The 60,948-nt window shown below is 35.8% G+C and overlaps 4 protein-coding genes across 8 annotated transcripts; 2 read left to right on the plus strand and 2 right to left on the minus strand.

The window, feature by feature from the left end:
* Positions 1–1,969: 1,969 nt before the first annotated feature.
* LOC144974539 (sodium-dependent glucose transporter 1A-like) lies at positions 1,970–9,381 on the minus strand. Of its 3 annotated transcripts, none has more exons than XM_078917496.1 (5): positions 9,214–9,381; positions 6,949–7,144; positions 6,199–6,345; positions 4,878–5,016; positions 1,970–3,414 (listed from the first exon to the last, which is right to left on the minus strand). In XM_078917496.1, the coding sequence occupies exons 2-5, from the start codon at positions 7,141–7,143 to the stop codon at positions 2,237–2,239; spliced, it is 1,659 nt and encodes a 552-aa protein (XP_078773622.1). In that variant the 5' UTR covers position 7,144; positions 9,214–9,381; the 3' UTR covers positions 1,970–2,236. The 3 variants fall into 3 exon arrangements, with proteins under 3 accessions (XP_078773622.1, XP_078773624.1, XP_078773623.1); XM_078917498.1 differs by having other exon boundaries at positions 8,647–9,380; XM_078917497.1 differs by having other exon boundaries at positions 2,096–3,414; positions 9,255–9,330.
* A 3,954-nt stretch (positions 9,382–13,335) lies between these two features.
* LOC144974540 (cytoplasmic tRNA 2-thiolation protein 2-like) lies at positions 13,336–17,354 on the plus strand. The gene has a single exon (XM_078917499.1). The coding sequence runs from the start codon at positions 13,725–13,727 to the stop codon at positions 15,006–15,008; it is 1,284 nt and encodes a 427-aa protein (XP_078773625.1). The 5' UTR covers positions 13,336–13,724; the 3' UTR covers positions 15,009–17,354.
* Positions 17,355–33,811: 16,457 nt separating this feature from the next.
* On the minus strand, positions 33,812–49,439 carry LOC144974541 (uncharacterized). 2 transcript variants are annotated; one of them, XM_078917500.1, is made up of 6 exons: positions 49,103–49,439; positions 45,782–45,897; positions 44,653–44,947; positions 39,577–39,664; positions 35,559–35,655; positions 33,812–34,906 (listed from the first exon to the last, which is right to left on the minus strand). In XM_078917500.1, exons 1-6 carry the CDS (start codon positions 49,165–49,167, stop codon positions 34,779–34,781), a joined length of 789 nt encoding a protein of 262 aa, XP_078773626.1. In that variant the 5' UTR covers positions 49,168–49,439; the 3' UTR covers positions 33,812–34,778. The 2 variants fall into 2 exon arrangements, with proteins under 2 accessions (XP_078773626.1, XP_078773627.1); XM_078917501.1 differs by lacking the exon at positions 49,103–49,439 and adding an exon at positions 46,138–46,705 and having other exon boundaries at positions 34,067–34,906.
* A 203-nt stretch (positions 49,440–49,642) lies between these two features.
* Positions 49,643–60,030, plus strand: LOC144974542 (uncharacterized). 2 transcript variants are annotated; one of them, XM_078917503.1, is made up of 3 exons: positions 49,643–49,967; positions 58,601–58,786; positions 59,388–60,030. In XM_078917503.1, the coding sequence occupies exons 1-3, from the start codon at positions 49,779–49,781 to the stop codon at positions 59,610–59,612; spliced, it is 600 nt and encodes a 199-aa protein (XP_078773629.1). In that variant the 5' UTR covers positions 49,643–49,778; the 3' UTR covers positions 59,613–60,030. The 2 variants fall into 2 exon arrangements, with proteins under 2 accessions (XP_078773629.1, XP_078773630.1); XM_078917504.1 differs by lacking the exon at positions 49,643–49,967 and adding an exon at positions 57,206–57,631.
* Positions 60,031–60,948: the final 918 nt, after the last annotated feature.

Here is a 60,948-nt window from a genome sequence, read left to right on the forward strand (position 1 = left end):
AGACAAAAATATGGATCAATTAATAAACAGAACACAGATATGGCACATCAATTGACTAGTCAAATCATGTCACTTTCCCCAATACATTTATAATACAATGAGCAGGTCCTACTTTTATGGTACCACAAAAAAATCACAATAATTTGAGATTACACCATTTCTGGTCCCAGGTCTTAGTTGTAAAATTAAAGAAAGAGAAAAATTCCAACCTTTTTGAAGGATGTTCTAGACAACTTGTGCTTGACGCGAGAAGTTGGTTTATCTTTGCCCCTGTTTGTGTTAAATTTTTAAGCTGATTCTTATTATTCAGTTTAATTCTTACAAAAGAAAAAGCCTGTAATCTATTTCCAACAAATTCAAAAAGTCTGAAATTATTTTGAGGGTGATCTAGAGGTGGAGAAGGGATTAAATCCATTTCAAAAAGCTTGAATTCCAGTTTAAGCCGAAAATCCTGCATTCATGCACAAGTCAGTCATCAAAAAGTCTACAATACTTTTCACTGGGTTCTTCGCACATCTTGAGAGTATCGGAGGTCACGAGATGAAAGATGAAATATTTGAAACCTCCATCATAAAAATGGCAGAGGAATATAAAATATTTAATTCGATCATATTCAATAAATGTTTTTAAAAAGCCCATGGTCTATACAACATTGATCATTAAGACTTCTAAAATCCTTATTCATTAACTTCTTGCCCTTAAGTGATACTATTTATTACAAGATTGTCAGTCAATCTGGCAATTCTTTACCCCCTGCTTACCAACTATAGGAAAATCATCACATTCGTTACGATACAACCAACATTTTTCTTATTCAAATTTCTTTTGTACATCATAAAATTTAAAGAAAATGAACAGTGTGTTGTAGACCATGTTTTGCTAAAGAAATTATGTATCACAAGAATTTTACTGCTATTATATCTGAGTGATAAAAAAATCTATTTTTGTGTTAGCTGAGTGTAATGTTTTGGGGGAAATTCTGAAAATGGTTGGTAAGGAGAGGGTTAAACATTAAATATGATATGTTACCTGAAAAACTATCTGAAGCTCACCTTTGTGTTATTATTAAAATAGTACAAAATACTGTTCAACAACAAATTAATATCCATTCTAAATGGTCTGGTTTCTCTTTGTGATCCCATCACCTTTCCACACCCAACCCCAGATCCTTTATTTTCTAAAAAAATTTTTGAAGAAAACAATGAAGTGGAAATAGTTGAAAGGTTCCAATATCAAATTTATAATGAAACAAACGACATGATTGACATTAAAAACTTTTTTCATAGTAAAATTGCAGAAACAATTCTATTATCTAAAGAGCGAAAAACATCTAATATAATTATAAAACATATTTTACTCCTTGTAGCGACATTAGCCAACTCACTAAAGTATGGAATTTGTGAGGTTTTTTGTTTTTTTTAATGAAATGCTGGTACAGGACCATTTTGTTATTAAACCAAGTTGAAAAATAAAACTTCATTGCTTTTTTTTTCTATTTGGGTGCTTATCCAGGTGATATATAATGACATTTACACTACAGACAGCCCAAGTCCAAAATATAAAAAATAATTAACAATGACTATGTTTAAGAAAAACAAACCAAAAAAAAAACCATATCATCGTTCACTCAAACTGTGTAATAGTAATATACAGGTCATGACAAAAATCAGTTTAAATATTTTGACAACTGGCCCAATAAACTCACAAAGCCAAATTGTGACCCACTGCTGGGTTCACGTCGGGGTGACTTGGACAACAACAAAAAATAAATAAAAGGAAAATTATTATAAGACTTGGAGGATAAAAAAATAAAAATGCTTTCCTGAGCATAAAATAACATTTTGTATTATTATTACTATTATTATTATTATCATTATTATTATTATTATTATTATTATTATTATTATTATTATTATTATTGAACGTATTGATGTTATTACGATTGTTGTATTTTTGTGTGGTGTATCAGTTTATTTTTTGGTTCCATTTACCTTTTTTTTTTTTTTTTTTTTCCACTTCATGTATGTTGGCATCAAATTGTTGATTTATTGGCGAAAGCCTAAGATTGAATAAACTTTGAAACTTTGTATTCTATATTTCTTCTAATTTTAAACTGACTTTTCTAAATCTACCTCTTCTTACATAGTATGAGATCGAAGATTGTGATCACATGGGAAAACACCCTCAATCAATTGAGCTCAAATTCAAGCAATTAATATATTATTTGACATACACTTTAGTGTAAAAAACTTTCATGAGCATCAGCGCCGACACCACCATTCTTTATCACTGAACTGTCATCTTGCTCTGGAGAATCTATCACAATATCAGTTTCCAAGGATGAAGCTAATGTGCCATATTTCTTATCAATATAGCACCTTGAATATACTAAAAGCACAAAAAACAAAATGCACAAAATAAAAGTGTCTATGACAAGGAGGTAACAAAACCACATGTTGCTGACCTCTTCCATCAAATAACCTATAATTAGAGGATTAACTATGGATCCCAAGGAACTGGCGACCAGAATGAAAGATGAAATTAAGCCTGTCACCTGAAACATCTCTGTTTCCATCCACGAAAATCCTGAAGCAAAAACACCAGAGCAAGATAAAGCTGAAATTGATGAGAAAATTACAAGTGCATCCACAACTCCCAAACTAGCAAAAATTGTAAAACAGGAAAATGCAACTGCCATGGAGGTTGTCATCAGGAATAGAAGCTGGATCGTACTCAATATTTTGCTCATGAAAATCATTAGAAATCTTGCCAAAGCAAATGAAGCCCATGCTACGGCAGTTGTTAAAGCACCCTTTGACTTTGAAATGCTGTCATATCCTTTTACCAAAAATGTCATTAGAAATGAGAAAAATGTATCCTCAACACAGCAATAAGCAAAATAGAAAAAGCATATTCCACATAACATAATTATCAACAATGGAAATGGAACATTTTTCCTGGAAAATTGACGTTTTTCCTCAACCTGATGCGTAGATTCTTTTTTACCATGTTTTTTTAGAAATAAAATGAGAAATGGAATAGAAGAAATAATGGAATAAATACCAACAATAATAAATAAGTATTCTACACGAGTTTCTGTTGGTCTCAAGTCATGACCATCAGTGGCATTGAAATGTAGTCCTGTAGCATTGGAGGTGTATCCTGAGGTACTGAATGGAAGTTCTGTGGTATTGAGTTGATGTTCCGTGACATTACGGTGATGATATGTGGCATTGGAGTAAACATTTTCATTACTCATGGAATTATTAACTTGACCCAAGTCTGCTTTCTCAGCTAAAAATGGTTCTGCAATTAAAGGGGACAACAATCCTCCAACAGAAAAGCAAAAATGCTGAAATTGTAGAAGTCCATTGGCATCAGATCCCCATATTCTCATGTGCTCTGAATTAATGGCTGGAATTACAAATATAAATAAAAAGAATTGAAGAAAACAACATTTATTAATTTCAACGATTAATGTTTTTTTGAAGAGGATGATGTTAATTGCTTTTTATTAAAACCTTAACTGAAAACTTAAAGCTGCATATTCAAATTGTTTTCAACAACAAAAAAATATTTAAATGAATGAAAATTGAGTCACAAAATAAAAAAAATTACAGAATTCAGCAAGTATCAACAAAATGAACGAGTTGTGTGATTTTTGATTTTTTATTCGTTTGAATCCTATGGTCTGATGTCAAGATAAATAATCAGTATTATATTGAATTTTGTTTCTCCTCCTTTTTTTTTTTTTGCCATGGACCTAGGGTATAATTGGGGTCGAGCACTATAGAAATAATATCATTACTTTCATATGTTTTCTAAAAATCATGTCTAAACTATAAAAAAAAGCCAGAGAAATCTTTTAAGCATTTTAATTTGATTATTAAAATTGAACACTTTAAATATTAAATTATGCAAGTAATATAAAAAGCTATTAATACTTTGAAAAGAATTCTATATTCATAAATATAATTGCTGAAATATTGTGCATACCTGCCTACTTCAAAATTTCAAAATCAGTAACCTACATGAAATTCATCAGTAATAAATAGTAGAATTGCAGTAATCCTAAACTAATCCATTAAAAAATATGAGGTACAAACTTTTATATGTAAAATAAACTTTTGTTGTTGACGACCACCATTACGAGTTAGGAATTCGACTTAGCTATCATGGAACTGGGCAGTAGCGTTTATAACTTTAAGGAAATTTGAAGATAACATTTTTTTTCTCCTTAAAATTGCAGAAACATAAGAGAAAAAAAATTCTCCACGACGAAATTGCTGTGCATAGCGGCAAACTTTCCAAAGAGCTAAAACGGGACACCCTACCGCACAATGCCTTCATGACCCATAACAGAAATATGCTTGACTATTAAATATAATCTATAATCTAGATCTTTTTCTGTTCTTTGTTGTGATTTCCTAGTCAAAAAAAAACATGATCCTGGGACGTGCAAAGGCATTTCTATACTTATAAACAGTCCGATTTTTTTTTTCTTCTTATTCTTTCTCAGACAGCCAAATCGGGACAGTCCTGATTTTATCAAGACAGTTGGCAGCTATGGCTGTGAAATCAAAATCCATGATATTTCTTCCATTTCTGTAAGTAAATCCATAGTTGTCATCAAATTTCCGTAACAATAGCAGATGATCCAATTGGTAAGAGAAGGCAAGTATACATTGTTATGCTTTTAACGACTATATCATAAAATATCATTTAAAAATTCTTAATACTCAGTGATTAAATAATAAATAATTTATAATGGGAATACAAATTATAAATACCAGGTTTTCTGGAAAGTTTTTAAAGCAATGTTAGCAGTATGGCAAGGTTTCACTGTTATAAAAAATGTTAATATGAAGTTATTGTACCTGTATCAATTCCTCCACCAAACGATGCGGTGACAAATCGGATTAAAATCATGAGTTCATACTGCGCACAGTAAGGCACAATAATGTTTGTCAATCCCAGTCCTAAAGTCACTATAAATATCAGCAAAGCTTTATTTATCTGAAAGTGAAATAGTGAATGATCAAATGAGTTAACAGAAAGTCAACAAAGTGCAATATGATAACAATAATAATAATAATAACAATGGTGATGATGATGATGATAATAGTAATAATAATAATAATAATAATAATAATAATAATAATAATAATGCAATCTTCTATCACTGAAACTCCATAAAATTAGACTCTTGCATGCTGAAATTACAAATTACATTGGCTAAGATAAAAAAAATTAATACATGCACAAAATATCTCACTTCTCATACAATCTAATAAAATCGAAACAGATAGCTTTGTAGAAAATGTGTAAAAATAGACAAAGACTCTTTTTCATAAATGCTCTGTGATAAGGCAATCCAAACAGAGACAGCTCAAAATGTGAAAAGGATCTCATTCCAACCTTTAAATAAAATAAATAAAATTCCCTTTATTCATCCCATAGGGGAAATTTGTCTCTAGGGTCTATTCCATGGGAAGACTGGTTCAACCCAGACGTCAACCGCAGTGCAGCACCACAAATTGAGCTAGGGCGAGGTAACTTGCTCAAGGCCATACACAGCACAGCAGTGGGTGATCGAACTCTGTACCTGTTGGGTACGAAGCAAAGACCATACCGCTAAGCCACGCTGCCCCTTTTGAGCGTATGAGAGAGACAGGTAGTTTGTGAAATCACTGTTAGAACGTAAGAGTTGGAGTTTTGAATATCTTTCAATTAGTTCTGAAAAGTAGGGAGGGACAGAACCTCACAGCCAGTATAAGTCATGAGGTAGAGGTCTGACAGTAATGTTCTGGACAGCCTGCAGTTGTTTCAGACAATGCTGCTTGGTCATATATTCAGATATGAACCGTCTAATGGAAGCAATCTTTTTCAGTTGGAAAAAAGAAGAGATTTAACCAAATTATTAATTTGTAGCTCCACTGACAGTCTAAGAATGTGCCCAGTCTTTTTACATTTAAACAATTTGAAAGGAAGCGTCCCCCAGCTTCAAGTATTGTGGACTTAAATTGTTAAAAGAAAAAGAAAAAGGAATAACTGTATTAAATACAGCGCATGTGGAAGTTGCTTGCTTTCATTTCTGAAGGATGCTGAAGTAAATTATTTTTTTAAATTTTGTTCACACATTGTTACATTTGAACGTACACTGATTTCAATATGCACTGAATTGCCAAACTCTTCTACCTTATTGTAAATAAGCCCTGTTATAATAGATCCAGTCAGATAGCCTGTGTTGCCACCAGTGAAAAAGGCAGATGAAGCCTCTAAGTCGGTGTTGGTGATTATTTGTATATCCAGCAAGGTTGGACCGTGCTGTCCCACATACAGGCCCTGAAACAGACAAGTAGTATAAGTATGAAATTATTTGGATACTGCTGCTTGAAGTTGTGGCCAGTTAGAAGTATCGATCAAATGAACATTACAGCTTGTAAAAAAAAAAAAGAACAAAATACTTAATATGGAAAATGTTGGGCTTGGAACCATTCTTCATCAAACAACAGAAAGTATTGAAGAATGGCTTGAGTCTGATTACGGATTCTTATAATTACTCTTTGGCGCGTAAGTTTATGATTTCAATTGATCAGATCACAAAATATAAACAAATGATCTCATTGTGAAAATGGTTTGGCATATTTTTATAATCACAAAAACAACAAGAGAGATCAAAATTTGGAATATACAGAGAAAAATGTTTTCTGCAGAGGGAGTGAAAACTCACACGAAGGTGTTTGGTAACTACCATGGCGTAACTATACCCATGATAATTTTGGATATCTCTCATTTTCCTCCCTTTCATACACTCACAAACATATACACACACACACACATGCACACACACACATGTGCACACTTAATGACACACACACACACACAAACACATAATAAGAATATATACTAACATTTATAAATTTTTTGTAAAATAAGTCCACTTACTAATGAGACAAAAACTGCTGCCAGGAAAAACGAATAAATGATGTTTTCCTTATATACTGGATCTTTTAATTTTTCTCTGAATGAAGGAGTCTTTTCAACTGATTCCTCATTTTCATTTAGCTTGGATATTACATCTCCATCCATCATTTTACCATTGCTGATACTATCACGTTTGTCGAGGTGAGTGGTCTCCATTCTGTGGTAATATTTTTAAAAAAGCAAACTTTGTAAATTTTAAAACATATATCATAAGATAAGATAAATTTGAACTAAAAAAAAGTAGAAGTAAAAGAAAAATTTAAACAAGAATAAGTTTAATGCTATTTTATATTTCAAGGTATATATATATATATACATACACAGTCCACTCCGGATAATCGCAACACCCTGGGATCAGCGAAAACGTTGTGATTAACCGGAGTTGAGTTTGCTGTCCACTATTACAACATTTTCTCTCTGAGTTTATACATGGCTGCAGTATCTTTGGTCGATTACAGATAAAATGATGGGGCACTGTTTTCACCACCAATTGTTGCAAGATTTTATAGCAATCGTCATTCGACCAAAACTCAACCAATTGTTGTAAACATTGTTCGTAGTCCACCTTAGGCTGAGCAATTGGGAACAAAAACCATATGACAGCCCTCTATGGATTTTGACAAGCAAAAGCAGCTTTGATTGACTTTCACTCTTTTCTTCTCAACATTTGTAAGAGTCAAAGAGATTATCCATGATAAGAAACAATAAGCTATCACCAAATCCATTGGTCACAATGTACAGTTGCCAATCCCAAAACAAAGGATATTGCTCAGGTTCTCCATTGTCCACAAGTTGTCTAGACTATGCACAGCCTCCCCGTCTCCATTCTAATGAACGAAGATGACCACACAAACCCACAATATAAGGTTCCGCTGTCTTTTAAGTCTATTAGAGTGGTGACACACTACAGTAGCATTAACCCCGCCCACTCTTGATTATCATACTTGTCATGATTGCACCCATGATGAAATGTAATCATGAGATTTTGTTTTATTGATTTATTGAATTTGCCACTTCTTGGGGTCAAAAATTTGTTGCGATTAACCGAAGTTTGTTGCAATTAACCAGTGACTTTTATATAGAATTAATTCCATTTCTTGGGAAATGCTGCAATTAACCGAAAGTTGCGATTATCCGGAGTGTACTGTATATATATATATATATATATACAGATATATATGGAGAGAGAATTGAATTGTGTTGGATACAAATATATATATATATATATATATATATATATAATATATATAAAATTATTATAATATATATATATATATTTCACTGGGCAAGATTGTGGTTCCTGCTTCACTTTTGGATGAAAGCATTAGACTGCAAGTCTCAACAAATTGGTTTACTGAGGACTACATTTAAAATGCCTGACATATGTCAGGAAGAGAGTAAATAGTTTTTAAAACTTTTAAACCCCAATTTAAGATATAAGCATGAAGACTGAACGCAAGCTAATCTTCATAAACCATATTCATAAGATTAATATACATGCATGTGTGTATGTACGATTGCTGCACTTAAAACTTAACCTATAAGTATAGTATAAGAAACAAATCAACTGAAAGAATATGAGACTGATTTGGAATATATCTAGTATAAATTTTGCCTCTTACTGTAACTTAATTATACATGTAGTTATGACATTCTTACGTTTAAAATCTATGACTGATTTGGACTCCCTAATTGACTGTCAAATAGACAACCGATAAAACAATCAGTCCATGATAACGAATCGTCTGGTCGAGGGCCAAAATTAAATGTTTAAAAATGATGAAATATGACATAATTAAAGGACACGTGCAACATAATCAAAAATCAGTCTCAGTAGCTCTAGTGTACATCTTATGTAAGTTTGTAACATCTCCTGTTACAAATATCCCATTGTGAAATTTATTGTAATTGTTCGTTTGAATTTGGATCGGATAAAGATGGAAATGGAATCACAGATCACAAGGCATTTTTGGAATTTTATCTTTTTAATCTCAAATAGAATCAAAGCTAGAATCACCATTTAAATGACCACAAAACCCACAAATCGATTTGGATCAGATCAAAAAAAAATATACCGACCCTCATCTGCTTTAGATTTTTTTTTTTCACTGTGGTATTTTAAATTTAAAGTAAAGAGATGACGGTAGCTTTGTAACAGTAACAGTAAAAACACTAACACTGAGAATGAGAAAGCCGACAGTCAAGTATCTATAAATATTTGAATACCGTATTTTTATGGTGATATTGCAAGAAAACGAAAACTCAGCCTGGACGTATTCTAAACGTCTCGGAACGTCACCGGTAGATATGAACACAGTCACCCGAAAGAAAAATAAAAAGGCTACAAAAATAGTTGCATCCGACTGCTGTCACTGCTGTCCTCCAGGGTTGCCAGATTATTTTTCAACAAAATGCCAGGGGAAGACTCAAAAAATGCCAAAACACTCCAAAAAATGCCAAAGTCTGTTGACTCCCACCCCCACTAAGAAAACTACTCACTTTTGATAGACAATTTACTATCATATCCTGGTGGCTTGCGTGTTTTTTTTTTCGTTTTTTTTTTTCGTTTTTTTTTTTTAATTATACTAAATTTCCTGTTGGGGTAATGTTTTACCTACTGACTACTAAGTGGAGTGCTAAACCACTACACCACGGTTGGATTTTAAGAATGAAAAAGAAATACATTAACATGAAAGGTTTTTAGGCGTTTAGAAATAATTAAGAAAAGGTGTCATTTGAAGTATAATATACAAGAAAAGAAAATGCCAAATGAAAATGCCAAATGCCAAATGATTTTTCTAATGCCAAACGGTTTTTAAAAATGCCAGATTTTTGGAATCTGGCATTTAAAATGCCAAACTGGCAACCCTGAGACGGAAGATACTGTAAAGTTCACACACAGTTCACAGGTCACAGGTTTATAGTAGGATTGCCAGTTATTCTGATTAAAAATGCCAAACAAACAAAAAAAAAATTAAAAAATAAAACACACACACACACACACACACACACACACACACACACACACACACACACACAGAGAGAAAAATGCCAATTTACGGTCATTGATGATGATGATGATGATGATGATGATGATGATGATGATGATGATGATGATGATGATGGATGAGCATGATGATGATCATCATCATCATATTCATCATCATCATCATCATCATCATCATCATCATCATCATTCATCATCATCATCATCATCATCATCATCATCATCATCATCATTCATCATCATTATTTTGTTACTACTGTATTATGACGATTGATGATGATGATGATGATTAATTATTATTATTATTATTATTATTATTATTATTATTATTATTATTATTATTATTATTATTATTATTATTATTATTATTATTATTATTATTATATTATTATTATCATATATTATTATCATAAGCATTATTATTAATTATTATTATTATTATTATTATTTATTATTATTATTATTATTTATTATTATTATTATTATTATTATTATTATTATTATATTATTATTATTATTATTATTATTATTATTATATTATTATCATTATTATCATTATATTATTATTATTATTATTATTATTATTATTATTATTATTATTATTATTATTATTATTATTATTAATCGGCTTACTGCGTTAAAAAAATCCCCTTTGAATGATAATTACGGGGTGGAGGGGGGGGAATAAAAATAAGGTATGTAAAATTAATATATATATTAAATTCAATCTGTGAGGCCGACGTGCAACTTATTTGCAAGTCTGATAACCCTAATAGAAAAATATTCTCAAACCAACCCAAAATATTATCCATTACAGCAATGTTAAAACCAGTCCATAACTGCCTCCAGTTATCAGACCTGCAAATATGTGCACGTCGTGTGAGGCTCCTGGTCCAATATTTTACCAGCAATATTAGAATTCGTCGAAATGTGATAGTACCGAAATTTGCGTATTTGACTTTTGAAGATAAAGAGTTCTGCGATCGTAATTTAGTGCTGGGTCGAGTTTGAAACGATCAAATCGAGCGGGTTTTCGATCGAGTCCTCTAAAATCGAGTCGGTTTCGGGCGGGTTTCGAGTCAGTGACATCATCGAGCAGTGATTCGTTTGAAAAAAAAAAAAAAAACACGAGCATCTCGGTTGCCACAGGAAACTTCACAGTCCCCTCCCTCTCTTATGTCTGTGGCTGGCTTGACTGCAGCTGGTTATGATGGGGGCTGCCAGATGGCCAAGTTCAAAATTGGTTACTAAGAAATGTTTTTCTATTATTATTCATTTTTTTTAAAAAATCTTTTATTTAAAAAAAAAATGAAAAGATAAGTTTTATCCAACTGTAGTCGATTGTTTTATTAATTAAAATCAATGAGTTTTTCAAGGGAGTCAGGATGATTGTGGTGTTTGATAATGTGAGGTTCTATTTGACTATTTGGCCAAGAAAAAATCTGGCTGTTTGGAAGCCTTGATTTTATTTATTTTAATTAATTTTTTTATGATCGTTCGTCGCATCACACGCACCCACCCACACACGCACGCACACACAGGCACACACACGCACACACACACACACACACACACACACACACACACACACGCCATCAAAACTGCATCAGTTGTTGATTTGGTGAAGGGGTGGCACGTCAACCCCCCCCCCCCCTCCCCCCCTAATCAGAGAAGGAATACAGCGATATTCACCTTGACATATTTCATATTTATGTCGCGCCAAAAGTTGTCGGGTGTAACCTACATGACCGCCCCCACCTCACATTTGTCACTGGTCGTCATCGAGGCGCGCGCTTTCTTGCTTTGTCGGTTACCTTTCATCACACATGTTCAAATCTTTATCTTATAGCCTATTTACTACTGCTATTAATTTTATTTAAACAGGTGATATTACGGTTGTTGCCTTTCCTGCTCTCGGCTTAGTTAGGTTGCTTTAAAATTTGGGCAGGAATATGAATATTTAACATTGTTACTTCCTGTTTAGTTTTTCTTTGTGTATGTATGTGTGTGTGTGTGTGTGTGTGTGTGTGTGTGTGTGTGTGTGTGTTGTTGTTGTTGTTGTTGTTGTGGCTGTTGTTGTTTTGTTGAGTTTTGGGGGTTTTTTTTTTGTTTGTTTTTTTTTTTTTTTTTTGGGGGGGGGGGGTGCTTTTCTGACATCCAAACACCAAACCCGAGACTATTTATTTATTTACATTTAGTTACTTTGTTTGGTTTCTTTTTTTTCTCTTCATTTTGTTGTGTGTTTTGTTTTTTTTGTTTTGTTTTTTTTGTTTTTTTTTTTTTGTTTTTTTTTTGTTTTTGTTTCCTTTTTTTGGGAATGGGAATAAATATCAACACATTAACATGTGTTGATATTTATTTTATTTATTATAATTAAGGTGATGATGATGCTGGGCTGCTGCTCCTGCTGATAATGATGGTGAAGATAAATAAATTATAAAAATAATAATAAATAAAATTCCCGTTATTCATCCCATAGGGGAGGTTTTTCTCTACGGTCTATTCTAAGGGAAGACTGGAATAACCCAGGCGTCAGCCACAGTGCACGCCGCAAATTGAGCTAGGACGAGGTGACTTGCTCAAGGCCACACAGTGCAGCGGCGGGTGATCGAACTCGGTACCTTTGGGGTGCGAACCAAAGACCGAACCGCTGAGCCACGCTGCCCCTAATGATGATGATGATGATGATGATGATGATGATGATGATGATGGGAACTAACAAATTACACAGGCATCTAACATTGAAACATTCCATATTCAAAGCTAACGTTTTACTTTACTGTAGGGTAGGGTAGTGTTCATTGATAGATGGATGCGTGTGTGTCATAGAAATAGCCATAGTGTCTGTCTGTCTGTGTGTGTGTGTGTGTGTGTGTGTGTGTGTGTGTGTGTGATATTCAACCTTTAGTAGGTTTAATGAAGTCTTGTCACACACGCGTGATACACCTACACGAATTTCCCTGCCACCCAGACATACTAACATCTGACAAGGAATGAGGGCTGTGGAAGAACCACAGACTACCGTGTGCAAACGTTGGCGATTGGTATCGGATGGCAAACTGTGATCGTTTGAAATGATTCGAAACACTCGTTACTCGTTACCCCTCAACTCGCTCGGATCGTGATCGTCTCAAGTCTCAAGATCGTCTCAAGCTCGTCTCAAGTCTCAAGATCGTCTCAAGCTCGTCTCTACTCGTCAACTCGAATGATCGTTTTATCAACTCGCTCTTCCGGAATTGAGATCGGACGGTGAATCGTGGCTTCGCGCTCGAATGTCGATCGAGTAAAAGCGATCGAATAACCCAACACTAGTAATTCTGTCTACTTCTACTTTTGCTTTCTTTGGTCGGAACTCAATACACGCATACTGCATGAACTCTATATACTTATATTTCATAATTCTTAGTTATTAATGTCGGTCAATGATTGTATTCTGACTCTGTTCACGTAAGTTTTGTTTTGTTATAGCTGCAATAACTACAGATCTGGATTGTAAATGTAGTAAATCAACGTTCTACCACCATCCGATCATCCAGTGACGCAACCCTGTGAAACTGTGAACTCGCGCAAAAGACTTGTGGTGTTACAATTGCAAGGAACCTCTTTTTGGAAGCATCTGTCTCTAGTGCAGTCGAAAAAAAAAAAGCATCTGTAACATATAAAGCTAATACGCGTAGTTCTTTGCGGAGTGTAATTTTTTAAAACCAAAGCATTAAGTCAATGAGAGAAAATGTGTAACGTGGAAGAAGACAATTCAGTATCTGTTGCTCGAGGTAAAACATTTCTGAAGGGAAGTAAATGTGTAAAATGTGACCAACCGGGTATTGTTGTAACCCGTATTCATGATTCTTTTTGCAAAGAATGTTTTCGTGTTTATGTTGTACACAAATTTCGATCCGCTATTGGGAAATCGAAGCTCATTCGTGATGGAGAAAAAGTTCTGGTTGCATTCTCTGGGGGTGCGAGCTCAGCTGCCCTTCTTCATTTGATTACTGATGGTCTAAGTCTCAGAGCTCACAAAAAATTAAGATTTATTCCAACTCTGCTTCATGTCGATGAATATTCTGTTCTGGAAGGATGTGACTACGATAGATTTGATGTTCAAAAAAGAGTATCTGAACTAATGATTCAAACAGGGTTTGAAGCCTTTATCACATCATTAGAACAGGGACTAGATCTTGAGAACAGCCAGTCTGAACATGCCGAATGTTCTAGAAATTTCAAGCCTCTTTATTGGGAAGCTTCCACAAATGTTGCAAAGTTGCAAGAACCATCTACAGATGATACAACAAAACTTAAAAATCTAATGTCAAATTTATCATCTTTGACTTGTAAAGAGGATTTCCTCCGAAACTATCGAAATCAGTTGATTGTTGCTATGGCTCGTAAATTAAATTTTGACAAGATCTTAACAGCTGAATGCTCCTCTAGATTATCTGTGAGAATTCTATCAGACATCGCACAAGGCCGTGGTTCACAGGTGTCTTTCGATACAGGGTTTTCTGATTCTCGAAATGATGTCATGTTTATCAGACCAATTCGAGATTTGACATCAAAGGAGGTAATAATGTACAATAACATGTTTGATGTGTCCAGTATTTTCGTCCCAACTTTTACCACTAAAGCTGTGACAGGAGCAAGCATTGAGCGACTAACAGAATCTTTTGTCACCGGGTTACAAGCAGATTTCCCATCCACAACAAGTAATATTGTGAGAACTTCTGAAAAGCTTTCTCAGTCAACTCAAGTTGATCATGTAAAGTGTACTTTCTGTAAAAGTTTGCTGGACACCAATGTAGGAGCTGCCTCTGCCTTGAATGCTATTTTGTTTTCAAAGAAATTATCCAGAAGTGGTAGACTCTGTGAACAGAATAATGTGTCAGCTGAAACCGGCGAAGACCTTGAATCCAGCACAGCTAGTGACAATCTAATGGAAAGTACCATATCTCAGTTGTGTTTTGGGTGCAGAAATATGATTCAGGACTTTGGAGGTGATCCAAATACTTTACCATGAATTCACAAAGATGAGCAACAATTTCATAAGGATCGTATGAACATTCTCAAAAATCAAATAGCTGATTGCCTTCTTGATGATCAATCTTGACCTGTACCAGTTCTTATAGCTTATACTTTATACCATTGTTATGTGGACTCAATATCAAAGAAGTAAACCAAATCTCATTGCTTCTTACAAATTTAGTATATGAATTATAGTATACAGTGGACTCCGGATAAGATGATGCCCAGGGGAACCGAGAAAAAAATCGACTTATCCGAAAATCAACTTAACCGGAGTGTAACCAAATGAGCAAAAACGCATGTGAACAAGGCAAACCAATCAAGAATAAGTATGTCCCTTCATATCGCGCGGTCTCTGTAGTGGTCATCAGAGGCTCCTACCCCCAATAGACCCATAGAGGAATCAGAATACATAAAAATCGGAATTTGAGATAAAAAAGCGGAATCAACTTACTGTTATTGACTATGACATGCTTTGCAACAGAAAATGTAATAGACAATCCAAAAGTACTCAAATGATTAAAAATATAAAATGTGTAAAAATGTACAGATTGTGTAAAGACTAAGAATGGGGTCAAATAATAATAAGAGAACACACAGGTCCTGGCCGTCTGAGAGCAAAGCATTGAACGTATGGATTTAACCTTGTCAGATCCCTCCCCCCCCCCCCCTACACACCTAAACAAACAAACGCGCGTGCCGGTACACACACACACACTTACACAGGGCTAAAATTAAATAGGGAAAGAAGCTGACCGTACTCAATAATATTATTACGGAATGAAGCCAACATATAATATTACAAAGGTCATTGACCTCACAAATTGGAGTCACCATAATAATAATAATACTTCGGTCAACCCCCCTCCCAGACAGCACACACTTGTGTGTTGATTGACCATAGGAGATGCTGACGAAATAAGCCATAGCTCACTTTTTTTTTCACTACAGACTTTTATTTTATTAAATGTTCCTCGATTGGAAAGGTGAAAAGCGGAATTTTTGCCTTGAATTGGGAATGTATACCAATTAAGTGAAATTATTCCGCGAAAAGCGGAAAGGTAGGAGCCTCTAGGTCAAGGTCATGCTTCTTGTAAATCGTCGAGACAGAAATAGCCGGTATGCCAATTTTCTATGCGATGATTTTCTGTCGCATGCCAGACTTTCCAAATGCATCGAATCTTCCTTTTCCGCGATAGGTTTGCCATTGTAGTTGTAGACTTGATTTGACTTCTTGATAAAATTGATACTAATTAAGTGGGCCATTACATAGGATGGCCTGGGATTAGAACCCAAAAAAAATCTTGAACTTGAAGTTGAGAAATTAAAGTTATTCAATACTGCTTATGTACATTGAACACGGACGTCAGGAAAAGCACCTACATCACATCGATGTGCGCCAATCGTTTGCGGATGTTCTTAACCACTGAAAATTCTTACTGGTAGCTTTTTTAACCAATGGAAATACTTGTTTATTTGTGATTTTATTGTAGTCATGAGTGATAAGAACATCGACTTAAGCGACATAGACTTATGTGGAGTTTGTTTGTTTTTTACTAATGTTATATAGGAAGAAGGGGGAGGGACCAAGAAAAAAAATCGACTTGGGTAAAAATCGACTTAGGCAACGTCGACGTATCCAGAGTGCACTGTACGTTGGTTTTTCTTTGCATTCCAAACTTGTGTCAATAGAGTAGAGTTTTCATGATCCCAGATAGGTAAAATTTTGGAAAACATTTAATACCTTCCTCTATACAGTGCAGTCGGTCGTCTCCATATAATAACTTTCTCAAAGGCAGAGATACAGACTATTAGGTCACTTTTATGAACACTTCTATTTTTTTTAATTGGTCTAGAAATATTGATATCATTCTATACATAATTCAGGAGCTGTGGCTGTACTGCTGATTTGTAGAATTGTTTTGTTATTTTATTGTCTTTGGTCTTCAGATATGACAGTTTGTGTTGTAGATTAAAAATTTAGGGCTTAATTTCTTTCCAATATATTTTTAGTCAAAAAAAACAAAAAGAAAAGAAATTGCCAAGCTCACAAATTTAAATTTCTAGAGTGAGTACTGGAGGACGATCAAGGCCATATAGATCTATGTTGTGTTTTGTTAATTATGGTTTCTGTCACTGTCAAAGATATATTCTGTATACGTTTTTAATTTGAGTGTATTCCTCTTAGATGAGATCCTGTGCTGTTGTCTGGATGAGATTTTCAGGTGATCTCAACTGAGAGTGTGTTCTTGGAATCAACATCTGTTCCCTATTTGAACCATTCCCCTTTGTATTATTATTATTTCCCCATGTGCATTAAATGGTATTTCTAGTTCTAGAATTTTTTACTATCCCATTTTCTTCCTCTTTACTGCCGCTGAAATAACCTAAATATGTTATTGTTATTATTTTTAATTTATTTTTTTTAAAACGATTATTATTATTATTATTATTATTATTATTATTATTATTATTATTATTATTATTATTATTATTATTATTATTATTATTATTAGGGAGCGTTCACATATTATGTCAACAAAAAATTGGCATTTTTAGACCCCCCCCCCCCCCCCCCCCCCCCCCATGTCATCAATTGTCATCATTGACTTGCCCCCCCCCCCCCCCTCCCCCCAATATGATGACATCATCAAAATGGACTATTTTTCGTGAAAGTCATGTGATGGTGGCTATTGAACAGGGGAAAAGAGGTAAAAACAACTGAGTGCCAAAAGGTGTGAAATTTGATATATACCTCTTTGTCTCTGTTCAATTCTGGTAGCCAGCATTACACGATGTTAACAAAAAAAAAGTCCATTTTGAAGATGTAGACATGGTTAGGGTAGTTCAGTTGTTAGAGCGTGGCTGAAGACCTGACAACTCAAGTTGATTCCCATCGCAGCCACATTTTTTTTTTTTCGGGGGTGAATAGGTGTAGGTGGATCACCTGATCTGGTAAAAAGTAATTTGTGAAGACTGATGTCCTATCCGAATAATAACATATATGTTACTAATCCGCTTCACGTCACGGAAACCCTATTGTAGACATGTTTGTATGCTACTGAAAAAACTAGCACAATGAAACGGGTGTTGAGTTAAAACATTCTAATTTATTATGAGCTTTACTGATTTTCTAAGGTGTAGTGACAATGACATCATTTGTACTACTGGGCTGTCATCTGGGACATTTCAATTTCCAAACATAAAGTTTATAGACTAAAAAATGTTCCTTCCTTCAACCTCCGACATTGACACTGATTCAGTTTCCAATGGTTCTTCCTCCTCATCATCATATTCTTCCGCTGATGTCTCTTCACTCAGTGTCCCACATTTTCTGGAATGCTCTTTCAATGCAACAATAGTGGAATGATAAAGGGTGCATTTTGGACATTTTCGCTTTTTCAGAATGCTGATTCCTTTCCAGTCGGTTCTTTTCAGAGATGGGCAATGCTCATCATAGCAGTTGGTGTTGTTGATTTTGGACAGGAACAAACTTTGGAATAAACTGCCAAACTTTCCTTGGTTGCTTATTTTCAGACCAGCATCACATGGAGCAATTGGCACTGGTGGTGGCAAAAAAATCGATCCGGAAAAAAGGTAGTGTAGTTTGTTCTCCAGGGCCATTCCATGAGATGTCAACCACTACACTAAAAAATGAAATTGAAGAAAGAGACAAGAAATATTTTTTTTTTCAGTGACTAGATGTTTATTGACATAATTTTCAAATTGTAACATCAGAAAGTGGTACATATACATATTATATTACCAGTTGTACTCCTGTTAAATTTCACGGACCGAAATCCTCTTTGGTTTGTACATTTCATTTAACATGGACTATATGACAGAAAAATGTAATAACATCCATCACATTTACTTTTTCAAACTTGTAAAGCTTATGCTCGATGAAATGATGACTAAACATGTTGCTGGATTGTTCACGGCTTTTACAGTTTACATGAAAAATGTTCTAAGTATCGTTACATGTAACACACGTCACACTGGAGTCTATTTAGTTTTATTACTACAATTTTTGAACCAAATTTTACAAACTTACATATTGTTCACTTTTGAAAATGGACTCATGATAAAACTTAAAAACAAAGCTTTGAATTAAAGAATGTAAGAATTACTGACAACTAAAATATGTAACACACGTCACGTGACGTGTGTTACAGACCATGTGACGTGTGTTACAATGTTGTAACAGAAGTAAAATTCTCACAAATATAAATCACAATATAATAACATCTAGAATCTATCATTAAAGTTGAATTGACCACGAGAGCCCACAGGGACTGGAGGATTGATTTTTTTAACAATGCTTTGCTTGTTATAAAATATTTCATCTTTGCTGTCCGGCCATCTCCAATTCTGACCTGGGAATGCCTTTCTCATGACTGATACTTGCACACTTTCTAATCCAAAACCTGTCACCTCTCCAGGATAAACTTTACCATCATATTTCACAAGAATCCATTCTCCAAGCTGACAATCAATATTTTCTTTCTCATCATACTTCACCTCATTCACTTCAGACGACAAATTGTCACCATAAAGCAAAACATAACCTTTTGTATTGCACGTCATGTAATGCATCTTACTAATGCCCTGCATATCCCAAACTTCACACCATGGTTCTTTCTCTTTATTTTTTCACTAATTTCATCCTGTGATATATGTTTCACTGTGACTTTTGGCATTAACTCGGTTGCCTCTTTTGCAAAGTCTTTTGAGCTCTGCACGATCACACCGTCACCCCTGGCCAAGGACATTCTTGCGCACCAAACTTTTTGCTGAACCACCAATGCCATCAACAACACCTTTGCCATGAGATGTGGCAAAGTATTTCCATTCAAGTTTGGAATTATTGAAGACATGACTAAGATCAGCCAACAATTTCACCATAAACTTATTTTTTAACTCTGCTGACGGACCATCAGTACAAATAACAACTTTGTTTTTTAGATTCACGTGTTCTGTAGACAAGAGCTCCCAAATAAAAGCCGACACTGAATCTTTTCCTTTGTCTTGAGAGTCTGTGACAATAAAGTATGATTTACAGGGGTCACTGCCATGATAAAAAGCAGCAGTGAACAGATTCACACTTTCACGAGTCCACAAAGCACTTTGGGCCTCTTTTTGATATTCGCAGTTGTACGCCATAGCAAAGTCACACTGCAGTACAGAGGTTTGTGGGTCCAATTTATCATCGTTGAAAGCATTTTCTTGAATATGTTTTATCCTCACATGTTCTTGAAAGCTTGGAAGACTGTCTACAGTTTCATCCAATGCCTCTCCCTCAGAACCATGTCTAGTTTCCACTCTCAGTCTACCGGCATCATTCTTCACCCACTCTTTCCAGTACACATTGCTGTCCTTCACTCTAAAGTTCTCAACCAATTTCTTTCCCTCCTTACACATTTCACAATCCCCTTTCCAACATGCACTACACAAGTCTTTACTGTCACAAAGAACGTTTTCCCAAAACGAATCATTATACACAATTGTCAAACTGCTCAACATATATACAAAGTTTTCATGTTTTTGACACTTGCATTGGTCGCAGGGAGTATCCTTCAGCAGCAACACATTTTTTGGCCTTAGTTCACAGAACTTAGAAAAACCAATTTTCACGGTAGGGTGCGACTCTTTGAATACATGGAAAGCTTCCTTTAAAAACATTGTCAGTAAGTATTTCCTAAGTTTCTTCTTTTCTCCTCCCTCCCACACCGTCATCTCTTTCATGTCTGGATCAGTCCACACAACATCTGTCCTAAAATAAAAGTTAACCACAAGGTCCTTTATTTCCTTAGAAAGAGACAGTGAAGATGGTTCACTGATTGCTGCTCTGAACTTCTCCTCCAAGTTTATGCCAATTTTTTGCGCAACACCACTGAACGCCACAAGTTGTTTAGATGGAGATGTGGGCAAATTGTCGATGACTCGATTTACTGCCTTGGAAAGGGCTTGTCTTGACTTAAAACCTTTCCCCGTTGAGGATGGCATGGTCAAGCACTCCACATTAACTTTTAAAAGTTTTTGTTGCTCTTCTTTTTTTGCAGCTCGACATTTAGCAACACGCTCTGCTGTCTTCTTTCTGTAATCTTTCAGTTCAGCTGCGGACATTTCAGCCACTCTTTTTTTTCTAATAGCCTCCACTCGTCTACTTTCAGCTGCCTGGTACTCTGCATCAAGTGCTCTTTTAGCACGGACTTCTTTTTCCTCTCTGCAGGTGTTAAGACTGGGGAGAGAAAAGATATATAATTAGATAAATCACCATAGGCATATATTTTATTTTTGTACTTCAGAAAAGAAATTCAATTTTTTTGCAAGTATGGGTGGGTGTTCCATTACTTGCACACACAACATAAATAAATAAGATTTTTAAAAAGTAAACAAAAAAAAACGAAACATGGATTTTATTGTAGCTGGTTACATGATTAACTGGCTGATTAACAACACAACTAATGGGGTAAATTATAAACCATTGATTGAACATATCAAACTTCAAACAATGTAGGACAGGTACAGGTTTTAAAAGCTGATCTAAACTAAAGTTTACATGCCATTCTCTATGACTATGGGCTCACATTCTCGACCCTAATCACTAGATCGAATGTGGTGTTTCTGACTTTTAGATCTATAACTTTAAGTAGGCTAATTGGAATGGCATAAATTACAATTGTAGACTATTACTACAGGTAAGCAATGAATGCAAGTGATAAGATAATAATTATAAATAGTCAATTACCTTTTTTGGTAGAATTTGGAGCATCACACATGTTGTTTGCATTAGTGTCAGCCATCTTGCTTCTCCAAATACAAAGGAAGTGGTTTTTTTACTTATATCAGCCAGTATAAACTAAAAATATGAACTGGACATTCAAAGAAAGAAGTATCACTTTGAAGATGTTACACACGTCACACAAAAAGTGTAACACACGTCACCCTCATCTTCTTACTTTTTAAGAACACGGTATAATATTTACCTATGTTATTATTAAAAACACAATGAGGGACTATTTGTAAGTTGTGGTAATGAGTTATGAGGATGAAGGAAGATTGAAAATTATTATTAAATCAAGACATTGTTGAGTTTGCCTGTAAGGGTGAAACAGGAAGTGAACAAACCCTTGTTTATTTTTGGATAACAAAAAAAAAAAACATCGTTGAAGGATTTGTTCACATAATTATTATATCAAGGATAATAATAATATAATCAAGATAGAGGATGAGTTTACACTCAACATCCCCCCATAAACTCATCCCGCATGACTTTTAAAAAAAAAGGTTTACATCGTATAGAACCATCATGCTACAAGTTACAATATAAAACATGAAGTAATGGTAGGATATGAATTAAGTCATGAAAGATGTTGAAATAGCATCAGCATCATTTTGATAATGATTTATTTAGATTTAGATGAGATGCTATTAGATTGGTAGCATTAACTTGTTCAGTATTCAAAATCTTAGAAGAAAAGTGATTAATGGAAAGCAACTGTGTAAATTCCCTTTAGGTAGAAATTTTATTATATAAGTCTTATCTCCCTTGGTTATTGAGTTATGCTCTATCTAACACAAAAATTGAGTAGGTAATAGATTGAATCAAAATAAAATGAAAAGAAGATGTGGAACTTTCACATGTAATCTCAATATGCATTAGAATGATATTCTTGAAAAGAGTAAAAGGTGCAGTTTATATTCAATGCAAATAAAATATGTGATTATATTCATGTTTAAAAAAAAAAAAAAATTGAGTTGTTTTTAACAAACATCTGGTAGTACATGATTTTTATTCTCCCATTAAAATTGAAATGAACTTGTTGTTCCTGATTTTGCTCACTGGTTTTGTGAAAACATCTGCTAAGTTGTCTTCAGTTGGGACATAAAACAGATTCAATTTTCCATTAGCAATTTCATCCCTGACAAAATGATATTTAATGTCAATATGCTTGGAACGTTGGTGTTGAACCGGGTTCTTAGATAGAGCTATCGCACCTTGATTATCACAAAGTAAGGAAAAGTTATCAATTTTATTTCCTGTCATATATGAGAGTAATGCACATAGAAATTTGCCTTCTTGTGTGGCGGCAGCGAGCGACATATACTCTGCCTCGCAGGTTGAGAGGGCAACTGTTGATTGTTTCTTTGATTTCCAGGAAATCAAAGGTCCTTCATTGGATATCTTAAACCCATACCCAGTAATACTCTTTCTGTCCTCAGAATTTGCCCAATCAGCATCACAATGACCTGTCAGTGTAAATTCATTATCAGTGGATTTTCTGAATGTTAGCATTTTGTTTGCTGTACCTTTTAGATATCTCAGTACATGTTTTGCCATGATCAGATGAAATGAGAGAGGATTGGACATAAATTGTGACAATTTAGAAACTACATAAGCAAGGTCAGGTCTGGTACAAGTCATTATATAGATCAAGCCTCCAACTATCTCTTTGTACCTTGATGCTTCTTCTTCTGAAAATTTTTCATTTTCATTGTTACATTTATTTGTGTTCACTTCATACGGTGTATACCTAGGTTTGCACTCTGACATGTTAAATTTTGCAAGCAGTTTCTGAGTGTATTTGCTTTGGCACATTGAAACCTCATTTTTAGTTTGGTTAAACTCAATACCCAGAAAGTATTTCAATACTCCTAGATCTTTCATTTGAAATTTTGCTTTCAAATTTTCTTTGACCTTTTGTAAAGCATTTCGAATATGAGAAGCAATAAGTAAATCATCGACCCATGCTATCAAATCAATTATGTCATTTGTTTCACACTGCCCATCTGGTTTCTTTACATAGACACAGGGGTCTGAAAGAGATTGGGAAAATCCTTGTTCTGTCAAATGTTCATGCAAGGTTTGGTTCCAAAGTCTACCGCTTTGCTTTAACCCATACAGTTTCTGCATTAGCATTCTTATCCAAATGATTTGGTTTTGACTGGAAATTGACATCTTCTAAGAAATGTTCATTTGGTGGAGTTGGAATTGAGTAAGGAATTTGTTTCTTTTGTTCTTCAACAAAAATTGATTCCTGATCATTATCATTAGAAATTTCATCATTGTTTTTGTTGGAAATTGTGTTTTCAAATTTAACACATCTTGCTCTTTGTACATTTTCAGTTTCTGGAAAATATATGAGATAAGCCGGGCGTTCTTTATCATAACCGACAAAAATTCCTCTTGAGGCTCTTGCATCCAACTTTTTTGAGTTTTGGGTTAGTGCTTAGCACGTTTGTCCAAATTTGTGCATTTTATCATAATCAGGTTTCTTGCCTGTTAGAGCCTCAAAGGGAGTTTGTGTCAATCTGTTATTTATACATCTATATCTAATGTAAACAGAAGCCATAAGTGCATAGGACCATAAATATTTGGGTAAATTTGCTTCTAACACTAACAGTAGACATCTGGCCATCTCGAATAGCGTTCTCCATTGTCTTTCACTGGTGCCATTCTGGTGGGGTGAAAATGGTGCAGACTTTTCATGTTTAATTTTGTTTGAAATCAAAACGTTCTTAAATTCAGTAGAGGTAAATTCACCACCGTTGTCTGACCGTACACATTTTACCTGTCCGAAAGGAGAGGAATCTGCTAGAAATTTCTGAAAACCTTTCACTGTGTCACTTTTGTTCTTTAGCAGATATGTAGCACACACACCAGAGTAGTCATCCACACAAACGAGAGCGTATCGAAAACCATCTTGTGCAGCAGGATCTATCGGCCCTGCCAAATCGAGGTGGATCTTCTCCAGCGGCTTTGTTGCTCTTGAGTCAGGTACTCGACTTCTCGCGTTTGTCATTTTCCCGAGCACACAGGTTGAACATTCAAAATTGTCATTTGGATTTGTAATTTTAATGTGTCCAAGAGAACCTAGTTTTCGAATGTCCTCACAGTTGCAGTGCCCTAGAATTTCGTGCCAGGATTGAAGAGATTTTTCTTTCATAGTGGATTTCTTCACTGTATTTATGAAATATAAATTTTTACATTTTGACAGATCGATCACACTTCCATTAAATTCCATTGAAGCAGAATTTTCTTTGAAAATAACCGAAGCTCCATCACTCGTTGCAGCAGACACGGATAAGATGTTTTGGTCGAATTCAGGTACAAACAATGCGTTTTTGAGAACGATTTGCTGTGGTTCTCCGAACGAGTTGAAAACGTTGATTTTTGCATCCTCTCGGCCTTTGACAATACCGAACGACTTTTGACCGTTGGCCAGTTCAATGCCATGATTTGTAGCTTGAAAGTTAGACTCGAGGTGGGTGAACAGACTTTTGTCTGTGATGATATGTGTTGATGCACCGCTATCTACAAGAATTCTTTTGATGGAGTGGTCGTGTTGGTTGATTGGTTCATTTTCGTTGAACTTGTGTGTCCAGATATGGAAGGTGAATGAATGGGGCTGACCGTTGTCATCCACGGATTTTGCGGAATGTTTTTGCTTTCTGCAGAATCTAGTATCGTGGGTAGTACTCTTGCAGACTTCACACCACCGGTTTTGTTTCTTTCGGCATTCCTCAGTGTTGTGGTTTTTCATTTTACAGTTTCTGCACCATTTTTTGCTGGAAGGTACTAGTACTTGTTTTGGGTCTGTAACCCTGTGTGGTCGTTGCCATTACTGTAGAGTTTTCTGTTTTGATATTTTGTTCTTCATTTCGCAGACTTTCTTTGAATTCGCCGAATGTCTGTGGGGTTTCTCTCTGAGTTATGACAGTTATGAAGGATTTAAATGAGTTTGGTAGGCCTTTTAATACCATGGCTACCAGCAAACTGTCACTAATCTGCTCGCCTGCAGTTTTCAACGAAGCAGCAGCAGTCTCTGCACGTAGAATGTAATCTGTGACAGATTCTGTGTTCGATTTTTCAAGCGATGTCAGCACATTATACAGGGTGATAATACGGGCTTTGCCTTTTGGTTGGTAATGTGTTCTAAGAATAGCGAGAGCTTCTTTACCTTTGTTTTTGGCATCACGCATCACTAAAGAAAGAGAGAGGTCGTCTAGACACTGGATCAGTTCGGCGTAGGCGATTGCATTTTCTTCTTCATCTACTTGTATTTCTTTGTCATTGAAGACATGTATCTTCTTGAGCCGCATTAGCCCAAGGAATTTTGTTTCCCATAACTCGTAATTTCTTTCTTCCCCGTTGAAGGTGGGTATTCTGTAGGTTGACATTTTAAGGATTGTTTACTTAACCTCAGACTTCGTAGAGTTTGTTTACCTAATACATCAGTGCATGACTGGGCCCATAACCTGTAAGTTGTGGTAATGAGTTATGAGGAAGAAGGAAGATTGAAAATTATTATTAAATCAAGACATTGTTGAGTTTGCCTGTAAGGGTGAAACAGGAAGTGAACAAACCCTTGTTTATTTTTGGATAACAAAAAAAAAAAAAAACATCGTTGAAGGATTTATTCACATAATTATTATATCAAGGATAATAATAATAAAATCAAGATAGAGGATGAGTTTACACTCAACACGATTCACTCAAGTCATAATGGAATATGGATGTTATTAGGTTGCAATATTTGAAGAAATTGATGAGTTGGGCAATTGGGTTAGAATCCTCAATTTTGTGAGTGGCGTGTTGAATACAGTTGTCCACACTCATCTTTGCTTGGTCCGGGTAGAAATTTGCAAAAATAATAACCCAAGGTGTAGGGAACACCTTCATCTGTGAATCATACTTAGTAGAAAAACATAGTCCATTCTTAATACTTTCAATCACTTCATAGTTGATATGATCTTCTTGTGAACGACTAAAGTCGAATATCACTATCTTTTCACCATTATAGGCATATTTAATGTCAGCACTTTTACCATTTTCAAACCTCACTGCACCTAATTCACAAATTAGGAATTTAGACAAATATGTCTTTCCCATATTTCCACTAGTATCAGTAAACCAAATCACTTTTCTGTCATCTACTTCATTTTCCTTTAAATCTCGAATGAGTCTAAACTGCCAAGTGTACCATTTTTGGTCAACAAACTGTTCACTAATTTTATTCCTCTGCGAATTCTGAATAAGGCGATCGCTGAGAATCTTAATCCCCTTCCAGTTGCGTACGATAGCCTCCTGATATGACTGCTGTTCCAATATATCCTTGAACGGTATTCCAGAGGCCACTGCTTTAGCCACTTCCACCTCGATATAAGTGCGCGTGTTTCCGCCGCCACGTTCTCCAGTTCCATTAACAGGTGTTCCCAACTGAAGAATGACGTTATCCTCCTTTGAACAGTGCATGACTGGGCCCATAACCTGTAAGTTGTGGTAATAAGTTATGAGGATGAAGGAAGATTGAAAATTATTATTAAATCAAGACATTGTTGAGTTTGCCTGTAAGGGTGAAACAGGAAGTGAACAAACCCTTGTTTATTTTTGGATAACAAAAAAAAAAACATCGTTGAAGGATTTATTCACATAATTATTATATCAAGGATAATAATAATAAAATCAAGATAGAGGATGAGTTTACACTCAACACGATTCACTCAAGTCATAATGGAATATGGATGTTATTAGGTTGCAATATTTGAAGAAATTGATGAGTTGGGCAATTGGGTTAGAATCCTCAATTTTGTGTGTGTAACACACGTCACACTTTTCCAAATTTAGTTTCAGCATATGAATTGGTATAAAATATAATATTTTATAAAAGTATCATAAAAAAACAAACCTGATTGTATATATTTATGAAAGAAATATAAATGAAAGTGATATTCAAATATGTCTTAATATAGGATCAATCTTTACAAGAAGCCTTCAGCTGTAACACACGTCACATTGAATGGGCCTCTTGGAATCTTCATCTGTTTCCTATATGAACAATTCCCCTCTGTCTTAGGTACTTTTTTCCTTAATTACTTTTAATTGTACATCTAGAATGTTTTTACTATCCAATTCTCTTCCTTTTTACTGGCGCTGATATGACCTAAAGTGTTGCAAGCGCCGTAAAACCCTTAACAACAAAACAAAACAGACTGTCAATTATAATAATAATAATAATAATAATAGATCTTTATTGTCCATAAATATGGCAATTTGTCATTTAGTTACACTTGTTATAATGTTAAACGATAACTAAGATTGAACAGATATTTCACTCCTACTTATTCTCTCTCTCTCTCTCCTCTCTCTCCTCTCTCTCTCTCTCTCTCTCTCTCTCTCTCTCTCTCTCTCTTCTCTCTCTCTCTCTCTTTCTTTCTTTCACACGTGCGATATACACAACATAAACATATTCATTTCGTTTTCAATTTGTTACGATTGTGGCAATTCGACACCAAAAATTATCATCATTATCAATTGGTCAGTTAATCTTACATTAAATAAATTAATCAGTTAATCAGTCAACGAATCAATCCTTGGTTTTTCTGTACCATATGAAATATTCAAAATTTTTATTGCTGATGGAACGAACGTTGATTTATACTTGTTAGTTCTACATTTAATCTGACAAAACCTTCTCCCAGATGGTAAAAGACTAAATTCATGGTATAAAAATGTTTTTTATTGTTGGTAATTGAGAATGCTTTCCTTTCTATTGCTTTTCCATGAATTCTTTCTACTCCATCAAGAGGATGGTTTATTATTTTTGATGCCTCTTTGATAGATTTTGAAATTTTTGATTTATCTTTAAGTCGGCATCCTCCAAACCATATGGTGCAGCCAAACGCAATTACACTTTTAATCAATGCATGTTATTTTCACAGTCATTTTTTGATTGTATGCTTGCCTTTTTATTATTTTTATTTTTTATCCTATTTTTTAAAACAAAATGGTTTTAAATTCGAAAGAACTTATACACACATTTTTAATGTCTGTAAATGTAGGTACTAATTTATACCGTGAATTAAGTTCATCATGAAATCTGCTTATTGTGTTATAGGGGGGTAGGGCTACCTATTTGATATTTCTCTTGTGAAACACTTTAAACACTGTATTGATGATGAAATTGATCATAATTTTAATCGTATTGTGCTTCATTTCTGTTTCCTTTATACCTTTCGTTGTTCTTATCAATGTGCATCACCACCACCACCATCATCATTTTCATTCAAAAAAACACAGCCTGTTAGGTGACTACATACAACATTACTATTGTTACCATCATCATTGTTATCCTTCAGTACTACTACTACTTACTACTATTACTACTACTACTTGTGATTAGAACCAAATTATAAATAAACCTTTAAAAAATTCAAGAAAGTATTTTCTTTTTCATTTAGACCCTTTAGAAAGGTCGGAAGTTGATAGGACTTCTGGTAGGAGACTGTTTACATAATACGGCGTTAAACAAATTTGCCCATTTTTACCCCCTCACCCATTTGCCATCACTGACCCCCCCCCCCCCCCCCCCTTACTAAAAGATGGCGTCATCATATAATAGAAGGAAAGAGTGACTTTTCTTTGACACCCCCTTTATTCCTTTTATAGAATATTATGTAACATGTGTTCATGAGTTTTATCCACAATATTGTTATACAAAGGAATCCGCTTAATGGACTGAATTGTAAATGGTTTTTAAATTTTCCATCCACCCATCGTCATCTTGTACTCTTAATCAATAAAAACTCCCATAGTGGGCATGGAGGCACTCCCTGTGTCTTATATTTATATCTTCCTTTATCTGTTTTCCAACATGCTTTCTGTCTTTGTCTTGTCCTGGCTGAGAGGGTCACAGTCAGTCAAATTATAGTTAGAGTTTTGGGAGATGATATTTTTTTGTCTCGTAAATCATCTCTCTGTTTTGTACTGTATTATGTTTTGTTTACATATTTGTAAACATTTGAGTGTATTCCTCTTAGTGGGGACCTGTGCTTGTCTCGGGATGAGAATTTTAGGTGATCTCAAAGTACTCTGACAGTGTGTTCTTGGAATGTACATAATTCTCTATTTCTGAGTGGGGTTCCTGACCTCCCATAGCTGGGAGAGCGAGGCACTTCTGTGTCTTCTATCTCCCTCTATCTGTTTTCCAACATGCTTTCTGTGTTTTTTCTTGTAATAAGATGACGTGGTTTTGTTCTGACCCTGGCAGGAGTTCTTGGCTGGGAAGGAGACAGTCGAATGTAGTTATAGTTTTGGGAGATGATATTTTTTTCCTTTATCTCTCTGTTATGTACTGGGTTTTTTTTTTTTTTTTTTTTTTTTCAACGTATGATTTTTAAACATTTGAGTGAATTCCTCTTAGTGGGATCTTATGTTCGTGCCTGGGTGAGACTTTTACTTTTAGGTAATCTCAAACGAGCTAAGTACACTGAAAGTGTGCTCTTGGAATCTACATCTGCTCCCTATTTGGACCATTCCCCTTTGTCTTACTTTTTCCTCAAATCCTTTTAATTGTACATCTATCTAGAATGTTTTTCTATCCAATTTTCTTCCGTTTTACTAGCGCTGACATGACCTAAATGTGTTGCAAGCGCCATAAAATCCTTAAAAACAAACTATTCCCTATTTGAACCAATTCCCCTTTGTCTTACTTTTTCTTGGGTGCTTTAATTGAGCTTTTTTACTATCCCATTTTCCTCCTTTTTACTGGCGCTGATATGACATTAAAGTGTTGCAAGCGCTGTAAAACCCTTAAAAATAAAAAAATTGACTATTTCCCTCCCAGCCAAGGACTCCGACCAGAGCCAGGACAAACCAAGTAATCTCATTCCAAGAAAAAGACAGAAAACAACTCGGAAAAAAGATATAAATGTTTTAGAAGACACAGCAAGTGACCTCCTGCCCATCATGGGAGGTCAGAAGACCCTACCCAGCTTGATTGCTTTAATTTTAATTGTCAATATCCACATTTTGAAAAATCTTGTGAATAGTCATATCAAAACTAGCCACGGAATTGTTGAAGTTATTTAATGCTTCAGACACCAGGATAAACTTCTGCCCCATGGACCTTATGACTATGACTATTGAGAATACTTGTTGAATCTCATATTAATTCACTTTATAATACTGAAAGATATACAGTATTAGAAAAAAAAAAGTAGTCCTTTAGAGTTAGGCCCATGGAGCCCGAGTTTATCCCAGTTTCCTGGGTGGGGTTCCTGACCTCCCATAGTGGGCAGGGGGGTACACACTGTGTCTTCTATCCCCTTATATCTGTTTTCCAACATGCTTTCTGTCTTTGTCTTGGAATGAGATTACTTGGTTTTGTCCTGGTCCTGGCTGGGAGGGAAACAGTCAAATATTGTTTTGGGAGATGATATTCTATTTCCTTGTAAATCATCTCTCTGCTATGCATTATTAAATTTGTTTTGTTTGTTTGTTTGTTGCTTTAGGTCTCTTCCAACACAATTGAGGTTATATGAGAGACCGCTGAAATAAAAAAACAAGCAATCTAACAAAAATAGTACAAATGTAAATCAAAATCATAACCTAAAGATATCATAAGCTAAATTATAAATAACCAAGAACAAACAGGCAGAAGATTTACAGAAAAAAAAAATATCCCCTGTCAAAAATACAATCACAAACCAAAGAAGCAGGATAGGCTAGTAAAGAGAAGAAGAAACGACATCACTATCGGATCGTACACCCATGCGAACATCATAGGTATGTGATTCAAGGGTGATGCTCCCATCCAACCACCCGCATTAAATTTGTTATTTTGAGTGTATAATGTAAGCATTTGAGTGTATTCCTCGTTGTTGGATTTTGTGCTTGTGTCTGGATGAGACTTATAGGTGATCTCAAACTATATATTGGTGGTATGCTCTTGGAATCTACAGTGGAACCTCCCGATAACGACATGCCACGGGACCGAGTTTTTATGTCGTTATCCGGAGGTGTCGTTATTTAGAGGTTTCCAAGATGGCGGACAAAGTGGGCGTGGTAAGGCCCGCGGGACCAGGTTTTATTAACATTGACAAAACAAACAAAACATTGTAGTGTATTCCTCTTAGAGGGTTCTTGTGCGTGTGTCTGGATGAGACTTTTAGGTGATCTGAACTGAGTACACTGATAGTGTGCTCCTGGAATCTACATCTGTTCCCTATTTAAACCATTCCCCTTTGTCTTACTTTTTCTTATGTCATTTCAATTGTAAATATAGAATGTTTTTTACTATCCACTTTTCTTCCTTTTTACTGGCGCTGATATGACATAGATGTGTCACAGGCGCTGTAAAACCCTTTAAAACAAACAAAATTCCTCCTCCTCCTCCCACAAAAACACTACTACTACTACTGCTACTACTACTACTACTACTACTACTACTACTACTACTACTACTACTACTACTACTATACTACTACTACTACTACTACTACTACTATTATTATTATTATTATTATTATTATTACTACTACTACTACTACTTCTACTACTACTACTACTACTATTATTATTATTATTATTATTATTATTATTATTACTACTACTTCTACTACTACTACGACTACTACTACTACTACTACTACTACTACTACTACTACTACTACTACTTCTATCACCACATAATATCACATTTTCCAAGATTTTGTGTTTACTTGCTTACACTTACATTTATACCTTGGTTTTTATTAATGCATATCAGCCAAGATTCGTCAAAAAAAGCTGTGTTTTCATTGGTTCAAGCAGGAATCGTTTTTATAAACTTTTGAGTACTCATACTCGGTATTTTTAGTATCAGATATCTACGAAAACTGTCGAAAATCGCCAAAATGATGTCGTTATTCGGAGGTTTTATCAAAAAGTGCGTCGTTATTTGGAGGTTATTTTTACTGATCTTAAATAGAAAAGAAATCGGGACCACGGGTCAATGTCGTTATCAGGAGGTTGTCGTTATTCGGAGGTGTCGTAATCGGGAGGTTCCACTGTACATCTGATTCCTATTTGTTCCCAGCTCCCCTTTGTCTTACTCTCTCTTGGGTGGTTTAATTGTAATTATAGAAATTTTTACTATCCCTTTCTCTTCATTTTTATTGGCGCTGATATAACCTAAATGTCTTGCAAGCACCGTAAAACCCTTAAAAACAAACAAAAACAATATCCCAGTTTCTATGCGTAAATCAGACAATTGCTTGCTACCCTTTGGATAAGACGCTAGTCTATTGCAAAGTACTTTCCATGGGATCTAACAGATCCAGCTACCCAATCACTGCTTACATACATTTAGAAACAACATAAATTATTTTAAGAATTAGATATACAGTGCAACCTCGATATAACGACATCGTCGGGACCGGGAAAACGTGTCGTTATAGAGGGATGTCGTTGCAGAGAGGTTTCCTATGTGTGTATATCAGGAGGTGTTTTGGGTCTTGTGTTGTGAATGTATACTTTTTCATTTTCCCTCTGTAGTTTATCCGGGCTTGGGACCGGCAATGAATGGAGAGTGGACAAAGGATTTATAAACAGTCCAGTGTTGACCTGTCACAGGCATTCATTGGGTGAAAGGCGAGCCTTCGGATTGGCCTTGCGGTGTTGTATAAATGTGACTATTGATTGGCTGAAAAAGAAGCGTTTTCATTGGCTACAATAAGAACTAGCTCTGGGCTTATTACGAGTAGACAACATACATAGAATGGAAGATACCACTTGTAATAGTTACGAACAATTTCATGGTAGACAAACACCTTCAAGGTTTGTCGGACCAGAAATGTCGTTATACAGGGTTTTGCTGAAATGTACGTCGCTATAGAGGGGTTTTTATTACTAATGATATATAGTAAAATAAAATGGGACCTGAGTACCATGTCGTTATACAGGGAATGTCGCTATAACGGATGTCGTTACATCGGGGTTGCACTGAATTTTAAAAAATAATAATAATGTACAAATTGTCATCAATAATTTAATGAATGCATTCAATTCAAACTGTACCTTGCACACACAACTATGATAAGCCATTTCTTTTCACAACAATTCATAAAATTATCCTTTGTTTGTTTGTTTCTCCTTTTTGTTGCTTTAAGGCACTTAGTCTCTTCAACACAATTGAGTTATATAGAACCGCTGAATGTCAAAAGAAGAAGTGGATGACAAAAATAGTCAAATGTAATATGCCAAAATCATAACCTAAAGATATCATAAGCTAAATTATAAATAGCCAAGAACAAACAGGCAGAAGATTTACAGAAAAAAAAATATCCCCTGTCAAAAATACAATCACAAACCAAAGAAGCAGGAGAGGCTAGTAAAGAGAAGAAGAAACGACATCAATATCGGATCGTACACCCATGCGAACATCATAGGTATACGATTCAAGGGTGATGCTCCCATCCAACCACCCGCAAAATTATCCTTTAAGAATTCATTCAGTTCTCAAAACACAATCACCTTTTTCAAAGTAATCCTTTATAGGGAATATGACTTTTGAGACAAAATGCAATTTTATAGAATCTTCACTATTGTCCAAGGATTAGAAGTGGATGACAATCGTGAATATGGTAATCATTGAGACCTTATCAAAACCACTCATGTTTACCTCACTCACATTCATTTTTCTTATATTCTTTGTCAATATGGGAATCTCAAATAAATAGGCCCCCATTTGTAGGAGATTCCTGAGCTACACTGTTTTATCAAATTTACATATTATTTTTATCCTCACTTCCATTTCAAAGTTATTACACAGCATCACAGAACAAATAATTGATTTTTTTTTTCTGTATTTGAGTACTCAGATTACAAACTTAAAACTAGCCCTCGGCACAAGAAAACAATAAATAGTTCCCTCGAAAACGATGTCCATTCTATTAAACATATGGAAACATACAGTGTCTGTCATATAAATTTCTTTTAAAGTCAAAACAAACACTTCTTGCTTTTTGTTGATGGCATCATTCCTTTAGAGTTGAGGATTCGAACTGCTTCCCTCAGGTGTTTAGGGTGAAGAGGACCAGAATCACCCCATTTCTCACTCACATCCAAAGCTGAAAGAAAGGAAAATGATTATGAGAATAATAATGAAACAGAACATTTTTCACCAATTCTTTTAAACTCCGTACATGAATAGTCCATTTCTTTTTCTTCTTCCACATCTCTGAAGAATTCATGACAGGCGTCATGTCTTGTCCTACATGTAAAGTGTTGCTGTTGGCTAGGGATCTCTTGTAAAGCGCTTTGAGCACATTTAGTGAATATTGCGCTATAAAAATAATCAAGTTAAATGATCAATTTCGGAAAAATAGAAAAACGATACCTTAACCCTTTTGATAGTACCAACACTCGATTGTATTGGAATTGTAAGATGATGATGCAACCCTAGTATGTTTTTGAGTATAAAAGATAGAATGCTATGGGTAAAAATTGCCATTAGTAAAGATAGACCTTTGTGGTGTAGTAGTTGTAGTGGGTAAGCTGTTTGTCATGTAAACTCCATGAAACGGGTTCGAATCCAACAAAGGACCAAATCTTTTTTTTTTCCTTTTGTTATCATCCCCCTTGTCACACCAGACCATTAGATATTTTTTTTTTTAAGTATTATTTTTTTTCATGTTTTTTTTTTTATTGGATAGAATAGAATTGATGAGAAACAAAAATTGTCTTTTTATGGACCAAAAAAAAAAACTGAAAACCACCTACCAGTTTCTAGAACCTCCCCTACAAACACTTTAGCAATTCCTGACATGGCAATAACAACATTCTGGGAGACAGTTGATCCTGTGATACTCTGCATGAGCTGTGGAAAGAACGAGATGTATTATATTTTTTATCAATTCTATGTTTTTTCTTAACCTTAACTAACTATCTGTCATTATTATTCTTCCAATTGCTTTCTCCTGGGTATTTTTTTTAAGGCTCCAGTGACCTGCTCACAAAGATTTATCACATTGTACTTGTACACTCTCGGGTCTTCTTGATATGACATATTAACTCACTCAATCCTAGAGATTTTTACTACTTTTCAAAACTGGAAAAAATGTATTAAAAATGAGCATGTGCATAGATAGTTTTATTCAACTACCATTAACATGTAAAAACTAAAAACACTAGCTTTGATACTACGCCTATAATTTGTCTCAGAAAGATGTAATAAATAGCCATGGGGTAAAAGTAACCCCGGGTATACTACGGATATAGTCGGTGTTAGGGTTGATTGAGTTAAACGAAGACTGCTCAGCTATATGGTGTCTGTCCTTTTACAAAAGTAAACAATTGTGGGCATGGTAAGTGATCAAATGGATGATAAAACATTGGCACCTTGAGTAAGGCATTTGACACAATTTATCCCACTTTACCCAGGTGTGAATTAGGGTCTCACTACAGGCAGTGATTGGTGCTGTGAGATTCCCGGTACAAAGGATGCTTAACAGGCCATTGTTATAAGTACTGGAATGGGAAATATTGTTTTCAAATCGATTTTTTTTCTTGGTCCCTCCCCTTCGTCCTATATAACATTAGTAAAAAAAAAAAAAAAAAATCCACATAAGTCGATGTTCTTATCACTCATGACTACAATAAAATCACAAATAAACAAGTATTTCCATTGGTTAAAAAAGCTACCAGTAAGAATTTTCAGTGGTTAAGAATATCCGTGAACGATTGGCGCACATCGACGTGATGTAGGTGCTTTGCCTGACGTCCGTGTTCAATGTACATAAGCAGTATTGAATAACTTTAATTTCTCCATCTCAAATTTTACATTGTCGAACTCAGTTCAAGAATTTTTTTTGGTTCTAATCCAGGCCATCCTATTAATGCCCCTCTTATTAGTATCAATTTTATCAAGATTCAAGTCAGTTACAACTACAATGGCAACCTATCGCGGAAGAAGATTCGAAGCTTGGAAAGTCGGCATGCGACAGAAAATCATCGCGTAGGAAATTGGCATACCGCTATTTCTGTTGGACGATTTACAAGAGCATGACTTGACCTGAGGTCTACTCTTCCGCTTTTCGCGAATATTTCAGTTAATTGGTATACATTCGCTTTCAAGGCAAAAATTCGCTTTTCACCTTTCCAATCGAGGAAAATTAAAAAAAAAATTCTCTCGTAAAAAACAAGTGAGCTATGGTACTTCGTAGTCAATCAACACACTTTTGTGTGTCTGATTAGTCCCTTCAAAGTGTGTCTGCTGATGTCGGATATATTATGTTGGAGGGGATTGAACGAAGTATATTATATATGGTGAATCAATTTGTGAGTCATGACTTGGCAATTTTTGTTGCTTCATTCGTAATAATATATTGATTACGTCAGCTTCTTTCCAATTATTTTAGCCTGTGTAAGTGTGTGTGTGTGTGTGTGTGTGTCACCGGCACGCGCGTCTGTTTGTTTCGGTGTGTGTGTGTGGGGGGGGGGGAGGGTCCTGACAAGTTAACATCCATCCATCAATCTTTGCTACTCAGACGGCAGGACCTGTGTGTCTCATATTATTTGACCCATTCTTAGTCTACAAATCTGTACATTTTACACATTTATATTTTAAATCATTTGAGTACTTTGGATTGTCCATTACATTTTCTGTTGCAAAGCATGTCATAGTCAATAACAGTAAGTTGATTCCCGCTTTTTTATCTCGAATTACGATTTTTGTATCTGATTCACTCTATGGGGCTATTGGGGTAGGAGCCTTGATGACCACTACAGAGACCGCGCGATATGAAGGGAATACTTATTCTAGATTGGTTTGCTTTTTCACATGCGTTTTTGCTCATTTGGTTAAACTCCGGTTAAGTTGAATTTCGGATAAGTCGATTTTTTTCTCGGTTCCCCTGGGCATCGTCTTATCCGGAGTCCACTGTAGTACAGAATGGAAATTTGTTTTCAAATGGCCTGCACTGTCAGGAAAGTTATCAAAACATTGAGAGGCTGTTTGAACATTGTGAATCCTCAATCTCAATAGCTTGTCCTTGTATTATTTGCAAAAGACCCTCACGTGCCCATCACTACTGCAAATGTTCAGTTGCAGTCCAATCAAAACTGGTAACAGTAACTGATTACTTTGATGAGAGAGTGCATTCAAGACTTTTGAAAGTTTCCAAGCATTCAACATCCGTTTGTCCAGTGGCAGGACATTCCAATCATTTATTGTTCGTGGGAAAAAACTGTGTTTGTATGTGTAGTTCATGTAAATGTTTGTATGTATTGTGATGCATTTTATATAAGTGTAGCAAGTGTATCTGATTTGCTTTTTATGTAGTTTGGGATAATGATGGGTGCTTTTGGGTCATTGATGGTTTTGTGTAATGTAACACTACGGGGATATCCTGCACCCATTTTTCAATGGTTTCCATTCAAGTGACTGGAGGAATGACGTAACACAACCTGAGTCTCTGGATTTGCATCGGGATGCGAATTTTGGAGCAGCCCTTTGTAATTTTCCAATCTTGTCTATGTCCTTTTTTGTGTAAGGGTCCCACACTGCACTGGCATATTCTAATATTAGCCTGATTAGCATTGTGTACCCCTAGGCTGTCATTCTTTGTGGGTACTGGTTTATGTTCCTTTTGAGAAACCCCAGCATCTAACTTGCCTTTGCTGTGATATGTTCTATATGGGTTTGCCACATTAGTTTCTTAATAGTTTTTAATCGATGAAAATGTACAAATATATTTTCGTATAAATATACATTGCAGCACAGAAATCTCGAACAAGTTGGGCCTGGGCCCATTTGTTTGAGATTTATGTGTTTTTTAGTTTTCCATGTTCAGTATTTTACAAAGAATGTGGGGGAGGGGTAAAAGTAGGTGGTTTTGGTATCTCAGTAGTCCTTCAGAGTCATTGAGTCACTGGGACCAGAGTTTATCCCAGTTTCTATAGCGTGAAACTGACAGTAACAATTGCTTGCTATCCTTTGGATAGGGCACTGGTCTGCCACAAAGTAATTTCCACCAAATCTAGGAGATTCACCTACCCATTCACACCATGTCATACCATGGTATTATGTTCCCCTTTCAGTGCACTTTAATAAGAAAACACATTACATTGTTGATTACACACTCAGCACTCGACTTCTTTATCCACAAATATGGTACCTATTCACTACCACTCCTCATCTCCCTAGTGCCTCTCTTTTCACCCTATCTTCCCCACCCCAAATAACTTCTTTGATTTTAATACATAACAGTAACAGTCTTATGCAATCACTGCCTCGCTAGTCTCCCCCCTGATACATTACAGTGAAGCGTCATATGCACAAGACACTGGTCAAACATACTTCGCACATCCCTTGCACACACACACATACACATGCATGTGAAAACAACCAGCACACTTAATGCCAATGGATAATAATGGCAGCTTATGTTTCCATTCAATAGAAACATTGGCAAAAGAATGTTATCAACGAATGCATAAGTGAAGGTCCAGTTTGTTGGAGATTTCCATGTTCATCTCCGATAGTGTTTGAGATTTTCGTGTTGCTAGTAGTAGAGGGATTAAAATAGGGAATTGAGATGTGTTAGAGATTTCTGTGATTTCGAGATTTGCATGTTCGATATTTACGTGCTGCACTGTATTTTTTTTTTCGATTAGAAAAGAGTTCTTGACATGACAGGTATTTTGCAAAACAAAATTGAGCAGCTAAACAGAGTACTTATCGACTGGCCACATAGCAATCAAATGTGGCCTGTCGCTTCAGATGGGTAAAAGTACTCACCCTTTTGATTGATGCCCTAGGAAATGTGGCTCTTCTATACATCTCATATCTGTTTAACTGTTCCTCTGAAAAGTTTGACACCAGCACCCTGAAAGTAGCAATCATAATGTATATATATACATATATGTGTAATATAAGTAATCCGAAGTGCTTGAAACACCTTAGGTTCAAACCTGCATAGAATCTTAAGACAAAGAACATGAATAACCTGTAATCTAGAACCTACGCCATCCTAAAACCCCTATTCACCAATGGTGTCCTTTACCGCCTCTAAATAAGATACTTTCTACCCATTGACTGGGTCCTCTTAGACCCGGTATTGAAGAGAGAAGTATTTTGTACGTCTCGCCACTACGCGAGCAGCCCTTTGACACCCGCCCTCCTCTGACTCTCTCTTCTGCTCTCATCCTTCCTCTCATCCATCATCTTTTCCTCTCTCCTCTCCCCCCTCTCTCTCTCCTCTCTCTCTCTCTCTCTCTCTTCTCTCCTCTCTCTCTCTCTCTCTCTCTCTCTCTCTCTCTCTCTCTCTTCTCTCTCTCTCTCTCTCTCTTCTCTCCTCTCTCTCTCTCTCTCTCTCTCTCTCTCTCTCTCTCTCTCTCTCTCTCTCTCTCTCTCTCTTCTCCTCTCTCTCTCTCTCTCTCTCTCCTCTCCTCTCTCTCTCTCTCTCTCTCTCTCTCTCTCTCCTTCTCTCTCTCTCTCTCTCTCTCTCTCTCTCTCTCTCTCCTCTCTCTCTCCTCTCCTCTCTCTCTCTCCTCTCTCTCTCTCTCTCTCTCTCTCTCCTCTCTCTCTCTCTCTCTCTCTCTCTCTCTCTCTCTCTCTCTCTCTCTCTCTCTCTCTCTGTGTCTCTGTCTCTTTCTCTCTCTCTCTCTCTCTCTCTCTCTCCCCCTCTCTCTCTCTCCTCTCCTCTCTCTCCTCTCTCTCTCTTCTCTCTCTCTCTCTCTCCTCTCTCTCTCTCTCTCTTCTCTCTCTCCTCTCCTCTCTCTCTCTCTCTCTCTCTCTCTCTCTCTCTCTCTCTCTCTCTCTCTCTCTCTCTCTCTCTCTCTCTCTCTCCTCTCTCTCCTCTCCCCTCTCTCTCTCCTCTCTCTCTCTCCTCTCTCTCTCTCTCCTCTCCTCTCTCTCTCTCTCTCTCCTCTCTCTCTCTATTTGATATCCCAATTCCTTATGGGCTCATTGTGTTGTAACGGAAATCTAAATAGGATTCCACAGTCTGACGTCACGTCCGCCTAGTGCTGAGGAGGTTTACATTCATGTTCCGTTTGGTCTGGTAGCTCACCAGTGTGGTGCTGTCCTTGAATGCAAACATGGATTGGTGAAGGGAGAGATGCTTTTTGTCCTTAAATATCTGAGGCAAAAACGTCTTGTTCCTCCTTACTGTCCCCACAAGAGTTAGCTTTTGGCGCAGCAGTTTTTGGGACAGCTCGAAGTCTGTGAAGTAATTGTCACAAGTGACGTTCCTTCCAGACTGAAAATAGCGCTGGACCAGGTTTAGAACAGTAGATGCTCCAACACTGCTGGCTGTTTTGGGCTGTGTTCCCTTTCCAAGATATGGTATGCCGTAGCACGGAAAGGCGTTGGCGGCATCACACACCCAAAATATTTTGATGCCATACTTGTCAGGCTTCGAGGGGATATACTGCAGAAAGGCACAACGACCACGGAAATTGACAAGTTGCTCGTCTACTGTGAGGGCTTCTCCCGGCGCATAGTGCATCTGAAGGGCAATCTGGAACTTGTTCCAAATGTCCCTGATTGGAGCAAACAGATCCCTGGCTCTTCGTTGGCTTCTCGTCAAACCGCATGTAAGTCAAAAGAGACGAAAAACGGTTCCGAGAGAAACAAGCCCGTAAAATTTGCAGTCCATCCAAAACATCGAACAACATCTTTATATCTGTCATGTTTTCCTTCCTGGAGCCTGCATACAGCAAGCACCCAATAAGGGCAGAGATCTCATCCCTTGTGCAGACTGTCCATTTCATGCCTTTCACCCTCCTCCCTTCAATATTTGTGTATTTTACGCACTCGTCGATCATGAACGCCGTGAAAAACAGCAGAAAGGCGCTCTCTGGTGTCTCCACATGTCCTGTTGCGGGAGTGCGGTCATGAGGTAACCTCAAAATATTGCGGGCTGGCGTTTTGGTAGCTGCAGGTTTGGTCTTACTCCAATCTACCATCCATGACTTGTAGCAGCCAGCATCTGAAGCGATGTCGTTGGCAACCACGGGCAACAGCTCGGTGTTGGTTGCAACCACAGGCAATAGCTCGGTATAGCTGGCAGTCTGCAAGTCATTATCATCCTCATCATCATCATCATCATCATCATCCCCACCAACTGCTTCGTCCATTTCACCATCCTCAACGTCAAACTGATTCTGAAATAAATCTTCTTCAGATGAAGATTCCTCTTCAGAGCTGTTCTCAGGCTCAACAGACAGGAGTTGTTCCCATATATTTCTGTCCGCCATTTCACTGTTAAAACGAGAAACGTAATTTACTTTAGTTATTGAGTCCATTGAATGATAAAGAACTATGATACAGAGTCTATCCCGGTTTAGTAACGTTAAATGGACTGATAGCATTTGGTATCACAAGCATGACAATGGCTTGTACCGTATGAAGGGACCCCACCACTGTTGATAGAAGCCAACATGGAGAGATTGTGTGGAAATAACTAGAAATAATCTGACTCACACTGAAACCCAGGATTATTGGATCTGTTCACTATCAGCAAAAATCATAGAGGCTAGCTAATCTATTATCATCTTTATTTCTTTTTACAACACACTCTGTGTCCGTGTCTCCTGAAAAGAACCAACGTGTAAAACCTGCAATGTCCTTACCAACTTCAGCTATGCACATGAACTGGCTGCTAAGTAGTAGGACTAGTTTGGGTTACGTCATAACCATATTGTACTAGTTTATACAGCTAATGATGAATTTATACTAATTACTCACCTCAATAGGCAAAATACAAAACTGGCAATTGTAGTTGTAGAAATATATCGATATTTTGTAAAAGCAGAAGAAATAATATTTGTAAACTGTCGCGGGCAAAACGAGTAGAAAAGGTCATGAGTACACATGACATAGACTACACACGGCTAGGTCAGGTCATGACTCGGCGCATTCTTTTAGGACACAACAAGATTATTTTGTGGAATCATGCCAAAATCGACGTTCAAAAATAACCCATTACAACCAATTGATACCAAAGTCAGAAAGTGCACTATAAATTAGTATTGCGTTGATCACTCTGTTGTATTGTAAATACAGAAACATCTGTGTAAATAGTAATATATTAAGACATTCTCCTTGCCACTATTCCAATAGACTTATACAAAATATCTATAAATTTTGCTTTTGGCAAAAAGAATGCCAAATTGGCAACCATAGTTGATCCGTAAGTAAGGGGCACGCGGGTGGCGGACGTATTCCTCTCTTTGCTTGTCGGTGGGTCTGAAAGACCACGCGAGTGGCGAATGGGGCATGAGGAATAAAACTCTCTTTGTGCGTTACCGGGTCTAACAGACCCCGCGAGTGGCCGCGCTAAAGAATTTTATAGGGTTGTGAAAAAAATTCATATAAAATACAATTTCCATGAAAATTAAAAAAAACAACTCAATCCACATAACAAAAAATGGTTGAAGGAAGCATATCTAGAGTTTCAAGTTTTTATTTACTCATTCAAAGACACAATGACAGAATATGTACTTGGGGTGGGTCTAATAGACCCACGAGTGGCGGTAAAGGTTAAAGAAAAAAAAAAGACAACCAAAAAACGCATCACTATGATGAATCACCTCCAACATAAACATGCAACTGTTTTTTTCCCTTTATGTACAGACCTTACATCCCGAAAACACCCATTATATTACCAAGACAAAGCTGCATATATACAAGGGTGAGAACGGCATGTCACAAAAAATAGAAATTTTTCTTATCTTACCCATGTGATAAAGAAAAACGTACCATTTTAAATGCATAGATCATGGTCCATTCATGCCCTATAAATATGCATTTCATTATAATTGACAGAATTGCCAATGCAAAACATGTCTTGTGGGAATTCCAGACACCATTTGGAGTAATTTCAAAGCTGAAACAGGAACTTCCACATAAAAAAAATCTTAACTACTAAGATTTTATCATATTTTAAGTTGAAACAGTATCAACAGACACCATCACTATCCACCCCAAGCCCGCTTTTGACATTAAGAAATACCCCAAAAAATGTTCTTTTAATCATATGGCTTGTTGGTACTGATGATAATGTGGTATTTTGCAGTAGTGATGGTAGAGATAATGATGTGGTGGTAGTGGTTTTAACAGTGGTTGTTGAGTTGATGATGTAGTGATGATAGGTAGAGATAATGATGGTAGTGGTAAATGCTGAGGTAGTAGTTGTAGTGGGAGTGGTTTTAGAGGTAATGATGTGGTGACAGATGTGGTAGTAGTAGTAGTGGTGGTAGGGATGATGTGGTGGTTGTTGTAGTAGTAGTGGTCATAGAGATAATGATGTGCTTGTGGTTAAGTGGTAATTGTAGTGGAGATGATATGGATCTGCAGGACCATATGAAAAGAGAAATTGTTTCAAACTTTGGTTGATATATGGGAGGTCATTTCAATCGAATTGATTGAAAACCTGACATCTTCCATGAGATGCTGTGTTTGCAGTTTAAAAGATGCAATTGGTGGTCACAATAATAAAACTAGAATTGCTTTAAATAAAATCTCTTTGAATCTTGTGTTTGTTTTCTCTGTTACCTCCTATTTCTGACATTTGCATAAAAAGGCCAGAGTTCCTTTTTACATTAAAATATCATATTGAAATTGCTGGACTGAAAATCCTTTTAAATGGTATAAACTTTTAACTCAACAGTTCCATGTAAGATTATACTTATTTTTGTCTGATAGTATATAAAAGCTTGATTTTTCTCTTTACCATGATCATTATTATTATTATTATTATTATTATTATTATTATTATTATTATTATTATTATTATTAATATTATTATTATTATTATTATTATTATTATTATTATTATTATTATTATTATTATTATGCATAAATCCTTACTGCATTTTCATCCTTTCCTCATCCTGCCTTTTAATTCGTTTTATGGCTTGTTTCAACTCTTCATCAGATTCTGTGCTCTTCCTTTTCTGGGGTGATGAAGATGCCGATGCAGATGTGGATGCAGAGGTGGATGGGGCTTCCTTGGATGTGGATGGTTTTAGCTCATCAGATGATTCAGACACTTTAGTCTTCTCACTTCCTTCATCTGGCGTTTTCTCCCTGTCTGATGAGGAATTATCTCTTTCTGAAAATCTCTTCTCAGGAGTGTTCTCTCGACTCGACTTTGGACTTGCATCTATAATAATGAATAATGATTGAGCATGAATGAAATAAACTAAAATATTCACAAATGATTAAAGTTTAAAAGCTCTTCCAAAAATTACAAAATGCGCTCTTTGGTTTCTGGAGTGTTTCAATTAGCGTACTCAAATGATTTGATACCATGTGACATTTTATTACATAAATATAAAAGAAGTCATGAGGGTATATTATCCATCCGACAACAAAAAAGACTACAACTACTACAGGATATCTTAAGATGATTTTTTGAGTCTCTTTATGAGATTTTATTAGTCTTTTATGAGCTCAGTAAACCATAAATGGATGTACCTATGAAATGAGGGTGGTTACTTTTGTGTGTATTTTTCCCGAAAAAAAACCTTAAGTAATATTCTGAGTTTAAAGTTATATTAAAGATTTTGAAATTATAATTCACCGAAGCTTAAGACTAAGACTGTCTTAGTCAAAATGAGTCGATGGACAGTTTTTTAAAAAATAAAATAAAATGTTTGGTAACTTCCTGGGCAACATTTAGGTCCTGTCATATTAAACAAATTAAAATTTGCAAACAAAACTTAAATGGAATGTTGTCAATAGATTCATTGTTCTGAAAAAGGCACATATTTTCTAATGACAAATTTATGAAAAGATGATCACAAACACAACTCTTACAAATATGTTTCTTTGTGCACCTTGTTTTTAAATACTTCAATAATATCAATAATATCATAGGAAAACTGATTAAAATTAAATATTTATCAATATTTATGGTGCCAACTTCCTTATATTTTTGGTCAAAACAATTCAGTAATTCCAGGTGAAAATGGAGATTATATAACATTCACCTCACCTTGTTTGTCTGAATGATTTCCACTCCCACTATCTTTATGGTCAGTCGTCTTGTCAAATGAAGAGTTGGGACTTGAGAGGTCTAAATCATCCTCTAAGTTACTTGCATTGCTTTCCCTGTGGTTTAAAATGAATAGTCACTCTTAACAATAAAATGCCTGTTCAGAGTAATTTGACAAGGGGTTAGTGATGTTAACGCAAAGCAAAAATAATCTATATAGTGCTGTTGCTGTTATATCATGAAGCTCAGCAGCGCTTTAAAAGTATAAGTTTTATCATATAATTATTCCTTTAAATCGAAAATTTTAAAAAGTAAAATAAACGAATAAAATTTGTATAAAAATTTATGCCATTAACCTGTCCCTGCAGTTTTTTGCGGCCATAAATTTCACCCTTGTCCGCAAAAAGCTGCAAATTTTTATTTGGCCGCCAAAAGCCGCAATTTTCGTCGTTTTTAGGCTAAATTGACGATTTTTTGTTTTAAAAAAAAGCAAAAGCTATGAAAAATTGTGAAAAGACGGCGACTTTCAATGCTAGCATCTAAAATTGGCACTAAATAACGGACAAACATGTCGAGGCCTAGCCTCCCAGCTCTGTGGCCTAGCCTAGGCTATTGGAGATCCCAAGTTTTGTTTTTCGCCTTTTTTTTTCTTTTTACTGAAGAGCTCTCACGTCCTTCATCCCATAATCCCAATTCCTATTTTTATTTTATTGCATTCAAAAATTTTACTTCCAAAGTTTAATTCTTTTCCTAAGAAATTTATCACATTTATCATTTATGTAAACAAAATGTGTTCTATTGAAATATTTTTCATGAAATGCAATTTCATTTTTAGCCACAAGTTGCACTAAGTTTTCATGATATGATTATGATTTTTCATGATTTTTTTCCATGTTTTTCATTCATAAACCCATTAGGCCTATATTGAAATATAAAGCAATGATAATAATGCTCAAAATTGGATAGTAGGTAGAGAATACAAATTTAATGTGCCCCCATTTGAAAATGGATTTTGTTCCTTTTTCCTTGTGAATAGTTAGTTTTTTCCTCTCCTTAATTAGTTATTCAAATTTTGAATTTTTTATGCGATTGTTCACTTTGATTTCCCAAATTTTAAGAAGCTAAATATTTCATAAAATATTGTTATTACTTCCTTCTTTTTTTTACTTACTTACTTACTTACTTACTTACTTACTTACTATGGCTATTATTATTATTATAAAAATATTTCAAACCATTCAAAATGTAAATAAATTCATGTTGACATGTTGTGACATCAATATTCTACAAAATGCCCTATTTGTGTCAATTTTTTAACGTACATGTTGTTTTAATATTAATTGTTTGATTTTTGTAAAACTAGCGACAATTTTTTGGCATATTTTAATATTTTGATGGCAAATTTTACAATTTTTTATGGCAAATTTTGGCGTTTGAAATGGTAAAAAACCTCGGGGACAGATTAACAATACAAACAAAAACTGAGGTCTAGTAAACTAATTTGAGGTGCTTATAAAGCGCTGCTGACCGAGTCTCAATAAAAAAAGATTTTCATTACAAAATCTGGATTCTTTTATTAACTGAACCAAAATGACAAGACATTTTCATAATCTTTACTCTTACAATTCTGATTAATCAATACCTTTATACTACTTCAGAAATTATTGTAAATGATATCAGACGTAACGTGGCTCTTATGCCCAAACAAAGTCTCATTCATTCATTCATTAATCCCATGATCATCAGGGGGATACACGGGATGCAGATTCACCACTTTCCGCCATTCTTCTCTATTGTTGGTCTTCTCCAAGAGTTTCTTTATCTTCATTACTATCAATTCCTTGATATTGTCCATCCAAACTTTCCTTTGTTTTCCTCTTTTTCTTCCTCCTTCAGAGGTACCCTCCATCACCGTTCTGCACAAACCTTCATGCTCACATTGTGACCAAACCATAACAGTTTCCTTCTTCAAACTGTGGTTACTATTACTACTACCGGGAATGCAACAGTTTCAGGTCACAAAGTCCATCAGTAAATAACAAAGGCAAATAGAAGGGTTTTTTAAAAATATAGAAGTACATTTTTCGGAGGGGCTTGGTGATAACGAAAGCCTGTTTCTATTGTCATCCATACCAGGCATTTCGTTCATCCTGGAGGGATCCTCTAACTTTAAATCAAATTATGCCTGTGTTGACAAGGAGATTTGGTTTGCACAATGAACAAAATGTGATAAAGTGATGTAGAGAGAGAGAAAATCTGACGAATTATGACTGACTGGTCACCGAGATCTAAGATTTATAATTATAGAGGTTCATTGAGTCTTGAGTCTCAATCCAACTTGAATTTTTTAACAAAGTAGGTACCTATTTCAACAAGATGTTTAATTTTAATTAGTTTGTACCCCTTCCCATCCTGTGACAGCCGCAAAATTGAAACTGTGTGTTAGAGTTGTAAAGTCAGTCTTATTCTTACCCTCTAGAACTTCTAGTACTTGATAATTATTTATATTTTACGCAGTGGCTATTTTTACAGTCCCGTAAAGATGGTTCTCTGGGCTATTTTTACATTTAAACGGCGTTGCTCGTCTATTAGGTACCTATTTTTTTTTAAGCAATATAGACTCAATGGGAGAATGATTGCTCAAGGCAAGTTCAACTTAAAATATGCAGTAATTGTTTGTTATGCCCCAAAAGAGGACAAGAGTGAAGACGAGAAATAGAGCTTACTTTTATGATAAGGATTAAGCTAAAAAATCAAACAGTACAAGTACAAGAGACTCCAAAGCATGATGTTACATATAAAAATGCTATCATTTATAATAATAAACGCAAAGGTTGGACGAGATTGTAAAAATAGCCCCGAGAACCATCTTTACGGGACTTTAAAAATAGCCACAGCTAGAGAATTGTTAATAACTGGAATAAACGGCAAGAAACCACAGTATCAGTATTTCAGCAAAAAATTTGAATAAATTCAAAGCAGAGTTGGAGATAAGTAACATCCTAGGAAACAAGTTCAGTTTATAAGAATTGGTCCAATCATTAATAGATGAGGAGGAGCAAAGGAGACTACATCGTCTAAAAGCTCTATACAGAGGTATCTGTACTACCGCAAACTCGGGGACCCAAATAATTTTGGGAGGGGGGAACCTTTTTTTTTTTAAGTCTCTCCCCTCCCAAACCCCCTACAGGACTTTTTTTTTTCAATTTTACCCCTCCCAAACCCCAAAAATTATTTGGGTCCCCGAGTTTGCGGTAGTATCGAGTTTTCCATGTATATTTTATCTATCTCCAACTCTTCTTAGTCAGATTTAGATTCTACCTGGAGGGGCTTGGTGATAACGAAAGCCTGTTTCTATTGTCATCCATACCAGGCAATTCGTTCATCCTGGAGGGATCCTCTAACTTTAAAGCAAATTATGCCCGCGTTGTGATTTGGTTTGCACAGAGAATAAAATGTGATAACGTGATGTAGAGAGTAGAGAGAAAATCTGACGAGTTATGATTGACTTGTCACCGAGATCTAAGATTTATGATATTGAATGTTGCAAGTTGGTTTATGAAAACAGTTTTTAACACTAAAATGTTTTATTCGTGAATTATAGATTTCGTATTTACACCAACGGACACTCTCGATTTCAGTCATGTTGTTAACCTCCTCCCCCTAAAAAAAAATAAAGAAAGAAAGAGAGGGGAAAAAGACCCGAGAAGAATATGCAACTTACGATTTAATTCATTATTTGTTTGAACACTTTAAGCTCGAATGGTATATATATTAACATAATGGTCAACATTTCTTTTTACTTCTTAGTTGATGATTTTGTTACTGCTTGCTGAACTGTAAGAAAGTATGCTGCTATATTTTCAGCCTTACGCAATCCGGATAAATAAACATTCTTGACGACCAAGAAAATTAATTTGTTCACTTACATTATGTGCATCCATTATTCCAATTAAAGTAACTCAGGGATAGAAAAATTCCCTGAAACTCTGGAAACATGGCCCTCAACCTAAGGCCGTTAATAATTACGAGAGGGCTCGGAAAATGGACTGATGTTAAACAACCAAGTTTATTTCGTGTGGCCCTATTCAAGTTCAATGAAAATAAGAAAATTGTTTCACCTTCTCTGGTCTGCTCAAGCTCAACGAACACAAACTCAAAAGGAAACACTTCTTTTACATCAAAGGTTGATAAAAGAAAAATGTCATAGGGAGAAAATCCAAATACGTCCGCCACATACATTACAAAGAACGGCTCACCTTGGCAGTTTTAGTTAGCTTAAAATAAACTCTTAGGCCGGTCCCGGTTTTTCAGCACCAAATCATTAGTAATTTAAAACGTTTAAGATAAACTCTGTCCCTGAGCTAGTCTGGATAAGATAAACTCATCAATCTGTGTGAGCCATTAGGCCCATGGAGCCGGAGTTTACCCTGGTTTCTATAGTCTATAGTGTGAAACGGAAAATAGCAATTGGTTGCTACCCAAGATGATCGTATAACTTTTGCTCGACTAGAATAAAATAATTAAAACTCGTTTTAGTGGCTTCTCGACGTCAATTTTTTAATATTGTTTTTGTCTTTGGATAAATAAAAACTTTAATTCCAAGTGAACAACTATATAAATTTATTGTTTGTAATGTAAGTTGTGGACACATTTGGGATTTCTCCCAAGTACAGTACTGACGTAATTATATTTTTTTTTTAATCGTGTTAGATACAAGTACAGTACGAATAGTGCTTGACATGTAAAAATGGAGCGAATTATTATTGTAATATTTACCACGATGTTGGAGTCAGTCTACATCGTGGCTCCGTAGATTTATAGTTGATTAGTAGATGCTTTCATCTATGCAGACAGCTGTTGTAATCTCTTTTTTCATGTTGAGTGTGGCTTCGCGAGGTTGTTTAATTATAGTGTATTTTTCTTCCAGGCATAAGCTACATTGTTTTGATGATGGTGTATATCCTGTTGTCTTAGATAGAATTTTCCATGAAATGCTGTGGTCTAGCTTGTCTTTAAATTTCCAAATATGTTCGCTGAGCTTTGTAGATGTGTTTTTGTTGGTGTTTCTAAAGGTTGAGATGTGGAGGTTGTATCTTGTTTTGAAATTATTTTCCGTTAGTCCTACATATTTTTCCTGAATGTTTGTTTAGTTTCGGTGACTGGGGCTTGGTATATTAGGCTTGATTCTAAACATTGTTTGTTTAATGGGCAATGCTCCTTCTTTCTGTAGTTACATGTTATGATGGGTGGGTTTTGCTCTTGTCAGTGGTTTTTTAATATTTTGTTTGTTGTGGCTTGAAATTATTTCTTCCATGTTGCGCATACAAGAGTAGCTTATTTTTATGGTATTTCTGTTGATAGTTTTATGTAGCTTGTGATTCTATAGGAAGTGTGTATGAATTAGTTTCAGGAACTGCTGTCCAATATTGGTGGGGATTTTTTAAAAGTTTTTTGTCAGTATCACCAAGCTTCAAACAGTAACTTTAGCATTTTGCCTATTATTTCAGACCCATTTGTATTCTGATAACATTGGATTTTTAAAAAATATATAGGTGCAAAATAAAAAGGAAGTATTATATACATATTTAATATGATTGGGTGGGCAGGAGGATCAGCATTAAACCAGTTTGTTTTTTTGGGCGAAACCTTAAGCTCTACATAAAACTAAATGAACCAAAAGAAAACGATACAAATACTACAACAAGTCGTGTTGAAACTCAACTCCATGGTCGAATTTCAAATAATGTCTTGTGATGTCACTTTGACAATTTGTGAAAAAAGCTGCCATGAAATTCGCAACATGCCACTCTATTAGGTCCTGTCATGAAATTGGGCCGAGCATGTATAAGACACAAGAAAAAAGCTAGCAAACCAAAACAAGAACACGAAAAAAAATTTAACACTTTGATTTCTTAATTAATTGAATATAATACAACAAAGAGGGGGAAAAGAGGAACAGCAAGATACATGTATGTAATTTTTCACATGATGATGATAAACTATACACGATCATCTTAACATTATCAAAATAGTATAGTAAATTAGCTCATGTTGTTATTATTATTGATAATGTTGATGATGATGTTAATAATGATGGTGATACAGTCGACTTCAATTAATCGCACACCCTCAGAGTTTGGGTTAGCGTGTTGATTAAGCTGAGTGTGCGATTAAGCAAGAAGATAAGAATAGCATCAAAGCACTAGCTTTTATGTGCCATTCATATAGGACCGTCCTCTGTGAGTTTTCTGCGAGCCTTTGGACCATCATGTGCAAGATATGACCTCATGAGAAGGGATTTTTTGTTTGTTTCTTTTTTTGTGTGTTTTTGGTGGGGTTGTTTGGGGGGGAGAGGGAGGTTCTTTTTAAATTTTTGTTTTGTTTTTTTCTTTTTCATATTTTGTCGACAAAAAAAAAGTAACATTAGTGTTTGTAAGAAAAGCAATCATGAAGCATCAGCATTGTGTTTTTCACTATGTTCTTTTTTTAAACACGACATTGTGTCGACCTTTCCATCTCGAGAGCCAGCCTTCTGATGGGGAGAAGGACGTGCCTTGAGTTAATGCCAGTTCAGTCACCTTTTGCTTGATTAGGTCTTCAGACAGTTTAGTGCTTTATTTCACTTATCACCCATCCACATGACTAAGGTGTTTTCAACGACACCTCGCTCACCATCTCTCTGTCAGTTACTTCCCAGATTTAATCCATTACTCACTTTGACTGTATCATCAACCTTGTTTTTTTAGCAAACGAGAGACTTGGGTTCTTGATACACTGGTCTTTGTAGATAGCTTGCCATGCATTTGCTTTGGAATTGATTCTGCATCTGAAATCAATTGAAGTTTTGGTTGAATAGTGAGATCTCTGCGCTTTGGGGAAGCCATTGTTGTAATTGTAATGATGGTAAATTATGATGAGACACAATGTGGTGTGTTATGATTTGAGTGTGGTACTATGAATGACAAACAAAACAAATGTGGTCTAGTCGTCAACCATGTTTATTCACAACTGAGGGGAAGTTGGTATTTTAGTTGCCAGGTCCATATGGTGTTGCCATATTGGCTGTTTTCAACTAAGTATGATTATATAACATCCCCCTTTCCAACAACATTATAATGTTGAGGTTATAGTCAACGTTTTTCATTTTATTCTTCTGTGAAAAGATGTTTCCTCTGTTTCTAAACTACTGACTGAATTATGATAATGTAAAACCTATCCATGCCTAGCGGCTTATTTTAGTGTATATTTGCATCTAGTGTTTGCAAGTCTGTCGTGTTAGTGGTCGTATTCACAATCATATTTCATGCTAAATGGCCATGCCTATCATTTGTAAGTCTGTGGAACAGAAGAGCGCTCGTGCTTGTTCTGTTCGGGCACAGGTGAGCATGGGAGCTCGACCTGTGCTGCCGTTGTCTGTACCATCTGATGATTGGCACTAGATGTTGATATCGGTCTTGCTGTATTTGGATTTGGCAATGGACGTAGATGGTGCCTATTTCGACGAATGATGTTGTCGTTTTCTGTTCTGACAAGGTACGATCTGGGATGTTTGTCTTTCTGCATTATGATACCTTGTTGCCATCTGTTGGTCGATTTGTTTTGGTAGGTTACTGGCTGTCCCATTGATAATTTTTGGGAGTTGATACGTTGATCTATTGTAGTAGTGTTCTTGGGTTTTCTGCCGATTCTCAAGATGGCATTTGGTTTCTTCTAGGTCTGGAGCACGAGATTCTTTTCTTGGCAAATCATCTTTCAGTTGTCGGCCATAGAGTAGTTGTGCAGGTGATAGAGTGTTATTGTCAATCGGAGTTGTCCTGAGAGCTAACATGGCCATGAATGGATCTGATGCTGTTTCACGTGCTTTCTTGAGTGTACGTTTCACTATTTTCACCTGGCTCTCGATGAATCCATTGCTATGTGGATAGTGAGGTGAACTTGTGTCATGGCGGATTCCATAATTTTGTGTAAAATTTTTGTATGCATTCCCGCTGAAATGAGGACCATTGTCTGATCTTATGGTTACAGGAATCCCATGTTCACTAATGATTTGTTTCGTTAGTGTCACTATTTTTTGGCTAGTGCTTTGGTTTTGCGGAATCTTCCTTACAAAATGAAACTTTGTGAAGTAATCTGCAACCAAAAGGTATTCTTCTCCATCGAGGTAGAACAGGTCTGTACCTATTGTGTGCCATGGATGGGGTAGAACTTCAGAAGGGATGACAGGTTCTTTCCTTTGAGATGGTTGGTAAGCTTGGCATGTTTTACACTCTTTCGTGATTTCTGCTATGTCTCTGGTTATGTTTCTCCAAAACACTGAAGCTCGTGCCCTTAGTGAGTTTTTTCAACCCCCAGGTGTGGTTTATGGAGTGTTTCAAGGATCTCTTTCTGTAATGTTTTGGGTATGATAACTCTTCTGCCTTTTAGCAAAATACCTTCCTCTATGCTGATTTCATCTCTGTAGTTCCAATAGGGTCTGCAGAGGTAGTCAACATCTTGAATTTTCTCTGGCCATCCAGTGAAAACTGTATGCTTGAGAGCATTTAGGTTCATTTCTTGTGGAGAGATTCTTGACAGTGGGTCTGCAATTGCCATTTCCTTGCCTGGAACATATTTTATCTTCAAGTTGTATGGCTGAATTCTAAGCAGCATTCGTTGCAATCTGGGTGGTGCTGCCTTCAAATGTTTGAGTTGGATGGACTCAAGGGGTTTTTCACAATGAATTGTTGTCCATATAGATAGGTGTGGAATCTCTCGCAGCCATAAACGACAGCCAACATTTCTCTCTCTATATTGGCATATCTTGTTTCCTCATCCGTGAGGGATTTGCTGGCGAATGCAACAGAGAGACCTTCTTGTAGAAGTGTGGCCCCTAACCCTTTCAGTGATGCATCTACTTGGACCGTGATTGATTTCCTGCTGTCGAAGTATGCAAGTGTTACTTTTTCAGATATAGCCTCTTTGATTTTGTCATAAGCTTCTTGCATATTGTAGCATTCCAACAAAAATCGCTGTCTTTTTTCAGGATTTCTCTTAGAGGTGCAGTAAGGTCACTGGTGTTTGGAATGAATGTGCTCATGTATGTCGTCAGTCCTAGGAATGATTGTAGTTCTCGGGGCGTTTGTGGTGGCTTCATATTCTTGAGAGCTGCTACTTTTGCAGGGTCTGGTTTTATACCATCTTTGAGCATATGAGCATAATGACTTTTTTGTTATTTGCACTTTTTGATTCATTCAAACGTGTAATCTTTTAACATCTCATTGAGGTTGGCATCATGTTCTTCTTCTGTCTCCCCATGTACCACAATATCGTCTGATATTCCAATCACGCCTTTGCATCCTTCAAACGTCTGATCGATCTTGGCTTGAAAAATGTCTTGGCTCATTTTCAGACCAAATGGCATTCTCAAGAATCTGTATCTGCCGAAAGGGGTATTGAAGGTTGTCAGGTAACTGGATTCGTCGTCCAGTTCAATGTTCCAGTATCCAGCTTTTGCATCAAGTATGGAGAAATACTTGGCACCATGAGTTTCGGTATGATTTCTTCAAGTGTTGGAATGGCATGATGTTCTCTCAGTATAGCCTTGTTTAGATCTTTCGGGTCAAGACATAGTCTTAGTTTGCCATTAGATTTTTCTCTGTAGACAAGGCTGTTGACCCATGCCGTCGGTTCACCTTCTTTGATTTTGTTGATGATTCCTTTTTCTGTCATTTCGTCCAATTCTTCTTTTATTCGGTCTTTCAGGATAATTGGGACTCTTCTTGGAGCATGTATCACTGGTGGAATACTTTTGTCAATGTTGATGTGATATTGGCCTTGGAATTTGCCAATACCATTGAAGTTATCTGGAAATCTGTTCTTGATCTTCTCTTCACAATTTTCATTTTTAAGTTGGCAATTAATTGTGATTAGATTGAGTGCTTGAGCTGTTGGCAGTCCTAAGATTGCGTTTCCTTCATCTTCTGTGACATAGAATAAGGCATTTTGGTATTTGTCTTTACTCGAACAGGGAAAAGTAACTGTTCCAAATTGTTTGACTTGGTGACTGCTGTATGCTATCAATGTTCTTGAGGAAGGCTGGAGTGATTTTGGTAATCCTTCTTTGTCGACATCATCTGGGTACATGTTTTTGTAGATTCTTAGTGGAAGGGCGTTGCCTTGTGCACCGGTATCAACTTTCACCTTTAAAGTAGCAGTCTTCTTCTCGTTAAGTTTTATCTTTATTGAGGTGAATACTTCGTCTTTGAGGCTCTGTATTTGCAATGTTTCAAAATGTAAGTCTTCGTCTTCATCTTCAAGTTCAAAATTGTTCGTGTTTTTTCTGTTGTTATCGTACTTTAATTTCCTGCACATTTTCTTGAAATGGTGCGGTTTCTCGCAATAGTTGCAAATCTTATTCTTGGCAGGACATTGGTCAAAGGGTGCATCTGCCCGCCACATTTCTGACATTGTTTGTAATTCTGCTTTAGATGTGTTCTTGCCTTCTGTCTTTCTTCATCTGGCTTGGTTTTACTCTTTTCTTTTAAGGTGTACACTGTTGTTTGTTGAAGCTTACTAATCTGTTGTTTTGATGTCTCCATTGCTCTTGCGATGTCACTTGCCTTCTCTAAGTCTGCATCTCCCTCTTGAAGTAGTCTTTCTCTTATTCTGGTATCATTTGTCCCAAATATGATGCGATCTCTGATGAGTGAATTTTTTATTTCTCCAAATTCACAATCGTTGGCCAGAATCTTCAAATCTGTAATAAACTGATCGACCATTTCTTCAGTTGCCTGCATTCTGGAATTGAACTTGTAGCGGGCCATTGGAACGTTTTTCTTTGGTTGGCAATACCTTGTGAATCGTTCTATCATTTCACTTACTGTCAGTTGCTCCTCGGTGTTCCAGGAGTTGTAAATATCTCGCCCATCTTCACCAATATAGAGCAGGAAGTAGCTACTCTTTTGTTCTTTGCTTTTCTCTGCTAATGGGCCAGTCAGCAGTAATTTCATATGCTGCAACCATTTTCGCCAGTTTTCTGAAATGTACCCACTTTCAAAATTCATGGGACTCGGTTTTATGGAGTCCATCTTTGGGTTTGGAACTTTAGTCAGGAACTAGTTTTGGTAGAAGAAATAGCTCGATGAAATATTGATTCAAAGAAAATGTAATATACTAGTGGAGTTTCTGAAGCAAGGGTTTACTTATCTGTATCTTCTGACACCATGTTATGATTTGAGTGTGGTACTATGAATGACAAACAAAACAAATGTGGTCTAGTCATCAACCATGTTTATTCACAACTGAGGGGAAGTTGGTATTTTAGTTGCCAGGTCCATATGGTGTTGCTATATTGGCTGTTTTCAACTAAGTATGATTATATAACATGGTGCAGTCTTTTTGGTGTTTCTTTTTTCCAAAAAAAGGCAATTCACTGTTTAAATTTTGATTTCTATAAATCTATTTGTCGGCTTTATTCATTAAATGAACATATGGGTAAACAATTCAAAAGACTCACCTTTATCTTTAAGTGTATCAATGTGGACATGACCATATGGATCACTCAAAAGATGGCATGAGACACTTGTTTTTTGGTGTAATCTTTTCTTACTGTTAACGGCCCAGTAGAAGAAAACAATGTACAGGTAGAGAATTGCAATCGAGTGATCAGACAATGTAAACAATCACCTGGCATTGAGTGGACTGCGATCATGTTTCACACCTAGTGATGCAGACAGCGAGTGCTGAATCAATTAGCCTATTGTTGTCAACAAGCATTGCACATCTGACCTAGTCAGGGTCAGAGAGACAGTGGAATCGCTATTACAGGAAAGCTTTTCACACATTATACGAGATTAACATGCAAACATGGTTAGATGAGAAACACATTTTCATTACTTTTTGGTGTCATTTTTAGATATTTTTCTCCAATCAAGATGAAAACAAGGTGTAGCGATTAAATGGAGAAGGTGTGCGATTAAGAGCAATGATTAGACTATAAAGAAAAAAATTTTGTTTTTCGGGAATGTGTAGCTTATACAGAGTGTGCGATTAAATGGAGTGAACTATAATAATAATAATAATAATAATAATAATAATAATAATGATAATGATAACAACAATAATAATAAGAATAATTATAATAATAATGATGAGGAGGAGGATGATGATAATAATAATAAACATCATCTGCGCCATTTTCTTTTTTCAATGTTCTGCTCTCTTTATTAATCCCTTCAGCATGTTTCATGACCCCATTTCAGCTGTATTGTTGTGGAATACTCTTGCAATAATAACATTGTGTGAATTTACCCATCATGTTATATAAAGAAATCGTAACGCTGTATACCACCATGAGAGTTAATAAAAAGAAAAATAGTTGTATGTATTTATTCTCCCTTTCACAGTCACTACAATCGGAGGATAACTAACATTAAAATCCACCATAATGAACCGAAATGGTCAGCTATGCAATCAAAACAGATATTATGATATATTTTTTTATTAATAAAAAAAGGAGCTTTTACGCAGCTCAATAATATCAGCCAGCGAAATGTGTTCGAAGCACTTTACAAGGGTCCCAAATCAATAGCATCAGTGAACGTGTTGGATGTGAAAAGAGTGTATCTGAGTGTGACGAGAATATGTGAGTTCAGGGCCCTTTCCAAAGATTCAGCCCACAGCATGATTCAAACCTTCAACCTACAGGATACAATGCAGATGCCATGAGACCTCAAAGCCTTACTTAAAGATCAGATTTGAATACTTTTATTTTTATTTTTTTCCAAATTAAATTTTGCAAATTTTGCTGATTGGTTCATTGATTTACTTTTTTTTCAGGTACTATACGATGGAGGATGTAAAATCTGTCACATTGAAATTTCAGCCCTGAAGAAATGGACTAAGAACAGAGACAACATTGAATTTGTTGACATTTCCACCCCTGACTATGATCCTCAGTTTTGGGGTGGTGTGTCTTATGAAGATGCCATGAAGGAGATGCATGTTGTTGGCCCAGATGGAAAGGTAAGACCCGTTTGGCCTACTCTTATTTTAAAAGAGATATTTGTGAAAATAAAACTGGCAGATCACCTGATTTCCTAAATACTTGTAAATATGATAAGTTATGATTCTCATATAATTTGAAGGATTTTGTTTGTTTGGATAGACGTAATGTGTAATTTATGTTGTGAAACACAGCTTTTTTATCAACTGATTTCTTGATACAAATGAACATGAATCTGTGATAGCAAATTGAAAATTGTATTCAGACAGTCAGGTGATCTGCCAGTTTTACAATCCATCAAAAGAGTCAGACGTCATTGATATTTAAAGTCAAATGAAATTCTTTGGCCGCAATCTGTATTTGTGGTGTTTTTGTGACCAAAAACAAACACTTTGTAATAAGGTACGTGTATTCGAATTTAAAATAGTATAATGTTTTGACATGCTTAAATAATAGCTGGCATTGAGCCAAACTATGTAAAGGGCTGCTTGAATATTGAAATGTTTTTTTTTTTTAAATGGACACTTATATTTCATGATCACGGTAAAATAAATATATAGGTAAAATATAAATTCAAAACTAACAATAAGCTACCCTTTTTTATTCTATTTTCACTGACAGATATACACAAGAGGTGATGCCATAAGACACATGTATAGAGCCTGTGGACTTGGATTTCTTTCGACTTTCACTGAATTGCCTCTAATCAGACCAATTTGCGACGAATTGTACGTCCACTTTGCCAAATACAGGCTTAAGAAAGCTTTCGATAGATGTGATTCCAATTCTTGTGATATCAAATTGAAACATTTACGTGATAAAGTAGAGAGGGAAGGCAAATCATGATGATTGAATTACACTTGTAAATATGATAAGTTATGATTCTCATATAGTTTAAAGGATTTTGTTGTGTTTTTTATAGACGTAATGTGTGATTTATATTGTGAAACACAGCTTTTTTATAAATGGAATTCTTGATACAAATAAATGTGAATCTGTGATAGCAAATTGAAAATTGTAGTTTGATGCAGAGCAATTTTTCCACTGAAAATCATAGCCCATGTCACCCGACTCCTAAACAAAGAAAAGAAAAAAAAAAACAGAAAAGAATTGAAAAATAAATAAAAACAATAAAATGAGATAACATGACTGTATTTTATTAAATTTCACATTGTATATTTTTTCATTATGCCAAAGTTAATTAATGGTTAAGTTTTACAAGTGTTTACTCTTTGATAAATAAATTTATGATGTATAATTTTCACTCGAGTATTCCGTATTATTATTACATGGAACAAAATTTCTATTTCATGCAGTAGTCATAATAGTAGGCAGTTTCGCGAGAGCGCGAGCCGCTAGCTGAATCGGCGATCAGCCACCCATTGAGTTTTTGTGACCGGCCGTGGAAGCGACCTGCGGGAGTGGTCGGAAACAAATGCAATTTTTGTTTCGTTTTTCGGATCGTACTACTACTTCAGATACATCTTTTTGAAGAGGAGAAGCTAAACTACGAAACAGTCTTTTTCTGAAGTCGATCGGATCACTATAACTCGAGTTATTCTCTTTTGAAATCAATGCAATTTTTAAAGCTTAATTAAGAACATAAAAACCCGTTGGGCGACATTATTTAAACTTCGGAGACATAAAATTCAACTATTAAATATTTGAATGACACAAGATATGTAAGAATCAAGGAATTTACCCAATGGAAACCGTACGGTGCTCTTATTGGCTAACCAACCAGCGGCCTCGATGAGAAAAATATCCGCCATTGAGACATGGGCTGGGAATCGCGTTACTATAGTAAACAAGCGCTGATCGGCCGTTCATGAAATCTAAGAAAATAACTTTCTGCTCGCTCGTTTAACTTAAAATTATTCAAAACGATGTCTCTAAAATGATATAAATGTGACTTCTTAAGGTTTTCTTCACGGTCAAAACCACACAACATTCTATTAATGATTACGTCCTAGGCAATAAGGTCAGACGATGATGTGGTGGTGGTAATGGTTGTAGTAGTAGTGGTAGTGATGATGATGTGGTGGTGGTTGTAGTTGTAGTAGTAGTAGTGGTAATGGTAATGATATGGTGGTAGTGGTGGTGGTGGTTGTAGTAGTAGTGGTCGTGATGATGATGTGGTGGTGGTGGTTGTAGTAGTAGTGGTAATGATGCGGCTATGTGG

This window comes from Berghia stephanieae, chromosome 6 (assembly GCF_034508935.2).
Source record: "Berghia stephanieae isolate SIO BIC M18660-M18661 chromosome 6, UCSD_Bste_1.3, whole genome shotgun sequence".
Lineage (NCBI taxonomy): Eukaryota > Metazoa > Mollusca > Gastropoda > Nudibranchia > Aeolidiidae > Berghia > Berghia stephanieae.

Coding starts and splice junctions, on each gene's coding strand:
- LOC144974539 (XM_078917496.1), bottom strand. CDS start 7,143: ATGGAGACCACTCACCTCGACAAACGTGATAGTATCAGCAATGGTAAA. Junction 6,346..6,948: donor CAGCAGTTTTTGTCTCATTA/GTAAGTGGACTT, acceptor TGTCTGTTTCAG/GGCCTGTATGTGGGACAGCA. Junction 3,415..4,877: donor TGGTGGAGGAATTGATACAG/GTACAATAACTT, acceptor TTGTAATTCCAG/CCATTAATTCAGAGCACATG.
- LOC144974540 (XM_078917499.1), top strand. CDS start 13,725: ATGTGTAACGTGGAAGAAGACAATTCAGTATCTGTTGCTCGAGGTAAA.
- LOC144974541 (XM_078917500.1), bottom strand. CDS start 49,167: ATGAACGAATTGCCTGGTATGGATGACAATAGAAACAGGCTTTCGTTA. Junction 45,898..49,102: donor TTATCACCAAGCCCCTCCAG/GTAGAATCTAAA, acceptor TTTAAACCACAG/GGAAAGCAATGCAAGTAACT. Junction 44,948..45,781: donor AAATCATTCAGACAAACAAG/GTGAGGTGAATG, acceptor TCATTATTATAG/ATGCAAGTCCAAAGTCGAGT.
- LOC144974542 (XM_078917503.1), top strand. CDS start 49,779: ATGGCCCTCAACCTAAGGCCGTTAATAATTACGAGAGGGCTCGGAAAA. Junction 49,968..58,600: donor ACACTTCTTTTACATCAAAG/GTTGATAAAAGA, acceptor CTTTTTTTTCAG/GTACTATACGATGGAGGATG. Junction 58,787..59,387: donor TTGTTGGCCCAGATGGAAAG/GTAAGACCCGTT, acceptor TTTCACTGACAG/ATATACACAAGAGGTGATGC.